General features: G+C 37.3%; 2 protein-coding genes across 2 annotated transcripts; both read left to right on the top strand.

Moving 5' to 3' along the window:
- The first annotated feature begins 127 nt into the window (after positions 1-127).
- Positions 128-787, top strand: LOC149267214 (uncharacterized). The gene has a single exon (XM_089410520.1). It carries the CDS (start codon positions 128-130, stop codon positions 785-787), a length of 660 nt encoding a protein of 219 aa, XP_089266646.1.
- A 46018-nt stretch (positions 788-46805) lies between these two features.
- On the top strand, positions 46806-47945 carry LOC149267213 (uncharacterized). The gene has a single exon (XM_089410518.1). The coding sequence runs from the start codon at positions 46806-46808 to the stop codon at positions 47943-47945; it is 1140 nt and encodes a 379-aa protein (XP_089266644.1).
- Positions 47946-72089: the final 24144 nt, after the last annotated feature.

Here is a 72089-nt window from a genome sequence, read left to right as displayed (position 1 = left end):
TGAAAATGAAAGATTATTCACAATTTTCGAATTGAAAGAGTATAGGAAGTTGTTTACCATACCAGATGAAAGTGTCACTCCTTGGGGAAATTCACATTTTAGGTTTTTATCTCCTTGTAATAGGGAGATGGGGATGTATAACGTTGATAATAGTTCTTCAGGTGAAATCTCATTGAAAGTTTATTCCAAGTTCGATGGAAGACTTGGCAAGCAAATTTCCCTTCATGTGCATCCTCAATATTATGTTGTGTTCATTGCACTGTGTGGTAGTGATACGGTACTTGTACAGCAAGAGGAAATGAAAATGCAAATCATCAATATAGCTTCTGAAAGACCTGAAGTTATAAAAACAACAGAGATTCAAGCACAGTGTTTCCCGTACTATTTAGATAAAAGAGAACAATTTGTGTGTTATACGATAAGTAACAACATTCACGTTTGTAATCTACAAGGGGATATTTTGTTCACGTTCCTAGAATTCGAACTATCTGGAAGTAATTTGTTTGATGGTCCTTACATCACCCGGGGACAAGATATTTTCATGTGTACATGTCCTTCTATGCCTATACATAAAAGTACTATCAATGTCTTGAACATTGTCGCTGGAGAATGCCTGGCAAAAATTGAATCCGATAGTTCCCACTGTTCTGAAATGAGAAAAAGGGCAATGGTCTGTATCATTGCATTGGCATATGATGAAAGTACTCGTGAAATTTTCACTGGCAATGCCTTTGGAATATGCTGCCGGTGGTCCAACAAAATTTTGGAAGACACTGGAGACATGTGAAATGAAGGAATCTTAACAATTTAGATTATTTTATTAATCTTATTAAATATTTTATTTAATTTTTAAATATGCATTCTTTTATTTTATTTTATTTAAGATTGTAAGAATTCATAGTTTAGCAATCAAATTCCATTATTGCAGTCTTAGAGTATTCCTAGAAATATATTTTATATATTATGTATAAAAAGTTTGTCTAAAATATTTTGGAATCTTGTTATTCGGGTTTCTAGTTTCTATTAGATTTATGATAATTTAGATTTTCAATTTAGAATTTATCTATAAGTAGTTTTAAATGAATTTGGTCAAATTACAAATTTAGGTACCATCCGCTCTTCAAAATTCATAGTACTTTTTATTCAACTTGTTTTTGCAAAGTATTGTGGCTTAGGATTTGTAAAGTGAATTTCTCAATGAGGTTGTTAATAATCCTATGCCTCAAGTTTCAAGTGGTATCACACTTTTCTTTTATTGGGACATAAAAGCTGGTCCCAAGGCATTGGACAAACTTCATTTTAACAATGAGAAATAGCAATAGTAGCATCAAATACAATATTGGCTAATTCTCAGATACCTCAATTTAATGGGAAAAATTATGATTATTGGGATGTTACAATGAAGACTTTGTTTTCTTCTCAATATATTTGGGATTTGGTGGAGAATAGTTTTCAAGAACCAAGAGATGCAGCGACATACAATGGTTTGACACATGTAGAAAATGATTTATTGAGGGGCAACATGAAAAAGATTCATAATCCCTCTTCTACATAGAAACTAATTTATTGAGGGGCAACAAGAACAAGGATTCAGAAGCCCAGTTCATGAAAGTATTGTCCCAAGATTTGCATGAGTGAGAAAGTTCGAGAAACCATGGGATACTCTCTAGACAACTTAGTAAGACATGGAAAAGATAAAGACAATAGAACCACAAATTCTAATGAGAGATTTTGAAGGAGTTTGGGAATGTAGACTCATTTTTCACACAAATAATTGGATTAGTTACTAAAATTAGGAAAGGGGAATAATTGAGAAAATTTTGAGAAGTTACATTTTAGGAAAGGGGAATAATTGGGAATAATTGGGAATAATTAGGGACAATTAGTTACATTTTATTTAATTAAAATTAGGAAAGGGGAATAATTGGGAATAATTAGTTACATTTTATTTAATTTTTAAATATGTATTATTTTATTTTATTTAAGATTGTAAGAATTCATAGTTTAGCAATCAAATTCCATTATTGCAGTCTTAGAGTATTCCTAGAAATATAGTTTATATATAATGTATAAAAGGTTTGTCTAAAATATTAATATAGTGTATATATTATGTATAAAAAGTTTGTCTAAAATATTTTGGAATCTTGTTATTGGGCTTTCTAGTTTCTGTTAAATTTATGATAATTTAGATTTTCAATTTAGAATTTATCTCTAAGTAGTTTTAAATGAATCTGATAGTTTGGTTTTTAACTTTTTGAAATTTTTTATTTATCTAATTATTTATATTCAATTTATCTATAAGTAGTTTTAAATGAATTTGGTCAAATTACAAATTTAGGGTACCATCGCTCTTCAAAATTTATCGTTCTTTTTATTCAACGTGTTTTTGCAAAGTATTGTGGCTTAGGATTTGTAAAGTGAATTTCTTAGCGAGGTTGTTAATAATCCTATGCCTCAAGTTTCACGTGGTATCACAGTTTGCTTTTATTGGGACTTAAAAGTTGTTCCGAAGGCGTTCTTTTTAACAGTAAGAAATAGCAATAGTAGCATCAAATACAATATTGACTAACTGTGAGATACCTCAATTTAATGGGAAAAATTATGATTATTGGGATGTTACAATAATCTCCTCATTGAAGGAAGAAACCCACACAGAGGTGGAAGAGGCAGCTCATCAAACTCAAGTGGAAAGGGTAGCAATCAAAATTTGAGTAAGGGCTCACGCAAGAATCAAGCACAAAGTGAGAGGTATTATACATCTCAAGTCCAATGTCATTATTGTAAGAATTATGGTCACTATGCAAATGAATGTAGAAAGAAGCAACATGATAAAAGTAACAAACCAAGTGAAAATTTCACAAAAGAAAATCAGAGCCAATATATTATGTTTTTGGATTGTAATGTAACACAAGAAATTGTAATTTTTTATGGTTCCTAGATTCACAATGTGGCAACCACATGATAGGGAACATAGAAATTTTTACACAATTTAGATGAAAGTGTGAAATCTGAGGTGATATTAGGGACTCATAAAAAAGTCTTTATCATAGGAAAAGGAAGAATCAACATTCTGACTAAGAAGGGGGAGAAGAAGTACATTTCAGATGTTTATTTTGTCCCTCGTATAAATCATAACGTCATAACCATTGGACCATTCATGGAAAAGGTATACATTGTCTTTTTCCATAATGGAGAGTGCATAATTTTGGATAAATCTCGAAGCAAATAGTTGATTGAAAAAGTTCATATGACAAGCAATAGAATGTTTCCACTAAAGATAAAACCAGATTTGAAGGACGAAGGTGCATAAGCAGAAATGACAATGAATTCATAAGAGGATAAAAGAGAAGTTGCAGTTGTCACACAAGTAAACTTTCAAGCAAAGGCCAAAGATGAAAATTGATTATGGCATTTGAGATTTGGTCATCTCAATTTTGGAGGTTTGAATTTTCTCAATAGGAAAGGCACGGTGAAGGGATTTCCATTCATAGAAAAAATGACCAAACTATGTGAAGGATGCATCTTAGGCAAATAGAATAGAGATATATTCCTAGTGTGAAAGTCAATAAGGGAAAAAGACCATTGGATATTGTCCATCCAGACTTATGTGGACCAATGCACACACCATCAATTGGTGGCAGCTATTATTTTTTGAATTTCGTAGACATGGGTCTACTTCTTATGGAAGAAAAGTGAAGTGTTTGAACTTTTCCACCAATAGAAAGCTCTTGTCGAAAAAAAAGCCAACACTACATTGAATTTTTTGGGACTAACAGAGGTGGTGAATACATCCCAAATGACTTCCTTCGTTTTTGTAGGGAGCATGGAATTCACAAGAAATTTCCAACAAGGTATACACCTCACCAAAATGGTGACACGGAAAGCATGAATAGGACTATAATGGAAATCGAAAGGAGTATGTTGGAGGAAAAGAATTTTCCAAGTGACTATTGGGCTAAAGTTGTCGTTTTTGTAGCATATATTATTAATAGGTGTCCAACCAAAAGTGTCACCAATATGGTTCCTGAAGTGGCATGGAGTGGAAGAAAGAATGGTGTCAATCACATGAGAGTGTTCGGACGTGTGGCTTATGCACATGTCCCGGATGATGTAAGAAGTTGGACAGCAAGGGGGAGAAATGCATATTTATTGGATATAGTTATGAATCCAAAGCATACAAGCTCTATAATCCATTAAATAAGGTCATAATCAGTAGAGAGGTGTAGTTCATAGAAGAGGAACCATGGGATGGTCATTTCGAGAAGAAAATCAATGTGAAAACATGTATACCACTTGAAGAAAAATTGAAATTGAGTGCAAAAAGTAATTCCTCAACAAAGTAGTCACTAAGTGACACTATCAACAAATAATAGGACAATGTCACATAGGCAAGAAAGTACTACTCCAAACACACCGCAAAGAACTGCAACACCATTTACCTCTATAACAACATCAAGTGACATGGTAATTCCATCTTTTGCAAGCATAAGAAGACAAAATTTCATAAATTTAAGTGAAATTTATGAGAAAGTGATGTTGATACTAGTGCAATTCTAAATTCCTTATTTTCATTGTTTTTTCATGTAGATTACCCAATCCATTTTGAGGGTGCGGTCAAAGACAAAAAATGGATCATAGAAATGGATGAAGAAATACAAGCAGTAGAAAATAATTATACATGGGGGTTAGTGGAACTTTCGCATGGAAAAGAAGTTGTTGGAGTGAGGTGGGTCTATAATACTAAGAGAAACATTGAAGGAAATATTGAAAGCCATAAAGCAAGGCTAGTTGTCAAAGGATACAAGCAACAACATGGAAGAAATTATGTGGAGACATTTGCAACAGTTGCAAGGATGGAGACAATTCGTATATTGTTGTCAATTGTCACGCAACATAAGTGGTAAGTGTATCAAATGGATGTAAAATCAACAGTCTTGAATGGAGTGTTGAAAGAGGAAGTATATGTTGCACAACCATCTCGCTATGAGGTAGAAGAACAAGAAGACAAGGTGTGTAGGCTGAGGAAAGCTCTTTATGGGCTGAAGCAAGCACTACGTGCATGGTATGTCAGAATAAACACTTAATTGATGGAGAATGGATTTCACAAATGTGATGGAGAACCTACTCTCTACATCAAAGAGAGTGATTCTAAGCTTATTATTGTTGGTTTATATGTAAATGATTTGATTTTTACACGAAGTGACGATTTCCTCATTTTTTATTTCAAAGATGTCATGAAAAGTGAGTTTGAAATCACTGACTTGGGGTTGTTAATGTATTATTTGGGCATATAAGTGAAGCAAAAAAACAAATGATATTTTTATTTCTCAAACAAGGTATGTAGTGGTGATTTTGGAGACATTTAATATACAATCCTGCACCAACTCCAACTATCATGGGGTTGAAGTTGAGCAAAGAAGATTGCAACAACAATGTCAATTTGACATTATACAAAAGTATGGTGGGACTCTTGATGTATTTGACGACAAGTAGTTCGGATGTAATGTATGCACAAGGTGTATAGGCTAAGGAAAGCTCTTTATGGGCTAAAGCAAGCACTACGTGCATGGTATGTCATAATAAACACTTAATTGACGGACAATGGATTTCACAAATGTGATGGAGAACCTACTCTCTACATCAAAGAGAGTGATGGTAAGATTATTATTGTTGTTTTATATGTAAATGATTTGATTTTTACACAGAGTGACGATTTCCTCATTTTTGATGTTATGAAACCAGCTCAAGAAAAGATAGAAAAGATAGATCAACGCCTTAGAGTTCAACCTCTTCGAGGGGGAAACCTACTTTAAATTACATAAATGAAGAATTCTTGGATGATTCAAATGACAAAACCTCCTTTATATATATAGGAGTCTAAGGAGTCACAATATAACCGAGCCGACCTAACAATAATAATATAAAGCCACAAAAATAACAATAGAGGGATTCTATGGGGCACAATAATAACAATATGGGAATAATAGGGGCACAACAATATTAATAAGGGATGAAACTAAGATAAAATTATCATCCTCCCATGTGGAATCCTCAGTGGATAAGTTCTTCCATTTGATAATATACTCCGAAATTGATCGATTTCGTAGCTGTCGAGTTCTTGTTTTTGTGACTGCTTCCCGTTCCAATATAATTTCTCCTTCCTCATCAAGTTCTAGCAATATTGTTTAAACTGGGAGCTTGTTGCCTATAACCTTCTTTAAACATGAAACATGGAAAACTGGGTGCAATCGAGAAGCTGCAGGAAGCTCCAATTTGTATGCCATAGTACCAATCTTTTGGAACACCTTGTACGGACCATCATACTTTGGTGATAATTTATTATCCTTCTTAGCTTTCTTGAGGGACATTTGATTATATGGTTGTAGCCGTAGGAATACCCAATCACCTACATCAAAACTTCTTTCGCTGCGATGTTGATCTCCCTATTGTTTCATTCTATTTTGTGCCAACACAAGGTTATCCTTTAAGAGTTGGAGGACTTGTTGTTGATGTTCGATGTGATGTTCCACTGGTTGAACCTTATAATTTTCTCTTAAATATGATGTGATTGACAGTGGCTGATATCCATAAAGTGCCATAAATGGGGTCATTTTTGTTGTTGTATGGAAGGAAGTGTTATAATACCTTTCAGCTAGAGGCAACCATTTGACCCATTGTGTCTGTTTATCAGATACAAAGCAACGAAGATATCCTTCCAAACATTCGTTTACTATCTCAGTTTTCCCATCAGATTGAGGATGATAAGATGAGCTATGAGCTAACTGAGTACCAAGATAAGAAAATAATTCTGTCCAAAAATTTCAAGTGAAAAGGGGATCTCTGTTACTTACAATAATCTTTGGGTTTCCATGTAGCTTTTGAATTGTTTCCATAAATGCAGTAGATAATGTACTGGATCTAAATGGATGTGCTAATGCACAAAAGTGTGCATACTTGGTATGTCTGTCAACTACCACCATGATGACACTCTTTCCCTCAGACTTGGGTAAACCTGTGATAAAATCCATTGAAACCTCCTCCCAACGTTGGCTTGGAACGGATAAAGGTTGCAATAGACCCAGGGTCTTAATTGTTTCAACTTTATTTTGTTGGCAAACCAAACATTCCGCCACAAAATTTTGAACATCCAATTTAAGGCCATCCCAAAAAAATTCCTTCTTAAACCTGTGGTAAGTTTTTAAAAACCTTGAGTGCCCTCCTAAAGGAGAAGTGTGCAATTCCATAAGAATCTTTTGTTTTAGTTGAGAATTCTTACAGAGGTATAAGTGATCTTTGTACCATAAAGAACCATTTTTCCAGCTAAATGTATCAAACGTATTGCAATCTTGTTGTAACTTTTGAATAAGTGCCCACACTTCTTCGTCATTCTTCCATTCCTCCGTTGCTTCGTTTATCCAGTCTGGTTGGATAATAGAAATGGTGCACAACAATGCTTCCACGTCCTCATCTTTTCCTTAGAGTGCATCTGCCACCACATTTTGCTTCCCTTTTTTTGTAGATGATTTCAAAGTCATAACCCAACATCTTTGTGACCCACTTTTGTTGCTCTTCAGAGGATAATATTTGTTCTAAAAAGTATTTAAGGCTATCATGATCTGTTTTTACCTTGAAGTATCTTCCCATTAGGTAGGGTCGCCATTTCTTAAGTGCATGGAGTATTGCCAACATTTCCTTCTCATAAATATCTTTGTGTAAAAACGTTCCCTTGATTGGATGAATTTTAAAAGCAATGGTTCTTTCATCTTGAATTAAAATAGCACCAATTCCATTTCTCGAAGCATGACATTCCACAATAAAGGTTTTTGTGAAGTCTTGTGTAGCTAAGACCGGTGCTTGGCACATTGCCTCTTTAAGATGTTCGAAGGCCTTTGTTGCTTCTGGAGTCCATGAAAATGCATCTTTCTTCAATAATGTTGTTAGAGGTGCTGCTATTCTCCCATAATTCTTAACAAACTTGCGATAATACCTTGTCAACCCGAGAAATCCTCGCAGATGCTTTATGGATGTGGGGATTTTCCATTCCTTAATGTCTTTAATTTTGCTAGGGTCTACCTTAACTCCTTCATGAGATACAATATGACCCAGATATTCCACCTCTTGTAATCCAAAGAAACATTTGGATATTTTTGCATATAATTGTTTCTCCTCCAATAGTTGTAGCACCCTGTCAACATGTTCAACATGATCCTTCCAAGACTTGTTGTAGATTAGTATATCATCAAAAAATACTAACACAAATTTTCTAAGGAATGGTTTGAAAATGGAATTCATCAAACCTTGAAATGTTGAAGGTGCATTGGTAAGGCCAAAAGGCATGACCAAAAATTCATAATGACCCTCATGAGTTCTAAATGTCGTTTTTGGAATGTATTCAGTCTTCATTCTGATTTGATGATATCCTGAATGAAGATCCAACTTGGTGAAGTAAATTGATCCATGCAATTCATCGAGTAATTCATCAATGACAAGAATGGGAAACTTATCTTTAATAGTGAGCTTGTTGAGCTCCCTATAATCTGGACACATGTGCCATGATCCATCCTTCTTGTGCACTAATACTACTGGAGCAGAGAAATAACTTTGACTCAGTTGAATTATACTAGCCTCTAGCATTTCTGCAACCATACGTTCAATTTCACTCTTTTGGGCATATGGATATCTGTACGGCCTGATGTTTGGAGGAACACTTCCTGGAATCAGATGAATAGCATGCTCATGATCACGAATAGATGGGAGACCTTTGGGAGTCTCAAATACCTTGGAATGATTGTTCAATACTTTTTGGAGATATGGAGAAATAGATTATTCCAATGTGGAAACATCTCGCAAGAATAATTGTGCAATTACACCTCTTTGTTCCTTTTTTAGAATATTTTTCATACTGTTAGAGCTAGTTATCTTTCTTGATTTCCGTGAAATCCATTAATTCAACATCCTTTCCTTCCACAAAAAATTTCATGAAAAGTTCTTAAAAATTAAAAGCTATTGTACCCAAGCGCTGTAGCCATTGGACTCCTAGTACAACATCAGCACCTTCCATTGGAATGGAAAGCATTGGGCTAGTCAATACATATTATCCATCGATAGCTTGATATTATGGCACTTTCCAGAGCAATTTATTGTTCCTCCATTTGCAACCATCACTTGACACTCTGGTGCTGGATATAAGAAGAAATTCGATTCTTTTGCTACCTTACAATCAATAAAATTGTGGGTACTCCCTAAATCAATCAACACTATTACCTTTTTCTTCTTGATTTGTCCTTCTATCTTGATGGTTTGAGGAGTGGTAATTCCAGCCAATGCATTACAAGATATGGTCGGATTCATTTCTTCTTTATCTAGGCTTTGTTCCTGGAGTATATCCTCTTCTTTTGACCTTTCTTACTCCTTTTCTTCTTCCTCTTCGCAATCTATGTAGAATAATTTCTTCTCAGCACACTTATGACCTTTAGTGTATTTGCTATCAAAACTGTAACAAAGCCCTTTTGCTCTTTTTTCTTCCAATTGTTGTGGTGTCAACCTTATAGGTTGTGGAAGACTAGGAGCAACAACACTTCCATCTTTATAGTTGTGAGTGGTATGCTTCTGGTTGCCATAATTTTGCTTTCCATTTTTCTTGCTAACTTGAATGCCTTCTCTAATGAATTAGGTTCCCAAAGGCGAACATCATGTTGGATATTATCCTTTAAAGACCCTATGAACACATCAATCCTATGCTCCTCTAGAATATTTTTTACCCTTATGTTCAATTTTTTGAACTCCTTAATGTGCTCCATTATTGAACCCTTTTGTTTGAGACTTATCAATTGACTAAAAAAAGTGTTTCTTTTTGTATCCCCATAATGTGCTATTAATTCTTCCGTAAAAATTGTCCAAGTGATAATTTGTTTATGAGAGCAAAGCCATTGATACCAAACAAACTGATTTGGTTCAAAATATAAAGTTGCAATACATACCTTTGGTGTGTTTTGCACATTATTGAGATCAAAAAATTGCTCCATCTGTAATATCCATGTTGGGAGATCCTTGCCATCAAACTTCCTCATATCAATTTTTGGAATATGGTGGGTCTTCAATCCCATATTAGAGTCTATGAAATCATGATTAACATTTCTTTTGTTCGCATCATGAGTTTCATTTACAACCTTTTCACCATTAGTAAGTATTTCTTGTAGAAAATTTGTCAAATCTGTCTTCAAATCTGCCATGTTTGTCTTCAGATATCTCTTCAAATCTGCCATGTATCTATTCAAATCTGTCTGCAAATCTATCTTCAAATCATCCATCTTAGCTTCCATGCCCTTTATCATAGATTCCACGCAATTTATCTTAGCTTCTCTTAGCGTTTGTAAGTGTGACATTTGTTGCACGTGTTCTTTTAATTTTGATATATCATGTAGCATTTCTTCCTCTTCTTCATGAGTCATGCTAAGGCTTCTAGGTTTATTACTAGGTGTTTGCATTTTCTTTCCTCGGGGCATCCGTTACTGATAATAATGCTCTACTATGCCCTTTGAATTCCTTCAAAATAAATTTTCAAACCAATTTTAAGCAAAAATTTAAAAGAATCTATACACCGTTTTTCACTTTGTAGAAGATCGATATTGCCTCTCATGTATCTCTATACTTTCAGATCATCCAGTTCTAAAATTGCGACCTATAGTATCCCTCTGTGTCCTCTTTCCAATTCCACCAATTGGATACAAATTGGATTCTCCAAGGAAGAGTTATACAAAATCTCCCACAGTGACCTGATTATAGACTAGTTCAGTAGAGTGAACTTGTACAACGTGCCACGCATCACTGTTTCGACCTTTGGCTCCAAAAAATACATACAAGAAACTATAGTTTGTCCTCTTTCTACACCTTCTTACAAAATTTCAATCAGATGCTCAGAGAGAAAGTTGTGATGATTTTCCCCAAGTCACCTGTTTGGAATGAAATTCAGGTGTCTGCAAGAAGACCAACTTCCTTAGATCATATCTCCGCAAATATAGTGCAAACAGCTCTGAAATTTGGACTCGCGATTCACCGTGATTTCTTCTCAAATGGGTTTTTTTTTTGGCTTCTGAAATGTCGTAGAAAAACAGTTATAACAAAAATTCCACGATAACTTGTTTGGAGCAGCGAAACCCTAGAATCCAAAGCTCTAATACCAAATGTTATGAAACCAGCTCAGGAAAAGATAGAAAAGATAGATAAACACCTCAGAATTTAGCCTCTTCAAGGGGGCAACCTCCTTTACATTACATAAATGAACAATTCTTGGATGATTCAAATGACAAAACCTCCTTTCTATATATAGGAATCTAAGGAGTCACAATATAACGCAGCCGACCTAACAATAATAATATAAAGCCACAAAAATAACAATAGAGGGATTCTATGGGGTGCAGTAATAAAAATATGGGAATAATAGGGGCATAACGATATTAATAAGGGATGCAACTACAATATTAATGGGGTAATCACTAGTATTATAGGGACCCAACATTTGATTTCAAAGAAGTCATGAAAAGTGAGTTTGAAATGAATAACTTGGGGTTGTTAATGTATTTTTTGGGCATATAAGTGAAGCAAAAAGCAAATGGTATTTTTATTTCTCGGACAAGGTATGTAGTGGTGATTTTGGAGACGTTTAATATGCAGAACAACAAGCCTGCACCAACTCCAACTGTCATGGGGTTGAATTTGAGCAAAGAATATTGCAACAACAATGTCAATTTGACATTATACAAAAGTATGGTGGGAATCTTGATGTATTTTATGACAAGTAGTTTTGATATAATGTATGCAATAGGCCTGGTGTCAAGGTTCATAGAGACACCCAAGGAGAAAAATTGGCACGCAGGAAAAAGGATTTTAAGCTATGTCAATGCGAAAGAGGAGTATGGTATTTTGTACACCACAACAAATGATTTAGAGTGTTCGGTTACACTAACTGTGACTCGGAATGAAGTGTTGATAATAGAACGAGCACATCAATATATGTTTTTCATTTATGTTTGAGAGCGGTTTCATGGGTCTCAAAGAAGGAGCTGATAGTATCATTGTATCCCACAGAAGCTAAATATGTCTCTGCAACAGCAGCAACATGCCAAACAATTTGGATGAGAAGAATGTTGAGGGTGTAACTACCCTGGTGAAATTCCATGTAATAAAAGTTAAAAACAATAACCACGATTGATGGGAGACATTTTCCAAGTTGAATATTGGGAAAGGCATCCTAGCAAGTGTGTTGGGTGTGGAGCCTGATTATCTTCTGTATTCAAAGGTTTAAACCATATGTATAGCCCAAGAAGACTGTACACCCCTCCACGTGGGGGGGTGTACGGGGGTTAATCCCCCTCGACTGGGGGTCCTGGTGCCAGCAGTCCCCTGGAGAGGGTTCGGGGGCAGCACCCAGGAAGCTAAAAATAGATGTAAAATTGCCTTTTAAAAGTCTAGTAATTTCTAGTCAATCCATGCTGTTCATTAAGCAGATGATCTCACAGTAGAAGTTATGTTTAATTTAGGGTTTTTTTTCCTTAGAAGGAAACCCCTCACTATATATGAGGGAATTGTATTGCTTCTATGCATATTTGTATTCTGAGTGAAGAAGAGAGAGGATATTGAAAGCAAAGAGGGTGTTACAGTGGATCTACAATAGGTTGTATCTCTTCAGTTTGCTGGATAATATAAAAAGAAGGACTGATTGTTTCTCCATGGAAATAGCCCAAACTGGGTGAATCACGTATATCTGTGTCTCTCTTGTTTTATGCATTTTCTGTGTTTATATTTCTGCAATATTTTATGTGTTCCATTGCTCCGTGATATATAATTTTCTAACAACTGGTATTAGAGCCAAAGGTCTATTTGGCTAATAAACTCGCAAGAGAGAAGGGTTTCTGGTTCGAGTGGGAGCAATGGCAGAAGATGGTAGGTTTAGGGTCGAAAAATTCAACAGCCAAAACTACGAGCTCTCGAAGATGCAGATGGAAGATTATCTGTATCAAAGAGATCTTTACCTACCATTGAGCGAAAAAACAAAGAAGCCGACAAGTATGATAGACACAGAATGGGATATTCTGGACAGAAAGGCACTTGGAACAATATGGTTGTGCCTAGTGGCATCGTTAGCATTTAATATTTCAAAGGAAACGACAACATAGGGTTTAATGTCGACATTGGCCAAACTGTATGAAAAATCCTCGGCCTCAAATAAGGTATTTCTTATGAAGCGTTTATTTAATATGAAGATGTCAGAAGGTGGATGTGTTGCAGATCATTTAAATGATTTTAATACAATTACAAGTCAATTAAGTTCTGTAGGGGTAAATTTTGATGATGAAGTTAGGGCTTTGTTATTTCTGTGCTCATTGCTAGAAAGTTGGAATGGTTTAGTTATGGCTGTTAGTTACGCTGTCTCTGGATCTAGTACTTTAAAGTTTGATGATGTTGTTGGTGCAATCCTTAACAAGGAAATGAGATGAAAAAAATCTGGTGAGACATCAGGTAATGCTTTGACTGCAGAGACTAGGGGAAGAAAAATGGAAAGAGGAAAGAGCCCAAGATACCACAGTAAGTCAAGAAAAGGCAGATCCAAGTCCAGATCAGAGATAGTGTGCTGGAGATGTGGGAAGAAAAGACACCTGAAGAAAGACTTCAAGTCTCAGAAGGGAAAATAAGGAGATGTCGAGCAAGAAACTAATCATGAAGCGAATGTAACAAGTGATGTGTTGCAAGATGCTTTGATTCTTTCATTAGAAAATATTATTGATGCCTGGGTGATAGATTCAGAGGCCTCATTCCATGACACCCCTGATAAGAAACATTTTCATGATTATGTTCAAGGAGATTTTGGACAAGTTCGATTGGGTGATGATAAACCCTGTAAAATCGTTGGAATGGGTACAATTTTCATAAAACAACAAAATGGAAATGAGTGGCTATTGATGAAGGTAAGGCATGTTCCAAATCTGAAGAAAAATATGATTTCAATAGGGCAGTTGGAAGGTGAAGGTTGCGTAACTACTTTCACAGATAAAACATGGAAGGTCACTAAAGGATCCCTTGTAATAGCGAAAGGAGAAAAGATTGGTACATTGTATTTATGCAATGGTATTTCTAATTCTATTATTGCTTTAACCTCTACAAGAGAAGATACGACATTGTTGCGTCATAGGCTCGGGAACATGAGTGAGAAGGGGATGCAAATTCCTCACTCAATAAATTTGTTACTAGGTTTGAAACATGTTGATTTAAAATTCTGTAAGAATTGTGTTTATGGAAAATAGAAGAGAGTCATATTCCTTAGAGTTTGGAAAAAAAAAAGGAGCAAAAAGTTAGAGCTTGTGCATATAGATGTATGGGAACCTGCTTAGGTATCATCTCTTGGTGGCTCACGTTATTATGTTACTTTTATTGATGATGCATCCAGAAAAACCTGGTTTTATTATATTTGAAATAAATTTGATGTATTTGATACTTTCAAGAAATGGAAAGCTTTAGGGAAAAGTTTGAAGTGTCTCAGATCAGATAATGGAGGTGAATATTACAACAAAGAGTTTGATAGGTACTGTTCAAAGAATGGAATTTGCAGAGACAAGACAGTTCCAGGAACACCACAAGAAAATGGTGTGTCAGAAAGGATGAACAGGACAATCATGGAGCGTGCAAGGTGCATGAGATTTCATGCAAGATTGCCTTTACAATTTTGGGAAGATATTATAGATAATATTGTTTATCTAATAAATAGAGGGCCTTCAAGTTCCTTGGATGGTGGTATTCTAGAGGAGGCATGGACAGGTAAAAAGGTAAACTACTCCTTTTTGAAGACTTTTGATTGTGAAGCTTTTGTCCACATTAACAAAGAAAATAGAACAAAGCTTGAGGCAAAATCAAGGAAATGTACCTTTATTGGATATGGTGTTAATGATTTTGGTTATCGCTTATATGATTATGAAAATCACAAAATCATTAGGAGCAGAGATGTAATATTCAATGAAAAATTCTTGTATAAGAATCAGTTGCAGGAAAAGAAACAAGAAAAAAAACAGAGAATACACAGTGCTTGACGATATAACAGGAAAAGTTATGGTGCCTGAAAATCATAATTATCAACAGCCAGAAAAACAACCACAACAGCAACAAGCACTTCCAACACTTGATAATGGTGTTAGAAGATCTCCTTCATTATATTATTTATTGTTGATTGATTCTGTGAACCAAAATGTTATGAAGAAGTAGTGCAGGTAGAAACCAGGAAGAAGTGGGAGCAAGCCATGAAAGAAGAGATGGACTCCCTAGCACATAACCAGACTCGGGACTTAGTCAGGTTTCTTGCAGGTAAAACAAAATTGCAAAATAAATGGGTTTACAGGCTGAAGGAAGAAGATGGAGGAAAAGAGAGGTACAAAGCTAGACTTGTGGTGAAGGGGTTTTCACAGAAGAAAGGTATTGATTTTGATGAAATATTTTCTCCTCTTGCTAAAATGACTTCAATTAGAACTATTTTAAGTCTAGTAGCACTTGAAGATTTGCATCTTGAGAAGTTAGATGTAAAGACAATCTTTTTCCATGGGGATTTGGAGGAAGAGATATATATGCAGCAGCCACAAGGATATGAGGTAAAAGGGAAGGAGAAACTAGTGTGCAGGTTGATGGAAGCTATATTATATTGTTATTGTATGTAGATGACATGCTTGTTCCAGGTTCTAACATGCAAGAAATAAATGTGCTCAAAAGGAAATTGGAAAACTCATTTGCAATGAAGGATTTGGGTGCTGCAAAACAAATCCTTGGTATGAGAATAACTAGAGAGAGGAAGAATCACAAATTAACATTGTCTCAAAGTGAGTATATAGAAAAGGTGTTGAAAATGTTTAATATGCAGACTGCAAAACCAGTTAGTATACCTTTGGCTAGCCATTTCAAATTAAGTAAGGAGGCGTGTCCTAAGACTCGGGAAGAAATGGCTCATATGTCTAAAGTTCCATATGCATCAGCAGTTGGAAGCTTAATGTATGCAATGGTCTGCACAGGGCCTGATATTGCGGATGTAGTGGGGGTTGTAAGCAGGTACATGAACAATCCAGGAAAAGAACACTGGATGGCAGTGAAGTGGATTCAAACATTTCTCTACAGGGATATGTTGATGCAGATATGGTAGGTGGTAGAGATAACAAGAGGAGCACAACAGGGTATGTGTTTACTGTAGGTGGAACAGTTTTCAGTTGGGTTTCAAGAATCCAAAGTGTTGTTGCACTTTCAACAACAGAAGCAGAGTATGTTGCTGCTACAGAGGCTAGTAAAGAAATGATTTGGTTACAAAGGTTTCTGGATGAATTGGGCAAGAAGCAGGAGTTGGGTAGGTTATACAGTGATAGCCAGAGTGCCATACATCTTGCAAAGAACTCTGCATTTCATTCCAACACTAAACATATACAGCTCAAGTACCATTTCATACGGTTAGCATTGGAAGATGGACAATTGAAGCTAGAAAAGGGACACACTAGCCAGAATCGTGCAAATATGTTAACAAAAGTTGTAACTATGGAGAAACTAAGAATCTGCTCAGTTTCAATTGGTCTTCAAGTATGATGAAGAATATGAGAAACAACTAGGTCCAAAGTGGAGTTATTGTCTAGCAAATGAAGCAGAAGTGGAATTGCTATAATCAGTCTCCAAGTGGGAGATTGTTGGGTGTGAAGCCTGATTATCTTCTGTATTCAAAGGTTTCAACCGGATGTACACCCCAGGAAGACTGTACAACCCTCCACGGGGGGCCGGGGTGCGTGGGGGACTTGTCCCCCTTGCAGGGGTCTGGGGGGGCTAATACCCCCTAGTTGGGGGGTTTGGGGGCAGCACCCTCGAAGCTAAAAATAGATGTAAAATTTCCTTGTAAATGTCTAGTAATTTCTAGTCAATTTGGGCTGTTCATTAGGCGGATGATCTAACAATAGCAGTTATGTTTAATTTAAGGTTTTTTTCCCTAGAAGGTAAACCCTCACTATATATGAGGGAATTGTATTGCGTCTATGCATATCTGTATTCTAAGTGAAGAAGAGAGAGAAGATTGAGAGCAAAGAGGGTGTTACAACAGATCTGCTGTAGGTTGTATCTTTTCAGTTTGCTGGATAATATAAAAGGAAGGACTGGTTGTTTCTCTATGGAAGTAGCCTAAACTAGGTGAACCACATATATCTGTGTCTCTCTTGTTTTATGCATTTTCCGTGTTTATATTTCTAGAATATTTTATCTGTTCCACTGCTCCATAATATATAATTTTCTAACAGAGTGGTCATTTGGTTGTTTATGGCTAACGAAATTCGCAAAGACAATGGCTACGACTTTGGAAAGGAAAATTGGCATTTTTGGCACAATTATTTATGAAAATAATGGAAATTAGGAGAAAAAGGAGATGAAAGGTCACAGGTTGCACGTGATGAGGAAAATGAAGGAAAATAATGGGAAATGAAGAAAACAGAGGCCTCATTAATAAAAAGGAATCTGAGCATCAATTGGTAACCTTCTTTTAGTTGAGTTTTGGATCCCTCCCATTTTCCTCTCTCTCTCTCTCATACAATTGGACACTTAGGGTTTCTTGGATAACTTTGGCATTGGACCAAAAAAGGAAAATAAAGCAAGAGGAAGAAAATATCAAATAGGGAAAGGCAAGATCAAGAAGCTACAACAATATTCATTGTAGGTATTGAGTTGCATGTGTATTTTCCTTGCTAGATTTAGCATGAATGGGATTGCATGTGTTTCTTATCTACCATGGCATGAGTGTTTCTAGGTGTGACAGTATTTTCAGCCTAGCCTTGCCATTTCCTGATAGATTTGATGAGATGGGGTCTCTCATTCATTTTATGTGGCATGAATGGATTGGATTCAAATCAAAGTTGGGTGGATCTCTGAATCGGCAAACACATGGTCTGAGTGGTCCCTTAAATGTACTGAGGATCACGAAGCCACTGGACTAGTAACCCTTGAATTAGATGGCGGGTTGTGGTAAAGTCAGATTGTGTGCCTTAGTGGGCCTAGGAATCTTTTCCCGTGAATGGCAGGATATACAATAAATCCAAGAGGTGGACTTTCTCCCTATTGCACCTAGTGGTCCTAGGATGGGATGAACGGTAAAAACTAGAGAGTATGTCTCGGTGTAGGGCTTAGTGATCCCTGGAACAGAGTGTGGAAGCAAGGTAAAGCCTAAGAGACTAGGAGGCACTCAAATTCCTCACGATGTAGGCAGAGAAGTCTGGTGGCACCAATGTTGATTGGTGTTTTTGATGTGTTATATGAGTCCCATATTCATTCTTGGAATATGGCATGGTGGTGATTGGATGAAGAGAGTCCCATCTCTGGTTCATTCATTTCATTCATTAATGAGAAATTCATTCCTTTGATTTTCATGTGTAAATGTATTGATGAATATGTGGATTTTTATGGCTGATATGTTTATGGTATTTCTGTTCCTATTGTGTTGGTTATACGTATATCTTATGACAATAACTATGTATGGATCTGACTAATATTTTTACTTGTATATGAATGGCTAATGTTTTTTTGACCTAATAGAGGATAATGCAGCAATTGGCATGAGGAAAAAATGGTCCATAGCAATTCTCAAATAAGTATGATATCCCTACACTTAGTTCTGTTGTTTACAACTGTAGGTTACATGTTGATCATGTGTTTCACAAAATGTTTTTCATGGCTAGTAGGGGTCTGGTTATGTCTTGTTCATTTTATTACCTTTCCATCATTCTTTCCCTTTATTTTAACTGATTCTAAGTTATGACTCCATTCTAGGCAGTGGCATCGTCTCTCGGCCTGAAAAAGTGGTTTAAATCATAGGGTCGCTAGCAGGGAACTGGCAATTTTGGTCTCTGGTCACTCGCAAGAAATCATGTGAGATCTAATTTAGGTTGTTGATTGCTCCCTTTCCCATAGCATGAGAGTGTTTATGGCCTAAGAGATCCAGAACAATAGTGCGACCCAGGGACAAGTTGTCTAAGTTGTTGACATGTCTCCTGAGGGTTCATACATCCCCAGGGTGTAGAAACCTAGTTCTAGCACCCTCCCATACTACTTTGGGTGAGACCTCAATCCGTGCTCCATGGATTGTTGCCAAAAGGGCCAGTAGTACTAGGATTTTCTTGGTAAATCAATTCTGAACCTGGGTCAGGCCCCACTAAGCCAACAAATGCTTTCGTTGCCAGGACCAGGATCTACATAAGGGTTGTCTGATTTCGTTCCACTAGAACCCAACAAAGAGGGAAATTAAAGAGTGTTTGGACAAGAAGATTCATGAGTTTGCGACACAGGAAAACAAAACTCTGCAAGTATCTAAGGAAAATTGGTTGGAGTGCTACATGTATATGGAAATTGATGAGATTTTCTTTGTAGCCTTTCCTTCTAAGCCGTATGAGTGGATCACAAAGTTTGTTGATAGCCAGGGAAGGTGTAGGCTCGACAAACCAATAGTGTGGACTCCGAAATTAGTGTGTAGACTAGAAGCATAAGAAGATAAGACCGCGTGAGCTATGGACCATTGGCTCGACTAGATAATAGGGGGATTTATCACTGAGTTTGTGGTAGACACGACTGTGAGCTATAGCAAGGCAGAATGATGCTTTCTCAAAGGACCACGAGGTAAGTATATTAAATCTTTGAATACTTGGATTAAGATGTTATTGTGTGAAAAAAGGGTCATGCAAATACATTATTGTTTGGGACTACGCGGAGCAAAAGATCTACAAAAGAAGCGAAGAATTGGAAAACAATCCCTTAATTTCACCCTCATGAGAGAGTGAGGAAGAGCTCGCTAAGGTCTCTCTGAGAAGCACAGTCAATTTGATAAGGCAGTGCATTCCATAGTTACCACCTCCACCCACACCACCACCCACTTCACCTCCCTCACCTCCATCTCCACCCACTCCACCTCCACCACCTCCACAGTTTAGTATGGAGAGCGCGATCAAACTACCAGTATTCAGAGGAGTAGGGAATGAAGATTCAGACCAATTCTGGTTCGTGGTAAGAGCAGTATGGGAAGCACAAGGGGTCACGGATGACAATATTAAGAAGGCTACATTGGTGAGCACACTGCAGGATCACGCATTAACATGGTATATCAAGCACTCTAATGACCACCCAAACACAGGGATAGCAGAGATCCAAAACGCGTTGAACAAGGAATTTAGTAGGCCAAAGTCAGAAACACAATCAATCATCAAGTTTAAAGAAATCGTGATGCTCTTGAGTGAGACACCTTGGGATCTGGATCAACAGCTGAAGAGTACAATCCGTGAAGCCAATATGATGTTGACAAGTGGACAACATCACGCATGGTTTTTAGCATCTCTGACACCACACTTGAGGACAGCGCTATGACAATAGAATCTTTCCACCCATGCCGAAGCGTTGGAAATGGAAATGGCATTACACGAGACCCCAATACAAGACCCTGGGTTGGGAGTTCAACAAATCCATGCACAACTACAAAATATGTGTTTCTAAATGCAAAGTTTGAAGCAGGATAGGGCATCATGGCCAGAGGCGCACGAGGAAGTATGGTGCATAAAATGCAAAGGACAGGGCCATGAAAAGGATCACTGTCGGGTGTTCACGAACTACTCTTCCATATGAATGTGTTTCATATATTCGAAATTATAATCGCGTAGTTTTTAATCTTTGTTTTCTTCTGAAACTCAACTTTGTGATTAAATTTCATGTAGTTTTTAAGCTTTGTTTTCTTGCGAAACTCAACTTTGTGATTTAATCTTTGCGACTGTTGTTTTAATCCTATGCCTCAAGTTTCACGTGGTATCACAGTGTGTTTTTATTGGGAGTTAAAAGTTTTTCCAAAGGCATTGGAGAAATTTTTTTTAATAGTAAGAAATAGCAATAGTATCATCAAATATAATATTGACTAATAATTCTCAGATACCTCAATTTAATGCAAAAAATTATGATTATTGGGATGTTACAATAAAGACTTTGTTTTCTTCTCAATATATTTGGGATTTGGTGGATAACGATTTTCAAGAACCAACATATGCATCAACATGCAATGCATTCACACAAGTAGAAAATGATTTATTGGGCTATTACAATGAAGGCTTTGTTTTCTTCTAAAGATATTTGGGATTTGGTGGAGAATGGTTTTCAAGAACCCAAATTAGGAAAGGAGAATAGTTGAGAAAATTTTGAGAAGTTTGCGAGCAATATTTTATGCCACTATTGTGGCCATAGAAGACATAAAGGATCTCTCACAATTTCCAATGGATCAGCTTCATGCATCACTCATTTCTCATGAACATAGACTGAATAGAGCAACAAACTCCTCATTAAAGCATGACTTCAATACACAAGTTTCAATTTGGTCAAGGTAAAGGTAAAGGAATATAAAATACTAGAGGAAGAGGAAGAAACCCACACAGAGGTGGAAGAGGTAGCCCATCAAGCTCAAGTGGAAGGGGTAGTAGTCAAAATTTGAGTCAGGGCTCAAGCCAGAATCAAGCGCAAAGTTAGAGGTATGATAAATCTCAAGTCCAATTTCATTATTGTAAGAAGTATGGTCATTTGAATGTAGAAAGAAGCAACATGATAGAAGTAACAAACCAAGTGAAAATTTCACAAAGGAAAATCAGAGCTAAGATATTATGTTTTTGGCTTGTAATGTAGCGCAAGAAAAAAAGGACCTATGGTTCCTAGATTCACAGTGTGGAAACCACATGATAGGGAACATAGAAATTTTTAGCCAATTTAGATGAAACAGTGAAATCTGAGGTGACATTAGGGATTGATAAAAAAGTCTTTATCATGGGAAAAGGAAGAATCAACATTCTAACTAAGAAGGGGAGAAGAAGTACATTTCAGATATTTATTTTGTCCCTCGTATAAATCATAACCTCATAAGCATTGGACAACTCATGGAAAATGGCTACATTGTCATTTTCAATAATAGAGAGTGCACAATTTTGGATAAATCTCGAAGCAAACAGTTGATTGCAAAAGTTCATATGACAAGCAATAGAATGTTTCCCCTAAAGATAAAACTAGATTTGAAGGAAGAAGGTGTGCAAGCAGAAATGTTACTGAATTCATAAGACGATGAAAGAGAAGTTGCAGTTGTCACACAAGTAAACTTGCAAAGGTCAAAGATGAAAATTGATTATGGCATTTCAGATTTGGTCATCTTAATTTTGGAGGTTTGAATTTTCTCAATAGGAAAAACATAGTGAAAGGATTTCCATTCATCGAAAAATCGACCAAACTATGTGAACGATGCATCTTAGGCAAAGAACATAGAGATATATTCCTAGCATGAAATTCAATAAGGGAAAAAAGACCATTGGATATTGTCCATTCAAACTTATGTGGACCAATGCAGACACCATCAATTGGTGGCAGCTATTATTTTTCGACTTTCATAGATGATTTTAGAAGGAAGACATGGGTCTACTTCTTAAGGAAGAAAAGTGAAGTGTTTGAACGCTTCCACCAATACAAAGCTCTTGTTGAAAAAAAGGTGGACACTACATTGAATTTTTGAGGACTAACAAAGTTGGTGAATACATCCCAAATGACTTCCTTCATTTTTTCAGGAAGCATGGAATTCACAAGAAATTTACAACAAGGTATACACCTTAGCAAAATGGTGTTGCAGAAAGGATGAATAGGACTATTATGGAAATCGAAAGGAGTATGTTGAAGGAGAAATTTTTTCCAAATGACTACTGGGGTAAAGTTTTTGTTTGCGTATCATATATCATTAATAGGTTTCCAACCAAAAGTGTCAACAATATGGTTCCTGAAGAGGCATGGAGTGGAAGAAAGAATAGTTTCACTCACATGAGAGTGTTCAGATGTGTTTCTTATGCACATGTCCCGGATTATCTAAGAAGTTGGACAACAAGGGGGAGAAATTCTTATTTATTGGATATAGTTATGAATCCAAAGCATAAAAGCTATACATTGCATTAAATAATGTCATAATCATCAAATATTTGTAGTTCATAGAAGAGGAAGCATGGGATGGAAGTTTCAAGAAGACAATCAATGTGAAAACATGTATACCACATGAAGAAAAATTGGAATTGACCACAACAAGTAATTCCTCAACAAAGTAGTCACTAAGTGACACCATCAACAAATAATAGGACAGTGTGACACAGTCAAGAAAGTACTACTCCAAGCACACCGCAAAGACTAGAAATGCCATTTACCTCTAGCACAACATCAAGTGACATGGTAAGTCCATCTTCTGCAAGCATAAGAAGACAAAATTTCATAAATTTAAGTGAAATTTATGAGAAAGTGATGTTGATAGTAGTGCAAATCTGAATTCCTTAGTTTCATTTTTTTTTCATGTAGATGACCCAATCCATTTTTAGGGTGCGGTCGAAGACAAAAAATGGATCATAGAAATGGATGAAGAAATAGAAGCAATAGAAAATAATAATACATGGGGGTTAGTGGAACCTCCGCAAGGAAAAGAAGCTATTGGAGTGAAGTGGGTCTATAATACCAAGAGAAACATTGAATGAAATATTTAAAGCCATAAAGCAAGGCTAGTTGTCAAAGGATACAAGCAACAAAATGGAAGAAATTATGTTGAGACATTTGCGTGTGTTGCAAGGATGGAGACAATTCTTATATTGTTGTCAATTGTCACAAAACATAAGTGGTAAGTGTATGAAATGAATGTAAAATCGATGTCCTTGAATGGAGTTTTGAAAGAGGAAGTATATGTTGCGCAACCATCTGGCTGCGAGGTAGAAGGACGAGAAGACAATGTGTATAGGCTGAGGAAAGCTCTTTATGGGCTGAAGCAAGCACTACGTGCATGGTATATCAAAATAAACACTTAATTGATGGACAATGGATTTCAAAAATGTGATGGAGAACCAACTCTCTACATCAAAGAGAGTGATGGTAAGCTTCTTATTATTGCTTTATATGTAAATGATTTGATTTTTACAGGGAATGATGATTTCCTCATTCCTGATTTCAAAGAAGTCATGAAACGTGAGTTTGAAATCACTGACTTGGGGTTGTTAATGTATTTTTTGGGCATATTAGTGAAGAAAAAAACAAATGGTATTTTTATTTCCCACGCAAGGTATGTAGCAGTGATTTTGGAGACATTTAATAAGCAGAACAAAAATCTTGCACCGACTCCAACTGTCATGGAGTTGAAATTGAGCAAAGAAGATTGCAACAACAATGTCAATTTGACATTATACAAAAGTATGGTGGGCATCTTGATTCATTTAACGACAAGTAGTTCGGATATAATGTATGCAATAGGACTGGTGTCAAGGTTCATAGAGACACCCAAGGAGAAACATTGGCAAGAAGCAAAAAATATTTTAAGCTATGTCAATGCGAAAAACAAGTATGGTATTTTTCACACCACAACAAATGATTTAGAGTGGTTGATTACACTGACTGTGACTTGGAACGAAGTGTTGATAATATAAAGAGCATGTCAAGATATGTTTTTCATTTATGTTCGAGAGCCATTTCATGGGTCTCCAAGAAGCAGCCGATAGTATCATTGTATCCCTCAGAAGCTGAATATGTCTCTGCAACAGCAGCAGCATGCCAAACAATTTGGATGAGAAGAATGTTGAGGGTGTAACAGACCTAGTGAAAATTCCATGTAATAAAAGTTAAAAACAATAACCACGATTGATGGGAGACTTTTTCCAAGTTGAATGTTGGGAAGGGCATCTTAGCGGGTGTTCATTTGGTTGTTTATGGCTAATGAAATTCGCAAAGGCAATGGCTACGGCTTTGGAAAGGAAAATTGGCATTTTTGGCACAATTATTTATGAAAATAATGGAAATTAGGAGAAAAAGAATATGAAAGCTCACAAGTTGCATGTGAGGAGGAAAATGAAGGAAAATAATGGAAAATGAAGAAAATAGAGGCCTCATTCATAAAAAGGTTTCTGAGCATCAGTTGGTAACCTTCTTTCAGTTGAGTTTTGGATCCCTCTCATTGTCCTCTCTCTCTCTCTCATAAATTGGACACTTAGGGTTTCTTGGATAACTTTGGCATTGGACCAAAAAAGGAAAAGAAAGAAAGAGGAAGAAAAGATCAAATAGGGAAAGATAAGATCAAGAAGCTAAACAATATTCATTGCAAGTATCGACTTGCATGTGTATTTTCCTTGCTAGATTTAGCATGATTGGGATTGCATGTGTTTCTTATCTACCATGGCATGAGTTTTTCCAAGTGTCACAATATTTTCAGCCTAGCCTTGCCATTTCCTGATAAATTTGATGAGATGGGGCCTCTCATTCATTTTATGTGACATGAATGGATTGGATTCAAAGTAGAGTCGGGTGGATCTCCGAATCGGCAAACACATGGTCTGAGTGGTCCCCTAAATGCACTAAGGATCACGAAGCCACTGGACTAGTAACCCTTGAACTAGATGGTGGGTTGCGGTAAAGTCAGATTGTGTGCCTCAATGGGCCTAGGAATCCTTTCCCGTGAATGGTGGGATATACGGTAAATCCAAGAGGTGGCTTTTCTCTCTGTTACACCTAGGATGGGATGAACGGTAAAAAATGGAGAGCATGTCTCGGTGTAGGGCCTAGTGATCCCTCGAATGGACTGTGGAAGCAAGGTAAAGCCTAAGAGACTACGAGGAACTCAAATTCCTCACGGTGTATGCAGTGAAATCCGGTGGCACCCATGTTGATTGGTGTTTTTGACGTGTTATATGAATCCCATATTCATGCTCGAAATATGGCATGGGGGTGATTGGATGAAGAGAGTCCCATCTCTGGTTCATTCATTGCATTCATTAATGAGAAATTCATTCCTTTGATTTTCATGTGTAAATGTATTGATGAATATGTGGATTTTTATGGCTGATATGTTTATGGTATTTTTGTTCCTATTGTGTTTGTTATACGTATATCTTATGAAAATAACTGTGTATGGCTCTAACTAATATTTTTACGTGTATATGAATGGCTAATGTTTTTTTGACTTAATAGAGGATAATGCAGCAATTTGCATGAGGGAAAAATGGTTCACAACAATTCTCGAATAAGTGTGATATCCCTACACTTAGTTCTGTTGTTTATAGTTGTAGGTTACATGTTGATCATGTGTTTCACAAAATGTTTTTCATGGCTAGTAGGGGTCTAGTTATGGTCTTGTTCATTTTATTGTATTTCCATCATTCTTTCCCTTTATTTTAGCTCATTCTACGGTATCACTCCATTATGGGCAGTGGCATGGGCTCTCGGCCTAAAAAAGTGGTTTTAATCACAGGGTCGTTGGCAGAGAACTGGCAAATTTGGTCTTTTGTCACTTGCAAGCAAGCATGTGAGATCGAATTTAGGTTGTTGATCGCTCCCTTTCCCATAGCATGAGAGTGTCTATGGCCTAAGAGATCCAGAATAATATTGGGACCCAGGGACAAGTTGTCTGAGTGGTTGACATGTCTCCTGAGGGTTCTGCTAATGATGTTGGATCACTGTGTGTGATGTTCCATCAATTCCACTTCCTTAAGGTCACATAGGAGCTTGAATTTGATTATAGTATCCTATCATCTCATGTTTACCCTAGAGGGCATGGTTACTTAGGTGGATATGGGAGGAGTGTGTTACAATGAGATTTAGTCCATGGTAAAGAAGTAGCAATAACTATTTTTTGTGACAATAATCTTGCATTTTCACTATCAAATAATTCTTATTTTCACAAGAGGAGAAAGTAAATCAAACTAAATTTTTGGGCATGGGTTCCCCCGCAGCATGTTTTTGGGACTCAAAACCCAAGTTTTGGTCAATTATATTGCAAGACTCCACGAATTATGGGTGCGGAGTGCAAAGTCTAGGAAGATTCATAGGGCTGTCTGCCCTAAAATATTGTAATTTAACGTAAAGTTGTGTCAGATTTTATAAATAGAGAGAGGCTCTAAGTGTAAATAAAAGGAAGGAGAGATAGAATAGCGAAGGCATGGTTCGAGGCTAGAGTTGAATCTGAAGTGTACTGGGTCATAGTAGTAGGAAGAGGCTCTGTAGCTAAGTGCGCAGAGGCCTAGTAGAGTCTGCAACTGAGTGCGCGGACTCCTGTAACTGAGTGCATAGGGCGGAGTCAGGTCTGTATTTAGGATTGAAAGTTAATAAATAAAAGTTTACTTTGTGCATCTATTCTTGAATCCGTATTTTGATGTTATGCATTACTTTTACTGTGTTTATTTACTGCGTGAAATTGATAAATACTTGTATGAATGCTTATATATGAAAATAATCTAAGTAATCAGCTAACAGAGCCTAATTAAGGAAGACTTGGGTAAATAACATGGGTCGCACTACGGCTAGAACTGCATGAAGACAATATCATCTGGCGCAGGGTGCCCGTTGACGTGTGTAGCACAATAAGTGCAAAGGTTGGAACCCGTACTAATCACCTCCTATCAAACATCCCGAGGGTGCAGAAACCTGGTTCTAGCACCCTCCCATACTACTTTGGGTGATACCTCAGTTCGCGCTCCACGGACTATTGCCGAAAGGGACAGTAGTATCAGGATTTTCTTGGTAAAACAATTCTAAACCTGGGTCAAGCCCCACTAAGCCAAAAAATGGTTATGTTGCTGGGACTAGGATCTGCATAAGGGATGTCTGATTTTGTGCCACTCGAACCCAAAAAAGAAGGAAATTGAAGATTGGTTGGACAAGAATATTCATGAGTTCGTGACACAGGAAAACAGAACTCCGCAAGTATCTAAGGAAAATTGGTTGGAGCACTACGTTTATATGGAGATCCATGAGATTTTCTTTGCAACCTTTCCTTCTGTGCTGTATGAGTGGATTACAAAGTTAGCTGACAGTCGGGGAAGGTGTAGGGTTGACAAACCGATAGTGTGGACTCTGGAATGAGTGCGCAGACAAGAAGCATGAGAAGATAAGACTGTGTGAGTTGTGGACCATTTGCTCGACTGGATAATAGGGGGATTTATCACTGAGTTTGCGGTAGACAATACCGTGAGGTACAACAAGGCAGAATGATGGTTTCTCAAAGGACCATGAGGTAAGTATATTAAATCTTGGAATACTTGGATTAAGATGCTATTGTGTGAAAAACGGTCATGTAAATACATTAATGTTTGGGACTACGCGGAGCGCAAAGATCTACAAGAGTAGTGAAGAATTGGAAAACAGTCCCTTAATTACACCCTCACGAGGGAGTGAGGAAGAGATCACTAAGGTATCTCTGAGAAGCATGGTCAGTTTAATAAGGCATCGCATTCTGTGGTTACCACCTCCACCCACACTACCTCCCACTTCACCTCCCTCACCTCCATCTCCACCCACTCCACCTCCACCACCTCCACAGTTAAGTATGGCAAGTGCGATCAAATTACCACTATTCAGAGGAGTAGGGAATGAAGATTCAGACCAATTCTAGTTCGTGGTAAGAGAAATATGGGAAGAACAAGGTGTCACAGACGATAATATTAAGAAGGCTACATTGGTGAGCACGTTGCAGGATTGTGCATTAACATGGTATATCAAGTAATCTAATGACCACCCAAATGCAAGGATATCAGAGATCCAAAACATGTTGAATAGGGAATTTAGCAGGACATAGTTAGAAACATAATCAATCATCGAGTTTAAAGAAATCACGATGCTCTCGAGTGAGACTCCGTGGGATCTGGATCAATGGTTGAAGAGTACGATCCACAAAGCCAATATGACATTGACAGATGGACAGCATCGCGCATGCTTTGTAACATATCTAACACCACACTTGAGGATGGTGCTATCACAACAGAAGCTTTCTACCCAGGACGAAGCATTGGAAATGGCAATGAGGTTACACGAGACCTCGATACAAGACCCTAGGTTGGGAGTTCAAAAATTCCACACGCAACTACAGAATCTGTGTTTAGAAATGCAAAGTTTGAAGTAGGATAGGGCAGCAGGGCCAGATGCGTGCGAGGAAGTATGGTGCATAAAATGCAAAGGCCGGGGCCATGACAAGGATCACTGTCAAGTGTTCGCGAACAACTTGGCAGAAGGAGGGCCAAAGCCATTGAGACTGGAGGCATAGGCAAGGCAAATTCTGGCACCCGTTGTGTGGTGCACGATCTATCGTATAGGAGGGAAACACATGACAGATATTTTTCATTTGTTTTCAGAAATATACGCAAACACCCCAGCAACTATTTTGTAATTTCTGTAGGTCGGTAGGCCACGATGAGTGCACTTGCCGCAATTATGAGATAATGATGGATCAGACCCTTGCCTATAGGATGCAGACACAAACGTGAGCCCTCAACCAAGATGTGGGGATGGCGTGCACTGAATTTTAGGGGCGAGGTCGAGGACAAGGTGGAATGGGACATGGAAGGGGCCACAGACAATTTATTTGTTACAATTGTGTAGGACCAAGGCATTATGCCCGCGATTGTATTAAGTCAATGAGGATATACTGTTCATATTATGATCATCTTTATCATGAAACAATAGATTGTCCTACGTTGATCACAAGGATGTGCGAAAATGGGGTATTCAAGCCTCCCCTCACTTAAAATATACAAATGATGAGGTCTGAGCAACGCGAAGAGGACCCGAACATAAACATGATGTTTAGAAGCGGTACAACCATGGTAGAGGATACAGGGAAGCAGCCAAAGGAAAGTACATGGGTGTGCAGGGCACCTGCAAAGGAACCCAAGTTTGACTTAGAATGCTCAAAGGAGACATTCATGGAAGCTAAGAAGAGCTTCATCTAGGCCTCCACTTCAGGTAGTAAGGATCAACTAGAGCTAGGAAGGGATCCTTCAATGCTCACTACCTCTCTAGAGACACGCATGAAACTATTGCGTGACAGCAAGGCAGTTAAAGGACTCCAGGAGGTGATCACCAGGTCTGCGGGGTCAAGAGAACGACACGTCGTTTGGAAATTGGGGAAGCATGTATTGCGTACTGGAAGGGAAATGCAGTTGACTACATAGATTAGTGAATATGAAATGGATCACATAATCCTAGATCTAGGTTCAGACACAAATGAATTACTGAAGAAAACATGGGAATGCATGGGCAGGCCCGCATTACAATGGTCCCCTATTCACTTACAAAGGGTGAACCAACAGAAGATTTTTCCCATGGGGAGGTTGCATGGAGTAACAGTTAAAATTGAAGGCGCGAGCGCATAGGTAGATTTTGAAGTAATAGAGATTGTCAATGCCATCAATCCCTATCCTGCGCTATTAGGAACAGACTGGGCCACTGATATGAATGGAGTCATCAACCTGAAGAAGCACAAAATTATCTTTTAGAAAAAGTCACTACATGTAGTAGTCCCACTGGACCCAGCCAAAGGAGCGCGCTACACATAACCAGTGTGTGACGATGATAGTGACAATGATCTTGATTTTATTTACAACATAACTGTGTGAGACCAGGATTGGCTGAATCCGACTGCAAATGGGAGGACCTCGTGGGAGCATGAAAGCTCCTGCACTTCGGATTCAGACAAAGAAGTAGAGTGATGCCAAAATTCGTTGCATGAAGTGACGATGCTAAATTGCAATATGATTGTTAGATCACTACGTTGCGTGAAAACAAAGGCAGGAAAGTTAGCAACATATGATGGATTGACGATAGTGGATGAATTCTTGAGCAAATTTATAAGTGCAATAGCAGAACAGTAGCGGTTTGATGCGTTAAAGTCGGTACTATGTGTAACACCCGCACGATGGTGGGGTACACATCAAGGAAATTTTGAGGACTGGCGCGGATGCAGAAGGATGATGCGCCTATGATTTGGGAAACCGCAACTACGGTTAGAAGAAAACTACGATGGAAGAGATTACCCATGCATGCACCTCATGAAATGGACCAAGGTCTATGGGGAAGAACCACAGCCTGAATGGGTACACTTATTCTACCATACCCTAGATGTCATACCCATGAACTGGTATACTAAGATAGAAGTCCAACATGGTACGGGCAAATGGGATGTCTTGTGCAAGAAATTTTTGTTAACATTCACATTTGAAGATTGGTGGTCGAAAATGGTTTATGATGTGCTGCAAGCAGTAAAAGCCGCCATCTTCAAAATACCACAGGAGCCATTGGAAATTCTTCAACCAGTATGGATAACCCAATTAAGCAGCAACCTAAAATGTTATAATGTGCAGGTGGAGGAGGATGATGACGACCCCCAAAATATTAATATCCCAGAAACTGAAGGCTGTCGTGAGGTTCAAGGACCATTAATTGAGGATCCCAACATCACCACACTACTAAAAACGAATCTGGTAAACATTGGGACAGAAGCGGAGCCGAAATATGTGACGCTTGGGGATTATTAGGACGATGCTATGGTAGATAAGGTCGATGAGTTACTCCGCAAATACGAAGACTTTTTCCTGACCAAAATCACGGACTTAAAAGGGATCATTGGTGACTTAGGGATGATGAAGATCACCCTGAAACTGGATGCGAAGCCAGTTAAGTAGCGGCCTTACCGCTTGAACCCAAAGTATAAAGAAAAGGTCCACGACAAATTAGACAAAATGCTCGTAGCCAGAATTATTGAACCAGTGGAAGAATCTGATTGGTTGAGTCCTATGGTAGTGTAGGAGAAAAAATAGAAAGGCGAAATAACAATATGTGTGGACCTCAAGAAGCTTCACGATGCCTGTGTTCATGATCCATTCCCGACACCATTCACAGATGAAGTATTGGAGAATGGTGGCGGTCAGGAAGCCTACTCATTCACGATGGCTTCTTGGGGTACCATTAGATCAAGATCGCACCAGAAGATAGTAGCAAAAAAACCTTCACAATAGAATGGGGCTCCTTTTAGTACACCATTATGCCCTTTGGACTAAAGAATGTGCCATCAATATTTTCGCACATAGTGGTGTCACCGCTCAAAGAATACATCCACAAGTTCTTGGAGGTATATCTGGATGATTGGACTATCTTTGGATTAGTTAAACACTATTTAGCAAACTTACGTTTGTTGCTGGATACTTGCCGCTGACACCAGATTGCACTAAACCTTAAAAAGTGCACCTTCCTCATTCCCTTTGGAAAGTTGTTGGGCCATGTGTTCTACAAACAAGGCCTGATGGTGGACCCTGCAAAGATTGTTGTTATTCTGAATCTGGAAGCATTGCGCAGTGTCAAACAATTATGCACTACTTTGGGGCACACTGGATACTATAGGAAGTTTATCAAGCGCTATGCCCAAATGACAGTGCCGATGGAAAAACTATTGAAGAAGGATGTTGCATATTGTTGGAATGATGATTGCATGAAAGGTTTGGATGTCCTCAAGGAGAAACTAGCATCTGCTCCCATCCTGGTCTTCCTAAAATAGCACGTGGAGTTTCATGTACATGTTGATGCGTCGTGTATTGTGTTCGGAGCTGTACTCACGCAAGAAGGTGCGGAAGGCATGGGTCACTTGATCGCGTTCGCGAGTCAGATATTGTCCAAATTTGAAAAAGAACTATTCTACTATCGAGCGTGAAGGGCTGGCAATGTTGTACGCGCTCCAAAAATACCGACACTATTTACTTGGCGGACATTTCAAGATGTATACCGATCATTCCACGTTAAAATACCTGGTGAACAAGCCTGTGTTGGGGGGGCACATTATTAGATGGTTGTTACTATTTCAAGAATATGACTTTGAGGTCATAGTCAAGCCTCGATGCTTAAATGCAAGACCAGACCACTTGTCACGAATTGAGACGGGCGAGGAACCAACAAGTTTGGAGGAGGGACTACCTGATGCACAACTCTTTGCAGTACGTGTCACGGATGGGCACTTCGAAGATATAATCCAATTTCTAACAATAGAAACTATGCCAAAGGAGTACTCAATCCAACAGAAGAAGGAATTGGTGGTGTGCGCGGTGGACTTTTCTATCACCGTGGGGCACCTATACAAGATGGGCAATGATGAGATATTGTGAAGGTACGTACCTAAATTTGAACGAGATAAGATCCTCGAGGAAGCACATGGGGCCGCTCTAGGAGGACACTATGTAGGATACATGACTGCGCAAAAGAATCTTTGCGCAGGGCTATGGTGGTCAACCCTGCACCAGGATTCGAAAGTGCATTGTAAGGCCTACAATATATGTTATAATACGAGAAAACAATCATGCAGGGACGAGATGCCACTAAATCCCCAAATGACAATACGACCATTTTAGAAATGGGCAATCGACTTTGTGGGCCCAATAAAACATCAGGGAAATAAGGGTGCATGCTACATCATCACCAGGACGGAGTACCTCACAAGATGGGAAGAAGCACAACCGGCCAAAGACTGCACGGTCACTACGACTGCAATTTTTTTGTTAGAAAACGTGTTGACATGATTTGGTTGTCCGAAAATATTAATGAGAGATCATGAAACATATTTCTTGAACGAAACCATCAACACGCTCATAGACGAGTTCAAGGTTTATCACCAAAAAGGTACATCGTATCACCCACAAGGTAAATGGAACAGTAGAAGCATTCAATAAAATACTAGAGATTGCACTGACCAAAGTATGTAATGCACAATGGAACAATTGGGACCTACACGTACCCACTATGTTATGGGCATACAGGACAATGTGCAAGAAATTGACGGGATAGACACCATTCCGGTTGGTCTATGGTACGGAAGCAGTCAGGCTGATGGAATACATCGTACCTAGTCTCTGAATAGCAATGCTCATAGGCATGATGGACCGCGAAGCTCTAGAAGAAAGGCTCGCACAATTAGAAGAACTCGAGGAACAATGATTTCTGGCTAGATTTAACCAGCATGTACAAAAGAAGCATGAAAAAGCCTGGCATGACCAACATATCAAATTGTGCACCTTCAAGGTAAATGATTTAGTGCTACTATATGACAGAAAGTTTCAAAAATTTCTGGGAAAATTCAGAATGCACTAGTTGCACCATATGTGGTAAAAGTGGTCACCGACAGAGGCGTGGTCCAGCTAGTGAAACTCAATGGAGAACCCTTCCCAGGCAAGGTCAAGGACAACCGCTTGAAACCCTACACGGGTGGGTGATCTCTCTAACTAATCAGTCGAAGCACAGTCTTCAAGGCCCAAGGAGCGAGACAAGGGTGCGGGACTATAAACACAAGCACCAGAAGTCAGTACCAAAGAAGAGACACGAGTCAAACGTGGATGATTCAAAAGCAGGAATGGAGTAGATCCAACGGACTACAGCGCAGTGCACCGTGACCGTCGGGGAAGCGAACGAACGGTTGGAGGGACTCCATGCAAATATCGTTGCACTAGCAGAGTGACTCATGGAAAGTCACGATGATTGTGTTGGGGGCCTGTTGGGCATGGGATACCCCAAAACATGTTTTTGCGACTCAAAGCCCAAGTTTTGGTCAATTATATTGTAAGACGCTATGAATTGTGGGCATGGAGCGCGAAGTCTAGGACGAGTCATAGGCCTATACGTCATAAAATATTGTAATTTAACGTAAATTTGTGTCAGCCTGCAAATGGTCCGTGAACCATGGGATTGTATAAATAGAGCGAGGCTCTAAGTGTAAAGAAAAGGAAGTAGAGATAGAATAACGGAGGCATGGTTTGAGGCTACAGTTGAATCTGAAGTGTACTGGGTCATAGTAGTAGGAAGAGGCTCTGCTGCTGAGTGCGGAGAGGGCTAGTAGAGTCCGTAGCTGAGTGCACATACCCCTGCAACTAAGTGTGGATGGCGGAGTTGGGTCTGTACTTGGGATTGAAAGTTATTAAAGAGAAGTTTACTCTGTGCATCTATTCTTGAATCTGTATTTTGATGTTATGCATTACTTTTACTCTATTTACTTACTGCATGCAATTGATAAATACTTGTATGAATGCTTATATATGAAAATAACCTAAGTAATCAGCTAACAGAGCCTAATTAAGGAAGAGTTGGGTAAATAACATGGGTCGCGCTGCGGCTAGAACTGCGTAAAGATAGTATCGCAAGGCACAGGGTGCCCATTGATGTGCATAACACAATAAGCGAAAAGTTTATACCCCATACCAATCACCTCCTATCAGACTTCCCTAGGGTGCAGAAACCTGGTTCTATCACCCTCCCATATTACTTCGGGTGAGACCTCAGTCCGTGCTCCACAGACTGTTGCAAAAAGGGCCAGTAGTACTAGGATTTGCTAGGCTAAATTAATTCTGAACCTGGGTCAAGCCACACTAAGCCAACATAAATATTATTTTATTAGAGAATTGATTAACAATGGTGAAACTGTGTTGTAGCATTACAGGTTGCAGGAACTATTTACAGTTATCTTCCCAAAGCCACTGGCTCATGAAAATTTTGTCTATCTAAGAGACTGTTTGGGAATTGTTAATAGTGGTAGTTGTGATTAAGGGGCAATGTTGGAAAATTAATCCCAACCACCACAATTATGATACTAACAACAAGCATCCTTTGAAAGTAAAACAACAAATGAAAGACCATTTTTCCTTACAAGAGTAGGCTTTTTGTTTGCAGGTAGGACAAGGATTAAAAGAAATTTTGAGTGGGATTAAATGATCTGATAATGAGATATTAGACAATTATTAATGTATTATAGACTCAGGCGCATGGATTTTTCTACATTACTTAGTGAAATGGATTGATAAGATTGCAGATAACATTGACAATGAAGTAGTTAAAGAAACATAATAGACAACACACATAACACAACGAGTTTAATCTGGAGTTCACCCAAAACTCTTGGGATACATCTCCTGGTCCAGCCTTCAATGGTGACCTCTCTATTATGTTGTCAAGAGTAACGTTTTACAAAGTGTGAGCTCAAATTAAGTTTCAACACAACCGATACAACAGTAGAAGATTTGCTTGAACCCCTCAAGCCTCTCTCAGTACACAAACTCTTTCTATCACTTTCTGTCTCTATCTTCTCTTTGTCTCGGTATTTCCTGTCTCCGTCCATGTCATTCTGTGGCTTTGAATCCAATCGATGATGTCTGTTCGTTTCCCCTTCTTAAGCTCTCTCGCTCCTAACCTCTGTCCACCCTAAACACCTTCTAAGTGTTAGCAATCATGCATAACATCTTCAGGGAAGCTGGCCACCTGTTCTGCAATGGAAGGGACCATTGGGCCATTGAAATCCAAAAAATGGTCGTTCTCTGTTTACATAGAGAAATACACGTAAAAATGTGAAAATCCGCCAAGCTGCCATTTATTGGATTTGAAATATTATAGATTTTTCCTTATAACTCCCATCGGGTCCACCTTTATATTTCTTTTCGCATCTCCACCATTGATTTGAGAGATCTAGATCCAACGATTGAGGTTCATTTCGGGTGACTCATGTGTACTAGGGTTAACCACCTGAAAAAGGTGGTTTTCTCTCTCCGATGCCTGGCCACATGGCAACCAGTCTATGGGCTCGAGCGGAGCCCTTCCAAAATCACTTACCGCTTATGGCCCCCCCGAAATATCACTTGTTTTGGAACTGAAAACATATATATCTTCATGCATAAAAAATTTCGGGTTTGGTTTATCCCTTTGTTCTCACTTTCTTTGGTTTTCATTTATTTAATCAAAATGCAAGTTTACAGAGAAAAAGCATTGTTTATGGATCTTAAAATATATCTAATATCATTCATAATTTTATTGGGTTCGGCTATCGCAGTCACAGTTGTTATAGGTCCTACTCCTTTTCATAGCTCCGACACGATATTGCGATGCGATTGATCACAATCACATATCGCATAGACCCCTGGGTCGTTTGTAAGCGCTCCTTTGTAATTTCCGATTGCGATATCGTGAGTTAACCTGGGCTGTCAATCTGTGCACTTGATCAATGGTCCTCGTTGACCCTGCTAATCGCTATCGCACCATTTATATGGTCGCATCCTATAGCCTCCGCCTGCCTTTGCTAATTGTGAGATGCTGATCGAATCTGGACCATTGATCGGCCAGATCCGACAACTCTGGTGCATTGTTCCTTTGACCTCCGATAGGTTCTGTTTTTCTTGTTTTCTCTATGTTTTTCACTCTCGATAGTGTAATCCACCTTTTCTAAAGGTTTTCTACTTAAAATAGTTTTTAACTATATGAAGACTTAGAGGGTTTTAGGATCCATTTGGATCACGCCTTCCCACTGAAAAAAGCTTTTGGACCACCAAAAGTTGGTTTTTAAGCGTCAATCAAGTGAGGATACAACTTCCTCACTTGTCCAATCTCTATCCATCTTGCACTGCTTGGTTTTGAACCCTTGAGTCCAATAAGGAGGTACTCAACATCCCCTCTATGTGTAGTTCTCACCTTCTTGTCCAGAACTGTATCTTCCTGCAACTGATTGAGATATTCAGGCAACAAATCATCACTACAAGGCAACTGAATTTGTTCTTCAGGATCTTCAATCAATGAAGGTTCAAACAGTCTCAAGTTGTCGTCATTAACTACTAAATAGATGTGCATGTAAGCTGGAAAATTAAGGCGAAAAGCGTTCTCACCAATTTTCTCAAGTATCTTGAAAGGCCCATACCTTATTGGCTTCAGCTTTTTACCTTCACCTTGCATTTTGTCTTTACTAATGTATAACCAGACTTGATCACCAAATTGGAAGTTATGCTCAATTCGATGCTTATCATGCCTTGCCTTGTACTTGGTCTGGCTTCTTTCCAGTTGTTCCTGTGCCGCCTGGTTAATTTCTTGGATCTGTTCAATGAACATGGTTTATTTGTTCACATCACTGTGTTGATCAACTGCTATGTCTTTACTAAAGACAAAATTCAAGGGAAACCTTGGTGTAAAACCAAAACAATTCTCAAAAGGAGATCTTTGTGTAGAAGAGTGTTTAGCATGGTTGTAAGCATGTTGCACATAACATAAATGTTCATCCCAAACTTGGGATGCTTGCTGCAATAGCACCTGAGCAACTGCATCACTGTCTCGTTGACCACCTCTGTTTGGCCATCTTTTTGTGGATGAAATGCTATGCTCTTCTTCAATCTCGTGTCCATCAACTCCCATAGACTTGACCAAAACTTCCCAACAAATCGGGAATCTCGATCAGAGACAATAGAAATGAGTAACCCAAAATGAACCCATACATGTTATCACAACAACTTTGTTGTTTGTTCAGCTGTAATATGCTTGTTACAAGGTATTAAAATATGCATTTTGTTGAACCTGTCCATAATAAAATATAAATAATCATGACCTTTTCTAGGTTTTGGCAATCCCCCAACAAATTCCATGGAAACACTTTCGCAAGGATGAGAAGAAACTGGAAGTGGAGTGTAATGCAATGGAGCATATTGCTGCAAATGAATATCATGTACTATTTCCCTTTTGGTTGGTAGACCTCAAGGATAATTTTAGGGGCGAATGTTCGCCCTTTGGCGAAATTAAGGGGTTTTAAATTTTTAGTGGGCGAATATTTTGTATGATAGTACATTTTTACAAATCACCTCAAATAGCCCACCTTATTTTAAGGGAGAGGGTAAAAAAGGTAAATTTAGCCCTTGAAATTAGGACTTACAACCTTCCATTCGCCCATTTTCAAGAATAGGTTTTATGTAAGTGAATCCATTCGCCCATTTTCAAGAATAGGTTTTATTTAAGTGAATTCTATGGGCCAAATACCATATTTATAAAAGAGGTATGGTAAATTAATAAAAATATAAATAAATGAGAGGTATGGTAAATAAATAAAACATTTTTTATATTTACTCCATAAGTCACCTTATATACATGTAAGGGTGTAAATATAAGTAAAGTGGAGGTATGGTAAATAAATAAAACGTCTTTTTATACTTACTCAAAAGGTATGGTAAATAAATAAAAATATAAATAAACTAGACGTATCGTAAATAAATAAAACCTCTTTTTATATTTAGTCCATAACCCTCGTTCTATTTATGAAGGCTCAAGAAAGAGGTTTTATTTAAGTGAATCCTATGGGCCAAATACCATATTTGTAAAAGAGGTATGGTAAATTAATAAAAATATAAATAAATGAGAGGTATGGTAAACAAATAAAACATTTTTTTATATTTACTCCATAAGTCACCTTATATTTACGAACACTCAAAAAATGGGTTATATTTAGGTGAAACCTATGGCCAAAATACTATGGGACAAATACCATGGACTAGATTGTTATTAATACCATGCAAAAAACCATTATTAACCCTAATATTAGAATTAATAAAAATAAAAATGGCACATGGTATTGACCCATGGTATTTACCAAAATGGCACATGGTATTGACCCATGGTATTCACCTGGAATGTAGCCTATTTAAATGGGGGAATTAAACCAGCATGTAGCCTATGCTAAGATTCACTAGGACTTTACAAAGCTTTATTATTTAGTGAAAGACTCGCCAAGATCTTACAAGATTTTATAATTGAGTAAAATATTCTAATAAAAATAAAAATGGCACATGGTATTGACCCATGGTATTCACCAAAATGGCACATGGTATTGACCCATGGTATTCACCTGGAATGTAGCCTATTTAAATGGGGGAATTAAACCAGCATGTAGCCTATGCTAAGATTCACTAGGACTTTACAAAGTTTTATTATTTAGTGAAAGACTCGCCAAGATCTTACAAGATTTTATAATTGAGTAAAATATTCGCCATGCCTGGTGAGAGATTCGCCAAAAAATTATATATACATATTATATTATTGATAAAATCGCCTTCCATTTTTCCTATATACCATGGCGATTCGCCCATTTATTATATTTATAAATTTAGGGGGGGTTCTTAAAATTTTCCTTGGCAGACCTTTAGGTTCTTGAAATAGGATATCATATTCTGAAACAATTTTATCTAAATCAACATTCTTTTTAGCATCACAGCCTTCAAACGCATTGGTTTTATTAGGGGTCTTTTCCTTTACAACCATTAGTAAAAATTTCTTGCATGAATTTACAATTATTTTCATCTACATTGAGTTTATGAAAGTGTAGTTATTTTTGAGCTCATAACCTCTCACAATATATTCTATTCCATCTTTTGTGAGTTGATACATATTTTCAGTTCTATAGAAAATGGATTTTCTATCATACAAGTAACGACTTCCTAAAACAATACCACATAAATCCAAGGGAACTATATCTGACTCAACCTCATCTACAAAAGTTGACCCAATAGCAAACCTAAGTTTACATTATCTAGGCACTTGTAGCTTTGCTTTGTCACATACCCAAACTAATGGATATGGCTTCTTCTGAGGTGTTGTTAGTAAGGATAGCTTCTTTACAATTGTTTCAGAAATCAAGTTTACTTGTGAACCACTATCAAATAAAGTATGAATCTTTTGATGCTTGGAAATAACTCTAATATGAAAAAGCTCATGCCTTTTCCTTTCATTATCTTCATTATCAATAGATTGTGCAAAATTACACGTAGATGTTTCAGAATTTTTACCTTTTATACCTGTGGCTGTGATTGTTGTTTCATCACCTGAGTGTGACCCCATGTCTTTCTGAATAGCAGCAACATTCATTCTTCTTCTTCTTACCACCGAACTTCTTGGGTTTCAGCTCAGGATGCAAAGAATAGCAGTGTTCATCATCATGTTCATCCTTCTTGCAGTAAGTGCACGAAGGTTTGTCTTTCTATATAGTGTTTGTCTTCCTCTACTCCCATTTTTGCTTCTTATTTTGCTTGTTCTTGCTTGCAGTGGGTTTTGATGATCCTCCAATCTCTCGGTTCACATTCCCTGAATAGTATAGAATAAAGGAACCAATAACTGTATTAAAGAATTATATAATTCGTTGAGCCAACAACTCTTTATTTTTATTTCTGCATAAACCTTAGTACATTAACCTTGAATAAGACTCGTGTGTTACAGTATAAGGGAACAAATAACCATAGACGTATACGAGTGTTTACTTATAAACTTAATTTAAGGAAGATGTCTAGAACAATTTTTTATGTTACTCGTAATAGACATTAAAGGAAAGAAAACTATCTTTTACACCAGAATCCTTGCCGAGATACCTATATTGTTATGCGAATATTTCTTCACATATATAATAAATCTGGAAAGTCTAAAAGTAGTAATTACATTGAAATTGCATCATCTATTTTAAGTTAAGGATCACATAGACACATAAATTGGAGGAGGTGACAAAATCCATCTTTGAATAAGTTAAATGATTAACTTCAAGAAACTGCATAGACAAGTTAAGGTCAAGCGCAACCCACATGAAGACCACAGGTTTCTGACAAACATTAATATGAAACCATTTCCGAAGCAATTTCATAAATTGTCTCTATGCACATAGAAAATATAAGAATCCTGGTTCGAATTTGAACCGCATGAACTCAAAAGAACCTGAAAGTTAAACAAGAATATCAATTTTTCGATAGGCTATGAAGGGTATTTAACTCTGGAACCAAAACAACAGAAACTCAATTATGGTTTGGTGTTTTGCTGGAAGAGAATTCCCAACATGAAAAGAAAATTGTAGAACGAACTAGCCGAAATGCAACCAGAGTCCATCCACTGAATCATGATCAACCGTGGACAACCCTTCACCTGCAAAGGAATGATATAGAAGTTGTACCTAGTGTTAGATGCGTGAGCTAGATGACAGTTGACTCTTCCAATGGCATTTAATGAATTAAATGAACTAGGGAGGGGGCTATAAAATATATAAAATCATTAACCTTAATCATCGAGATTATGTATGTGGCAAAGATATGGAATGATATGGAATTAATCATCATATCTTGTATATTATGTATGGTTTGGAAGTAATAAATGATGGTAAATAAAAAAAATTGGTATTATTTGAATGCTTAAGTGTTACATTGAATAAATGAACTATTAATCATTTAAAATATAAGTATACACATAAAAATAAAATCATTAAAATAAAATTAAATACTATCATTATAATATATATAAATTTAAAATTAATTGACTTGATTGATTAGATTTACAATATATATATATATATATATATGATTAAAAAGTTTCATAAAGCATTAAAAATATGAATATATTAAATGATAAAGAATTTTCTAAATTAAAATTATATATATATATATATAATTAATTTTAAATAAACTATTTCAAAATTATATATTCTCTCCTCAGGAAAATAACATACAACATTTTATATTTGTTTGCTAGATTATGTGAGATGATTATATTATTTACATGAGGTTTGAATAGCTACAATTTGAGGGATATTGAGGCATTTTGACTTGCACCAATAGAGTGTTTAATCCTATATGACGAGAATGTGTTCAGTGTTTTAATTACCACCATCAAGAACAAACAATACAATAGTTTTCTGTATTTTCTATTTGGGTTATAGGAACGATATTTTGATTTATGATTTTCATTTTATATGTGGCTATTCACTGATATTATAGATTAGACATTTTTGTCAATAACATAGTTTTAAAAATAATATATATAAGTTTGATATTATAGATTTCATATTTTTGTCAATAATAAAGTTTTAAAAATTATATATATATATATATATATATATATATATATATATATATATATATATATAAGGTTTATTAAATATATTTAATAATGTGAACATTTTCATTGGTTTTCTTTCTTTTTTCTTTTTCTTTTTTTATGTATGGAAAAAAAAAAGTTTCAATTTAGGATGGTAAATATTTATATAGAACTTAAACACTAAAACAAATAAATAAGAAAATTGTAAGATTGGTTATTTAATAGGCAATAAAAAGATACTCAAATGTCAAAATGATTCAAGGTTACAAATTGTTTAAAGTACCAAAAGTGTTTTTGATAGTCCACAAATAATTCATAAAGAGGACTTTTTAAATATTTTTAATGAATAATTAATAAAAAGGGTTTTTTTAAGTGGTTTAATCATCAATGGATGTATAATGTGATGCAGTATATTAGCTATAGCATATTAAACCTAATATTATATTAAAACTCCTTATATTATTTAGATACTTACATTTGTGGCTATCCCTTAATAAGGACAAATTGAATAGAATTCTCAAGCATTTAAAAAGATCTATCAATCTTTTAAAAAAATGGAATTAGTTAAGCTGTAATTTTTTTAATATGAAATGCTTAATAGTAGACATGGAATTAAATGATACAAAAAATTACACATTTAGAATATGTGATAAGTTGAGGTTTACAATAGATATAGATTGGTGAAATTCTTTATTTTCAACCTTATGATTGAGACCTTGGGTTTGAATTTTAATGGAAGAGTGGTTTTTTTGATTTATTTCAATTATGTTTTCCATCTTTATATTATTAATTTTGAATCAATTTAATTGATTAATATATTATTGAAAGTTATAATTTTAATAATTTTGTATTCATGATTTGACCATTTTATTCCAATCCCCAGAATTCTCTCCCCGTCATTTTCATTATTTAATCTCTTTCTCACATCAGAGTATCCATCTTAGTGGTGATGATAAACCACACTAGATGGTTCAAAATGACTAGACCCAATAGAGTGTTTAATCCTATATGCCTAGAATGTGTTCAGTGTTGTAATTACCACCATCAAGAACAAACAATACAATAGTTTTCTGTATTTTCTATTTAGGTTATAGGAACCATATTTTGATTTATGATTTTCATTTTATATGTGGCTATTCACTGATATTAATATTTTTGTCAATAACATAGTTTTAAAAATAATATATACAAGTTTGATATTATAGATTTCACATTTTTGTCAATAATAAAGTTTTAAAATTAATATATATATATATATATATATATATATAGTTTATTAAATATATTTAATAATGTGAAATTTTTTTTGGTTTCTATTATTTTTTCTTTCTTTTTTTTATGTATGAAAAAAAAAATTTGAATTTAAGATGGTAAATATTTATATAGAACTTAAACACTAGAACAAACAAATAAGAAAATTGTAAGATTGATTATTTAATAGGCAATAAAAAGATACTCAAATGTCAAAATGATTCAAGGTTACAAATTGTTTGAAATACCAAAAGTGTTTTTGATAGTCCATAAATAATTCATAAAGAGGACCTTTTAAATATTTTTAATGAATAATTAATAAAAAGGGTTTTTTAAGTGGTTTAATCATCAACGGATGTATAATGTGATGCAGTATATTAACTATAGCATATTAAACCTAATATTATATTAAAACTCTTTATATTATTTAGATACTTACATTTGTGGCTATCCCTTAATAAGGACAAATTGAATAGAATTCTCAAGCATTTAAAAAAATCTATCAATCTTTTAAAAAAATGGAAATAGTTAAGTTGTATTTTTTTTAATATGAAATGCTTAATAGTAGACATGGAATTAAATGATACAAAAAATTACACATTTAGAATATGTGATAAGTTGAGGTTTACAATAGATATAGATTGGTGAAATTCTTTATTTTCAACCTTATGATTGAGACCTTGGGTTTGAATTTTAATGGAAGAATGGTTTTTTTGATTTATTTCAATTATGTTTTCCATCTTTATATTATTAATTTTGAATCAATTGAATTGATTAATATATTATTGAAAGTTATAATTTTAATAATTTTGTATTCATGATTTGACCATTTTATTCCAATCCCCGGAATTCTCTCCCCATCATTTTCATTATTTAATCTCTTTCTCACATCAGAGTATCCATCTTAGTGGTGATGAGAGTATCCATCTTAGTGGTGATGAGAGTATCCATCTTAGTGGTGATGATAAACCACACTAGATGGTTCAAAATGACTAGACCCAATAAAGTGTTTAATCCTATATGCCTAGAATGTGTTTAGTGTTGTGATTACCACCATCAAGAACAAACAATACAATAGTTTTCTGTATTTTCTATTTAGGTTATAGGAACCATATTTTGATTTATGATTTTCATTTTATATGTGGCTATTCAGTGATATTAACATTTTTGTCAATAACATAGTTTTAAAAATAATATATACAAGTTTGATATTATAGATTTCACATTTTTGTCAATAATAAAGTTTTAAAAATAATATATATATAAATATATATATATATATATATATATATATATATATATATAGATATAATATAATATATATATATATATATATATATATATATATAAGGTTTATTAAATATATTTCAATTTTCATTGGTTTTTATTCTTTTTTCTTTCTTTTTCTTATGTATGGAAAAAAAAAAATTGAATTTAGGATGGTAAATATTTATATAGAACTTAAACACTAGAACAAATAAATAAGAAAATTGTAAGATTGGTTATTTAATAGGCAATAAAAAGACAATTAAATGTCAAAATGATTCAAGGTTACAAATTGTTTGAAATACCAAAAGTGTTTTTGATAGTCCATAAATAATTCATAAAAAGGACTTTTTAAATATTTTTAATGAATAATTAATAAAAAGGGTTTTTTAAGTGGTTTAATCATCAATGGATGTATAATGTGATGCAGTATATTAACTATAGCATATTAAACCTAATATTATATTAAAACTCTTTATATTATTTAGATACTTACATTTGTGGCTATCCCTTAATAAGGACAAATTGAATAGAATTCTCAAGCATTTAAAAAGATCTATCAATCTTTTAAAAAAATGGAATTAGTTACGCTATAATTTTTTTAATATGAAATGCTTAATAGTAGACATGGAATTAAATGATACAAAAAATTACACATTTAGAATATGTGATAAGTTGAGGTTTAAAATGGACATAGATTGGTGAAATTCTTTATTTTCAACCTTATGATTGAGACCTTGGGTTTGACTTTTAATGGAAGAATGGTTTTTTTGATTTATTTCAATTATGTTTTCAATCTTTATATTATTAATTTTGAATCAATTTAATTGATTAATATATTATTGAAAGTTATAATTTCAATAATTTTGTATTCATGATTTGACCATTTTATTCCAATCCCCAGAATTCTCTCCCCGTCATTTTCATTATTTAATCTCTTTCTCACATCACATGAGAGTATCCATCTTAGTGGTGATGATAAACCACACTACATGGTTCAAAATGCCTAAACCCAAAAATTCTAATGTATGGCTCATAGAACTCTGAATTCAAAAATAAAAAGTTCTTAGATTAAAACATTTTATTGGCTTGTTTGGCAAGAAGATGTGAATTTTTTTTCATGAGGAGCAAAGAGTTGACACATGGCAGCATAGAAGCCCAAATTTATCAAATCTCTTCATTTGTAATTTTTTTTATAAAATAAATTTACACGATTTGATTCCTGTCAACACTTAATAAATCTATATATAAAATAAATCTATACTAATCTTAATTGCAACCAACTCAAAATTAACATAAAACTATTATAAATTAATTAATATCATAAATTTATAAACCAAAATCCAACTATAATCAAATCAGAATAATAATAAACTTTTATTAGTTAATAAGAATTCAAAATTAGCATAAAATCTCTATAAAGCCCACCGCAACCGCAAGTTGAAGTTGTTGCAACTAGGAGCGACGTCGGCTCAAAAGCTAACCAGCTAATTTTAAAATACCATGTATTTAAGAAATGCAAAGAAAGCTATAATTTATAACCTTCGTTTACGTGGGAATTTTATAAGGAATATCGTTGCGTGTAATATTTCTTCTAGCACTTTTATAACGATTCAACCGAAAATTTTACAAGGCAAGATGTTCAGTGATGGCTCATCATCAGCCAATGTTTTCAAGAATTTGGAAGCTCGAGAGTTGAACGGAAAAACATTTACAGAATAAATAAATTTCGAGAATATCATTTACAAGTATTCAAGAACATTTGCAAGCATCCAATAACCGACATGGTGATAGCGGGTGACATTATATTTGTTCTCTATACCAAATTTGATCTTATTCCATATCTACGAGATGCAGATGGAGAAATCTCACCTCTTACTGACCATGAAGGGAGCCCTGTAATAATGCGTTTTCGAAATATAGTGGACTTTGTCTGCTACAATAATTATAATGACTCATTGTTAATGGTTATTGGTGGGTTTCCTAAAATCATAAAGAGTACTTCAATCGCATTGATTAAAGCAGGACAAACTACAACGCAAGAAATATATTTTCCATCGGATACAATACATGATTGCGATTTTGATATTCCAAATTGCAGGGGAATGATGTATAATGAAAATGAAAGATTATTCACAATTTTCGAATTGAAAGAGTACAGGAAGTTGTTTACCATACCAGATGAAAGTGTCACTCCTTGGGGAAATTCACATTTTAGGTTTTTATCTCCTTGTAATAGGGAGATGGGGATGTATAACGTTGATAATAGTTCTTCAGGTGAAATCTCATTGAAAGTTTATTCCAAGTTCGATGGAAGACTTGGCAAGCAAATTTCCCTTCATGTGCATCCTCAATATTATGTTGTGTTCATTGCACTGTGTGGTAGTGATACGGTACTTGTACAGAAAGAGGAAATGAAGATGCAAATCATCAATATAGCTTCTGAAAGACCTCAAGTTATAAAAACAACAGAGATTCAAGCACAGTGTTTCCCGTACTATTTAGATAAAAGAGAACAGTTTGTGTGTTATACGATAAGTAACAACATTCACGTTTGTAATCTACAAGGGGATATTTTGTTCACGTTCCTAGAATTCGAACTATCTGGAAGTAATTTGTTTGATGGTCCTTACATCACCCGGGGACAAGATATTTTCATGCGTACATGTCCTATGCCTATACATAAAAGTACTATCAATGTTTTGAACATTGTCACTGGAGAATGTCTGGCAAAAATTGAATCCGATAGTTCACACTGTTCTGAAATGAGAAATAGGGCAATGGTCTGTATCACTGCATTGGCATATGATGAAAGTACTCGTGAAATTTTCACTGGCAATGCCTTTGGAATATGCTGCCGGTGGTCCAACAAAATTTTGGAAGACACTGGAGACATGTCAAATGAAGGAATCTTAACAATTTAGATTATTTTATTAAGCTTATTAAACATTTTATTTAATTTTTAAATATGCATTATTTTATTTTATTTAAGATTGTAAGAATTCCTACTTTAGCGATCAAATTCCATTATTGTCTTTTGCGTAGCATATATCATTAATAGGTGTCCAACCAAAAGTGTCAACGATATGGTTCGTGAAGAGGCATGGAGTGAAAGAAAGAATGGTGTCAATCACATGAGAGTGTTTGGATGTGTGGCTTATGCACATGTCCGGGATCATGTAAGAAGTTGGACAACAACGGGGAGAAATGCATATTTATTGGATATAGTTATGAATCCAAAGCATACAAGCTCTACAATCCATTAAATAAGGTCATAATCAGCAGAGATGTGTAGTTCATAGAAGAGGAAGCATGGGATGGAAGTTTTGAGAAGAAAATCAATGTGAAAACATGTATACCACGTGAAGAAAAATTGAAATTGACCGCAACAAGTAATTCCTCAACTAAGTAGTCACTAAGTGACACTATCAACAAATAATAGGATAGTGTCACATAGGCAAGAAAGTGCTACTCCAAACACACCGCAAAAGAACGGCAACACCATTTACCTCTAGCACAACATCAAGTGACATGGTAATTCCATCTTCTGCAAGCATAAGAGGACAAAATTTCATAAATTTAAGTGAAATTTTGAGCAAGTGATGTTGATACTAGTGCAAGTCTAAATTCCTTATTTTCATTGTTTTTTCATGTAGATTACCCAATCCATTTTGAGGGTGCGGTCAAAGACAAAAAATGGATCATAGAAATGGATGAAGAAATACAAGCAATAGAAAAGAATAATACACGGGGGTTAGTGAAACTTTCGCATGGAAAAGAAGTTGTTGGAGTGAAGTGAGTGTATAAGACTAAGAGAAACATTGAAGGAAATATTGAAAGCCATAAAGCAAGGCTAGTTGTCAAAGGATACAAGCAACAACATGGAAGAAATTATGTCGAGACATTTGCACTAGTTGCAAGGATGGAGACAATTCGTATATTGTTGTCAATTGTCACGCAACATAAGTGGTAAGTGTATCAAATGGATGTAAAATCAACGTTCTTGAATGGAGTGTTGAAAAAGGAAGTATATGTTGCATGACATCTGGCTATGAGGTAGAAGGACAAGAAGACAAGGTGTATAGGTTAAGGAAAGCTCTTTATGGGCTGAAGCAAGCACTACGTTCATGGTATGTCATAATAAACACTTAATTGACGGACAATGGATTTCACAGATGTGATGGAGAACCTACTCTCTACATCAAAGAGAGTGATGGTAAGCTTATTTTTGTTGTTTTATATGTAAATGATTTGATTTTTACAGGGAGTGACGATTTCCTCATTTTTGATGTTATGAAACTAGCTCAAAAAAAGATAGAAAATATATATCAACGCCTTAGAATTGAACGTCTTCGAGGGGGAAACCTACTTTACATTACATAAATCAACAATTCTTGGATGATTCAAATGACAAAACCTCCTTTCTATATATAGGAGTGTAAGGAGTCACAATATAACCGAGCCAACCTAACAATAATAATATAAAGCCACAAAAATAACAATAGAGGGATTCTATGGGGCACAATAATAACAATATGGGAATAATAGGGGCACAACAATATCAATAAGAGATGCAACTACAATATTAATGGGGTAATCACTAGTATTATAGGGACCCAACATGCCCCTCTCCTTCAAAAAAGTGTTGTCCTTAACGCTTGAGTAGTTCTGGATGCTTTTGTATCAAAATTATCATCCTCCCATGTGGAATCCTCAGTTGATAAGTTCTTCCACTTGATAAGATACTCTGAAATTGATCGATTTCGTAGCTATCGAGTTCTTATTTTTGCGACTGCTTCCGGTTCCAATATAATTTTTCCTTCCTCGTCAAGTTCTGGAAATATTGTTTGAACCGGGAGCTTGTCGCCTATAACCTTCTTTAAACATGAAACATGGAAAACTGGGTGCAATCGAGAAGCTGCAGGAAGCTCCAATTTGTATGCCATAGTACCGATCTTTTGCAACACCTTGTACGGACCATAATACTTTGGTGATAATTTATTATCCTTCTTAGCTTGCTCGAGGGACATTTTCTTATATGGTTGTAGCCGTAGGAATAACCAATCACCTACATCAGAACTTCTTTCGCTGCGATGTTGATCTCCCTGTTGTTTCATTCTATTTTGTGCCAACACAAGGTTTTCCTTTAAGAGTTGGAGGACTTGTTGTTGATGTTCGATGTGATGTTCCACTACTTGAACCTTATAATTTTCTCTTAAATATGATGTGATTGAAAGTGGCTGATATCCATAAAGTGCCATAAATGGGGTCATTTTTGTTGCTGTATGGAAGGAAGTGTTATACGACCTTTCAGCTAGAGGCAACCATTTGACCCATTGTGTCTCTTTATCAGATATAAAGCAACGAAGATATCCTTCCAAACATTTGTTTACTATCTCAGTTTGCCCATTAGATTGAGGATGATAAGATGAGCTATGAGCTAACTCAGTACCAAGATAAGAAAATAATTTTGTCCAAAAATTTCTAGTGAAAAGGGGATCTCTGTCACTTATTATAATCTTTGGGTTTCCATGTAGCTTTTGAATTGTTTCCATAAATGCAGTAGATACTATACTGGATTTAAATGGATGTGATAATGCGCAAAAGTGTGCATACCTGGTAAGTCTGTCAACTACCACCATGATGACACTCTTTCCCTCAGACTTGGGTAAACCTGTGATAAAATCCATTGAAACCTCCTCCCAACACTGGCTTGGAATGGAGAAAGGTTGTAATAGACCTAGGGTCTTAATTGTTTCAACTTTATTTTGTTGGAAAACCAAACATTCCGCCACAAAATTTTGAATATCCAATTTAAGGCCACCCCAAAGAAATTCCTTCTTAAACCTGTGGTAAGTTTTTAGAAATCTTGATTGCCCTTCAAAGGGAGAAGTGTGCAATTCCATAAGAATCTTTTGTTTTAGCTGGGAATTCTTACAGAGGTATAAGCGATCTTTGTACCATAAAGAATCATTTTGCGAGCTAAATGTATCAGACATATTGCAATCTTGTTGTAACTTTCGAATAAGTGCCCACACTTCTTCGTCATTCTTCCATTCCTCCCTTGCTTCGTTTATCCAGTCTGGTTGGATAATAGAAATGGCGCACAACAATGCTTCCATGTCCTCATCCTTTCTTGAGAGTGCATCTACCACCACATTTTGCTTCCCTTTTTTGTAGATGATTTCAAAGTCATAACCCAACATCTTTGTGACCCACTTTTGTTGCTCTTCAGAGGATAATATTTGTTCTAAAAAGTATTTAAGGCTATCATGATCTGTTTTTACCTTGAAGTATCTTCCCATTAGGTAGGGTCGCCATTTCTTAAGTGGACGGAGTATTGCCAACATTTCCTTCTCATAAATAGCTTTGTGTAAAAACGTTCCCTTGATTGGATGACTTTTAAAAGCAATGGGTCTTTCATCTTGAATTAAAATAGCACCAATTCAATTTCCTGAAGCATCACATTCCAAAATAAAGGTTTTTGTGAAGTCTGGTGTAGCTAACACCGGTGCTTGGCACATTTCCTCTTTAAGATGTTCGAAGGCATTTGTTGCTTCTGGAGTCCATGAAAATGCATCTTTCTTCAATAATGTTGTTAGAGGTGCTGTTATTCTCCCATAATTCTTAACAAACTTGCGATAATACCTTGTCAACCCGAGAAATCCTCGCAGATGCTTTATGGATGTGGGGATTTTCCATTCCTTAATGTCTTTAATTTTGCTAGGGTCTACCTTAACTCCTTCATGAGATACAGCATGACCCAGATATTCCACCTCTTGTAATCCAAAGAAACATTTGGATCTTTTTGCATATAATTGTTTCTCCTCCAATAGTTGTAGCACCCTGTCAACATGTTCAACATGATCCTTCCAAGACTTGTTGTAGATTAGTATATCATCAAAAAATACTAACACAAATTTTCTAAGGAATGGTTTGAAAATGGAATTCATCAAACCTTGAAATGTTGAAGGTGCATTGGTAAGGCCAAAAGGCATGACCAAAAATTCATAATGACCCTCATGAGTTCTAAACGTTGTTTTCGGAATGTATTCAGTCTTCATTTTGATTTGATGATTTCGTGAACGAAGATCCAACTTTCTGAAGTAAATTGATCCATGCAATTCATCTAGTAATTCATCAATGACAGGAATGGGAAACTTATCTTTAATAGTGAGCTTGTTGAGCTCCCTATAATCTGGACACATGTGCCATGATCCATCCTTATTTTGCACTAATACTACTGGAGCAAAGAAATAACTTTGACTCAGTTGAATTATACTAGCCTCTAGCATTTTTGCAACCATACGTTTAATTTCACTCTTTTGGGAATAGGGATATCTGTACGGCCTGATGTTTGGAGGAACACTTCCTAGAATTAGATGAATAGCATGCTCATGATCACGAATAGGTGGGAGCCCTTTGGGAGTCTCAAATACCTTGGAATGATTGTTCATTACTTTTTAGAGATATAGAGAAATAGATGATTCCAATGTGGAAACATCTAGCAAGCATAATTGTGCAATTACGCCTCTTTGTTCCTTTTTTAGAAGCTTTGTCATACCGTTAGAGCTGATTATCTTTCTTGGTTTTCCTGCAATCCCTTAATTCAACTTCCTTTCCTTCCACAGAAAATTTCATGAAAAGTTCTTGAAAATTAAAAGCTATTGTACCCAAGGATTGTAGCCATTGGACTCCTAGTACAACATCAGCACCTCCCATTGGAATGGAAAGCATTGGGCTAGTCAATACATATTATCCCATCGATAGCTTGATATAATGGAAGCAATTTATTGTTCCTCCATTTGCAACCATCACTTGACACTCTCGTGCATGATATAAGAAGCAATTCAATTCTTTTGCTACCTTACAATCAATAAAATTGTGGCTACTCCCTGAATCAATCAACACTATTACCTTTTTCTTCATGATTTGTCCTTCTATCTTGATGGTTTGAGGAGTGGTAATTCCAGGCAATGCATTACAAGATATGGTTAGATTCATTTCTTCTTTATCTAGGCTTTCTTCCTGGAGTATATCCCCTTATTTTGACCTTTCTTACTACTTTTATTCTTCCTCTTCGCAATCTATGTAGAATAATTTCTTCTGAGCACACTTATGACCTTTAGTGTATTTGCTATCACAACTGTAACAAAGCCCTTTTGCTCTTTTTTCTTCCAATTGTTGTGGTGTCAACCTTATAGGTTGTGGAAGACTAGGAGCAACAACACTTCCATCTTTATAGTTGTGAATGGTATCCTTCCTGGTTGCCATAATTTTGCTTTCCATTTTTCTTGCTAACTTGAATGCCTTCTCTAATGAATCAGGTTCCCAAAGGTGAACATCATGTTGGATATTATCCTTTAAAGACCCTATCAACACATCAATCATATGCTCCTCAAAAATATTTTTTACCCTTATGTTCAATTTTTGGAACTCCTTAATGTGCTCCATTATTGAACCCTTTTGTTTGAGACTTATCAATTCACTAAAAAAAGGGTTTCTTTTTGTATCCCCATAATCTGCTGTTAATTGTTCTGTAAAAATTGCCCAAGTGATAATTTGTTTATGAGAGCAAAGCCATTGATACCATACAAACTGATTTGGTTCAAAATATAAAGTTGCAATACATACCTTTTGTGTGTTTTGCACATTATTGAGATCAAAAAATTGCTCCATCTGTAATATCCATGTTGTGGGATCCTTGCCATCAAACTTCCTCATATCGATTTTTGGAATATGGTGGGTCTTCGATCCTACATTAGAGTCTATGAAATCATGATTAAAATCTCTTTTGTTCACATCATGAGTTTTCTTTACAACCTTTTCACCATTAGTAAGTATTTCTTGTAGAAAATTTGTCAAATCTGTCTTCAAATCTGCCATGTCTGTCTTCAGATATGTCTTCAAATCTGCCATTTATCTCTTCAAATCTGTCTGCAAATCTATCTTCAAATCGTCCATCTTAGCTTCCATGCCCTTTATCTTAGATTCCATGCCATTTATCTTAGCTTCTGTTAGCTTTTGTAAGCATGACATTTGTTGCACGTGTTCTTGTAATTTTGATATATCATGTAGCATTTCTTCCTCTTCTTCAAGAGTCATGTTAAGGCTTCCAGGTTTCTTACTAGGTGTTTGCATTTTCTTTCCTCGGGAAATCCGTTACTGATAATAATGCTCTACTATGCCCTTTGAATTCATTCAAAATAAATTTTCAAACCAATCTTAAGCAAAAATTTAAAAGAATCTATACACCTTTTTTCAATTTGTAGAAGATCGATATTGCCTCTGATGTATCTCTATACTTTCAGATCATTCAGTTCTAAAATTGAGACCTATAGTAGCCCTCTGTGTCCTCTTTCCAATTCCACCATGTTACACTAAAATTTGTCACCATGACTATTTACCGTTAGTATGGCTCTATCAACTGTCATACTATCCTCCTTGGCAAGTCCCATACCTCTACTCCTCATGTCAAACTCCAAAAAAGAGAGAAAGTCCTTTAAAAGTCAATTAACTCTGGTTACGCAGTTTCTCTTGGCCTTACTTGCGTGTACGCACCTCCAGTTCATAAAACCTCCGTACTTGTATGCTCTGTATGTAAAGGTCTGGGTGCGTACTCCTGTAAAGGTCAAAAGGCGCAAGTTTGACTTCAAAAAAGTTACTTGTGGTCATTTCTAGAGCCTTCTAGAAGATGGTTTGACGTGGATTGGGCACCTCCAGATGGTTCATGCATCCCTATGTAAGAGGAACTTATCCCATGAAGAGGGGAGCTATCCCATTGAAAGAGGGGCTTATCCCATTCATGGTGGACCTGATTAACTTCCTCCAAAGCACTATAAATACATGCATTGGGCTAGCGGGAGGGGAGGTTGAAAGCTGAACATTCCTAAGGGTAGATGCTGCTGAGATTAGGACTCCCTTATAGAGCTTGAGAGGAGAGATTCCCATCCTTTCTTGGCTTCATTTGGAAGTGGGTGAGCTGATCAAAGTAAAGGAAAACTCTTGCTGGACCCTGGGAGGGACCTGCACAACACCAAGGCTCAGGTTGTAATGGTTTCTTTTGTTTCCACTTAATGCAAATAAACTCATTTTTCTCAACAAGTTGTTATACATGATTTGTTTCATATACTCCTTGGTCTGTATGATGAATATGTGTTATTTTATAAGTTATTCAGGTGCTATGTAATCTTTTGGCTTGTTAGTGAATGCAGGTTTCGAAGAGAAGGAGGATCTCATCCGGATCGGCGAGGCTGGACTACTACAAAGCATTGGACTAAAGGTATGTTATAAACGCGTGATTACTTGTATTCTAAACGCATATTTAGAGAAAGGTAGTGTTTACTTGTCTTGTTTGTCACTAGAAAGCCTTAGCCTCTAGGGAGGTCGGTTTTGTCCGCAAAATTGACTCTTTCTGCATGACAAAATGGCGACTCCGCTGGGGAACTCCATTGATGTGAATGATTTTTCCTTTGTCTGAAACTTTGATTTGAGATAAGTCATTTTCTTTCTGGTTTTTGGTTGTCTGACTGTGTATTTTGGTGGCTTAGCTTAGGGTTAAATTAGATTTTAGTTTTTTTTGGTTTTGCTAGAAGTACGCAGCCTCTGTGTTAAGCACAGTGCGTACCTGTACGCACTGCAGCTTTGTGCACAGAGCGTATACGCACCTATGCAAACAGGTTGCCTGCGTACCCTGTCAAAATTGAGAAAATTTCAATTTTCTCCTTTTTTGCCTCTTAGATTTTGTTTATAAGTCGTTTTTACCACCCAGATCCACTGGTTACCTGCCAGAGATCTTCATCTGAACTTGTTTCATCAGTGTCAAGAGTTTTAGTGGAATTCGTAGAGGTTCTAGCTTTAGGGTTTGATTTTTGCATTGGTCCTGTAGTGACTTTGGCTTTAGAAGTCGTAAAACCTTGGATCTCTCTGGTCTTTGCAGTCTTCTTAGGAGTCGAACCTTTCATAGAATCCACCCTTGTGAGACACCTACCTTTGTTTTGTCTCTTTGCTGAATCTCGAAAAAGTTTGCTGATTGAAATGTGAATTTCATTTTACGAAAAAGAACAAAAGATTTTGATGTTTGTTTTTGGCTAGTTTTTGATTCTGCATTGACTAGTCCTTAGTTAAATCACGACTGAGTAAAACATCCTGGGATCATACTTTGTAAGTTTTGGCCTCATTAGATTTGCTTATTAGGTGAATTTCTTTTTGATTTGCTTTTAAGTAGCTTTGGTTTGATTGTCATAGATTTTTAAAGGTTTGATTTTTTATTTTTAAATGCTTTGTTAAGTAGGAAAAAATCCAAAAATCTCTTTTGAAGGAAAAGTTTGCTTAGTGGCATTTGAGTCTTTGAATGGAAAAGGAATTTTCGTAGAATAATTAGTGGTCATGTGTTGTATGCTTTGGAAAAGATAAAGAGATTGTTTCTTTGATTTTCATTGCCAAGGAAGTTGTATTTATATCAATTTTTCATTCTCCGACTCTCTTAGCTAGGGAATTCATTGAAAAAGAAAATTAATATAAATCATCCTAAGTGCATATTTTTAGTGGATTTGAGTCGAGTCTACACAACATCAGTTTCATCTCCGCTACCTTTTGTTTTAAAGAAAAGCCATAAAAATTAACACTTAAAGTAAAATCAACTTAGTAACTTTTTATTTACTAGGGCTCTGAAACACCAATATAGATCAGGCTAGTGTCTTGGAGTAGGAGAGTAATTAACTCTCCAAGACAGTAAAACCAAACAAGTAGCTTATCTTGTGGTAGGATAAATCCAACTGTTTCATTTGTACTCTAGGAAAGCTCCTCTTAAAGGAGAAGCACGAGACCGTGTCCAAACCAGTGAGGGGATCAATCCTCCTTCATTGGGAAAGACGCCAGATACGCACGTATTACAAAAGGTAAACCTCAGATTATTTTCGAGGAGCCTGGGGTCACTTGTCGGTAAACCTTGGATTATTGTCAAGGAGCCGGCAAGGGGATTGAGCTTGTTACTCTGCCCTTGCGTGCTATCGGGTCGTAGACTGTTCCCCCAGGTATATTTGTTGCTGTTGGTAACCTTAGTGACCATTATCTTTAGGATTCTACCAGAGGTGACGGTGGAGGGAAGATCCCACTGTACCTGGAGCAGACGTCGGCTAGACTCACTTGGATTTTCTGGGGGGTTCACTTCACTCGAGACGGTTAAAGTGGAGGAACTTGTGCCGGTCTATTCATTAAGCAGGTTGTCGGGGTAACTGTTCCACCCACCACTTCTGTACTGAATTCGGCGATGTTGGGCTTCATCACCAACTAGTGTTTTCGGTCCGGAAGGCTACTGTTTGTGTATGGTTTGACGCCTTAGATTCTTTAAGCGTGTGATTCGAATTTGTTTGGTTCTTTAGATACTTTAGGCAGTTTGCTTTGAGATTTTACTTTGTTTATATGTGCAGTAGTTAAAAGTTTTAACTGTGGCGTAATTACCGAGACAGTCCCGTAGACTTCGGGGCCAGTCTCCTGAGATTGTTACCGTGGCCGATTTGTTGAGGAAGTCCCGTAGACTTCGGGGTGAGCCTCCTGAAGACATCCCGAGTCATTACGAAGGTTTGAAAGTCATTGTAACTCCTCCTAGTGGCAGTAGAGTAGGTTCACCTGAAGAAGGAGAGTCTTCGTTGGTAGTCCATCCAGATTACCAAAGTCTAGAAACAGGTTATAATCCTGAAGATGTTGCAGTTTCCGAGCTTGCTGGTAGTTTTTCATCTACTAGTGATATAGGCGAAGAATCTGAAATATCTGAACCTGTTACTCCAACTTCTAGTGTTCCTGATTCACCTAGGGTAGAAAGAGTCATCATCGAAAATCTTCCTTCTGGTTTGATAGTTATTGAAGAACTTGCTCCAGAAGAAGTAGGCGTCCCTATCCCTAAAGATCAACCTACCATTGATCTAAGGGAGCATGAATCTATTTTTTACAGTCCACCTAGAAGTACTACTTGGTATCTTTCGTTAACTAATTACTTAGACAACTCAGGGATAAGTTTTTCTCCACCTGGTACTCCTTATCCACCCGGAGGTATTTATACTCCTGTAAATATGTCTAGTCAGTTGCCTAGTGACATACCCAAGTTCGAAGGTAAGTCTGGAGAGGATCCGTCAAATCACGTGATGACTTACCACCTCTGGTGTGCCTCAAATTCCATCTCGGATGATTCCATCCGTTTACGTTTTTTCCAGCGTATGCTCATTGGTCTCGCGGCCAAGTGGTACATTGAGTTACCACGGGCCCCTTTTTATAATTTTAGTCAGTTAGCTACCTCATTCTTAACACATTTTCAGTTGCCGGTCAGATATGATAATGGCACCGAGTTATTAACTTCATTAAAACAGTCGACGTCCACTTATATTTCCGATCATATTCATGAATGGAGACGTCGAAGGCGATTAGTGAAAGTTTTTATCCTGGACCAAATCTTAGCTGAATGGTTTGTTAAATCATTATTACCGAAGATTACTGAAGACGTAGCTAAGGCCGAAGTAGTTACTTAAGAGCAAGTGATTGCTCAAGCGCAGTACCTTGACTTAGTTTATACTCAGTCGGGTACGTTACACGAAAAGATCCCAGATCTTCCAAAGTCAAATCAAATCGTTGCTGCTCCTTCGGGATCTCATGCTGCTGATGGCATGATTGGTACGGTAAATACTGAAAGCAAGAAGAAGTATTCAAAGAATTCTTCGCCCATTATCACCTTACCAGACTCCCCAACAGGAGAATCTTCTGCTGAAGTTTCCGCTGATATTCACGCTGTAGAGTCATCTACGGCTAAATCAAAAAACGGTGGGAAGAAGAAAGGCAAGAAGAAGAATAAAGCAGACAAAACTCCAAAGAAGAAAACAGAAAAGTCAGAAACCAATGACGAAAAGCGCAAGCCCCGTTATCCTTGTCTTATTTGTGAAGAAGATCATTTTACAAGAGATTGCCCTCATCGGGCCGAGGTTGCGAAACTCGTCAAGGGTTCCCAAATTCCTGCTGTCTTGAAGGATCCATTTTCGAAAGATAGCAAAATGATAGGTTCTTCCTCGAGTGCCGCTGAAGAACCCATATTGATGATGTCTCATGTAAGGATTGCAACTCGGTCACACGATTATGGTAGTAAAAGTCCTGTTGATGGATCGAAAGAAGCAAAATCTTCTCAGTCAAATCCATTAACCTCAGCTCCCGGTTCCGATCCACTACAGATTGAGAAACCTAACCCTGACTTAGTAATTAAACCGCCCGCCAAGGGTGTACTTCGAAGGCCTGCTTTCAATCCACATGCGAGAGCGGCCGAGAATTACAACATTGTTGAGGATTTAGCTGTTTCACCCTCAGCAATGTCAGCTTTAGAATTGCTGCAATCATGCCCAGCACAACGGAAATTACTTTTGTCAGCTATAGGAGCTGTTGATGTTCAGGACCCGCATCTAATAATCTTTGATCTAGAAAATAGTACACCGCGTTTACCTCATCAGATGGCTTTCCAGATCACAGTGATAGTAAAAAACAGGCCTATTCATCGGACTGTAATTGATGAGGGAGCTTCCACGTGTATTATGTCGATATAGTGCTGGAGATCGCTTGGTTCTCCTTCACTAAATCAATCCCCGTCAATTCTTAAGGCCTTTGATGGCTGTGGGTTCCATCCGTTTGGCATTCTATAGGATTTGCCTATAGGGGTTGAAGGAAAAACCGTTAGTCTGGATGTCGAGGTGGTTGATGCTCCTCTAGACTACAACCTTCTTTTGGGTCGAAGTTGGTCTTACGCTATGACAGCGGTCGTCTCATCGGTCTTCAGAGTAATAAAATTTCCACATAATGGCAAGATCGTGACCATAGACCAGCTGGCTTATTTTTCATCCGACCCAGCCTCTTCAGAAAGTATCCAGCATGTCGGTAAAACGACTATCCCTTATAAGGATGTTGGTGTAGGATTAGTTAAAGATGCCAGTTTACTGGGAACTTTTCCTTTTCCTCCAATCAACGCCATGTCTTCGTTTGTATCCATTCATATGATTACTTCAGATACCATTGTTTACGATGATCCTTGGATCGTTCCTTCCGAATCTGAAATAGACTCATTTGGTGATGCCTTTGAGTCCGTATGAAATTGCTTATGAAGCCGTGCAGTCTTTTACCGACTTGCGTTCAACCAAAATCGACCAAATGAATGTGGTCCATGAGGAATCACTTTTCACTTCAACCTCGGAGTTAATAGCGTTTCCCAAAGTTGTGTCATCTGACGAACAACTTTGTGAAGTCCTGTGTGTAGACGATTTACCATGGGAAGATCTCCATCATAGATCTTCATTTTTACCTGAGGATGATCGCTTTGAAAATGATTTCTCATCAGTTTTTACAGCTGAATATGTCAAGGAAGCTCAGAGTCCAATGAAACATCCTGATTCAGAGCTGAATTTGGGAAACATATCTCACACTGTTCCCATTGACATTTCAGTCAAGCCCGGAATCATTGAAAACATTCATATAGGTGCCTCGTGTTCAGATGACGAAATTCAGACATACAAGGCCCTATTTCAAGAATTCCGCGACGTGTTTGCCTAGTCCTATGAGGAAATGCTAGGAATTGATCCCGCAATTGTTGTCCATGAGATTAAGACTTACCCGGACGCTAAACCCGTTCGGCAACGTTTGCGTCAGATTCACCCACGAAAAGCGGCTGCAATTAAAGCAGAAGTCGAGAAGCTATTGAAAGCAGGTTTCATTTATCCGATCCCGTTAACAGATTGAGTATCAAATATTGTTCCGGTTAACAAAAAACAGGGAACAATAAGAATATGCATCGACTATAGGGATATCAATCGTGCTTGTCCCAAAGACAACTATCCAACACCTTATATCGATCAAATAATTGATGATTGTGCCAGCAGTGAAATATTTTCCTTTATGGATGGTTTTTCCGGTTACAATCAAATCAATATTCTCCCTGCCGATCAACCAAAAACGGCTTTCATTTGTCCATGGGGGACATTTGCTTATTGCAAATTACCTTTTCACCTTAAGAATGCCGGAGCCACTTTTCAAAGGGCGATGTCTTATGCGTTTCATGACATCAAACACATTGTGCAACCGTATCTCGATGATTTGCCCGCTCATTCATTACATCGAGCTGATCACCTTGTCCATTTATGAGCAATCTTCATGAGGTGTAGGCATTATCGTATACGTTTGAACCCACAAAAATGTGTCTTTTGTATAGAAGTGGGACGATTGCTGGGATTTGTAGTTTCAAAAGCCGGCACTCGCGTCGATCCCTCGAAGGTAGAAGCTATCATCAAATTGCCTCCTCCTTCGAGTCTTCGCCAACTCCAAAGTTTGTAGGGGAAAGCAAACTTTTTACGACGATTCATTCCTAACTACGCCGAGGTTACAAAAGGTTTTACACTGTTGTTGAAACAGAACGCTCAATTCTCTTGGGATGAGATAGCTCAGTAATCTTTTGATGCACTCAAACACGCGTTGACCCATGCACCGTTGTTGCATCCTCCCAACTACAACCAAGACTACTTTTTGTACCTCGCCGCCTCTCATTCCACTATTGGAATGGTGTTATTTCAGGAAGATGAATTCACAACGGAACATGTGATACATTATCTTAGTAGGACGTTAAATCCCACTGAGCTAAAATATTCGCATGTGGAGAAATTGGCCCTGGCAGCTGTTCAGGCTGTCCAACGTTTTCGTCACTACATTCTTCTCCGTAAAACTATAGTCATTTCGGATTGCAACCCTATGATCTACATTTTGACTAAACAATTGCTAGGGGGCAAGTACTCTAAATGGATCGTTATCCTGCAATAGTTCGACTTACAGTTTGAAAAATCTAAGTCTAAGAAATCTTTAGTCTTTGCAGAGTTGATGTGTGATTTCCCGCGTGCTGACACGGAAACTATGGCAGAGGAACCCATTGCGGATGAATCTTTGTTTTTCATCAGCACTTTAGATCCGTGGTATGGGGATATAATCATCTATCTCCAAACCCAATCATTTTGGCCCGAAGCTTCAAAGTCGGAACGTCGGAAAATTCGATTCCAGTCCCAACAGTACAAAATTATTGGAGATACTCTTTATCGCCGTGGGGCAGACTTGGTTTTCTGACGTTGCTTAACTCACGAAGAGGCAGAAAGGGTTTTAAATGACTGTCACTCTGGAGCGTGTGGCGGTCATATGTCTGGGTATGCCACAGCTCAGAAGGTGTTGCGTTTTGGCTACTTCTGGCCGTCCATGTTTAAAGATTGTACCATTGCGGTCCGAAAATGCCACACCTGTCAAGTGTTTGATCGCAAGATGCGCGCACCACCAGCTCCTCTCCACCCTATAATTGCCGTGGGTCCTTTTGCCAAATGGGGTATCGACTTTATTATATGTAACCCTCACTCGGCCAGGGGCATGCGTATATCATCCTTGCGGTTGATTATTTTACTAAGTGGGCCGAGGCGATGCCTACATTCGAGGCAGACGGCAAGACAGCTACGATTTTCGTATTCAATCACATTATTGCTAGGTTTGGTGTCCCACAAGCGATAATCACTGACCATGGGTGCCATTTTCGAAACATTATGATGACAGAACTTACAGGCCAGCTTGGTTTGTGTCACGATAGCTCAACTCCTTATTATCCACAAGCCAACGGTCTGGTTGAGTCCATAAACAAAGTTTTAGTTATCATGATCCGACGAATCATTGGGATTCATCGGTTGAATTGGCACAACATGTTATTTTCCGTGCTTTGGGCATACCGAACTTCAGTGAAAACATCACCAGGGTTCACTCCTTTCCAACTAGTTTATGGTTTGGAAGCCGTGCTGCCCATTGAATGCGAAATCCCATCACTTCAAATGGCTGTTGAATTACTTCTGGCTACTTCCGAAGAGGATAAGCATTTATTATACTTAGCTCAATTAGATGAGACTCGACGCGATGCTGCATTGGCAATCGAGACTCATGCAAAATGAATGAAAGCTCAGTATGATCGAAATGTGACCCCTCGAAATTTTTCGGAAGGAGACCTAGTGCTATTGTATGATCAAGCTAACGATAAATTAGGTGCTGGAAAATTCGTTCCTATGTGGCATGGGCCCTACATTGTTAAGCGAAAGCTGGCAAAAGTGGCCTATGAGCTAGTTGACTTTGACGGGGACTCTTTGGGTAAACCCAGAAATGGATTTTACCTAAAGAAGTATTATGCTTAAATGATGGGTGTGGAGATTTTAGTTAGGTTAGTTAGGTTAATTTTTCTTTCTAGCTAGTGCGTTTGTTAGTTTAAACAGTGTGCTTAGCTTAGAAAGTGTGTTTTTCGTCGTTATTCTGCTTATCTTGGTTTTACCCTTGATGTTTGCAGATGTCGATGCCTCTCCAAACATACATTGGATTTGCTGATGGTGCTTGTCGTAATACACGGAATATCTCTTCCACAGCTTGGGTTATTTATTCGCTCTCTGACGAGTTAGTTTCTATGCATGGGGTGAGCCTCGGTCAAACAACAAACAACATTGCAGAATACAGTGCAGTGATTGAGTTATTGTCTGAATCTATTTCATTTGGGATTCGGAGTTTGATAGTGATGTTATATTTTGAACTCGTTGTATTACAGCTTAATAGAGTTTATGCCATTAGAAATCCAGTGTTATTAAGGTTATTTTTGAGAGTGCGTCTCTTGGAACGTGAGTTTGATTACATTGAATATCAACATATTCCAAGGTCTTTTAATACATTAGCAGATGCAATTGCTTCTCGAATGTTAGACAGACATTTGCGATAATCATACATGTAAATTTAAAAACATTTAATCACACATGTTTAACAAGATAAGCCGGTAATAATGATATATATAGATAGGAGTGTGTCAAAAATACATCGTCTTCGATCATAGGTTGAAAACACCTTATGATCAGCAAAAATGATAAGTGCAAAAAACCAAAATGTCACATGTGTCTACAAAAACGATCATCCAATCACCGGTGATGATCTCTATACGACACCACTGCACGGGCTACCCTACACAAGAACCTCCTAAAAGGTCCTGGAACTCCGACTACATAGCGCTGAAGCCTGATAGGAATATCATCTATAGTAGTCTCTGGTATATCTGCCGTCAGACGCTCTAGGTCTTGCTCCAACTCAGCTAAGGTCTCTGTAGCCTCGTTCTATGGGACCGGTGCCGGTGCAACTGGTTGTCTCCTCTCGAAAGGCCGAAGATTGGCTGGACGCCGTGGGCCTGCATCTGCATTTTGAAAATTGTCACTGTCAGTTTTGAGACGATATAAAAACAAAAAAAAAGTAGATAATTTAAAAACACTTGTGAAAAATAAAGTACCTGTGTCATCCCACTGTTCTCCCGGTGGAAGAATCATGTCCGGATCGCCACAAAAATCGACTCCGGCATAAGGAAAATCCTGAATCGAGAAGACCTGGTCCTGTAACCAGTGAAAATACTCTGGTCTAAATCGAACAACCTCCGTGCCCTCGTCAGGATGACGGGCCATCACCGCAACTCATCGCATCAACTTAGGCTCTCGGGGAAACCCAGCCTCAACAGTGAGCTGCTGCGGGATCAACATCGGAACCCGCTCTAGAGCAAAACTCACAACTAAAGGCCCATAACCAAAAGTCTTCAGTTGCCCGTTTTTTTCCCTAGTCAGTTGGCCCTTTAAATTGGCCAACACAGCATCACACCAGTTGAAAATGGTGCCCTGATAGCAGTCAATCGCCATCCGCATTTGGGACCCGGTGGCAATGTGCAAAGCGGCTGCGCCGCAAAGTCTGGTAACTGTAAAGGCAATTACCATAAGTTCAGGTCGGGATATCTTTTTAATTTCTATCCCTCTCTCCTGGTTCTGATTATTGCACCACTCTAGACGGAGACTAGCGATGGACTGGCCACCCGGCCTAGTCCCGGACAGAGTCAATTGTTCACCCCTCTTGGGCAAACCAGTGAGAAAGTAAATGTCTGAGGGCTCTATTTCGAGCTGATGCCCTCCAATGTAAAAGCATTGATCCTGGACATTCCACCTTTCGACCAGCCACTCTATAAATCTTACCTGGGCCCTCATGCCAGGTATGGCCCAGTATTTGTAAAGGCCGCATGCCTTTAAAGCATCAACGGAAGGTTGATGATTAATCACGGCCAAATCGACATCTTCGTGCTCTCTTTCGTGCCAATCAAGCATGGTGGGCGATCTACACACCATAAAACATCTGATAGAGTCAATAAAATTGAAAGATTTTGGTTCATTTTGGAGAAATTGGAGTTTAAAAACCCACTCCACGGTGTACGCAGCCCGCCTTTAGAAATAGAGCGTGTGTACGCAGGCTGTCTTAAGGCAAGCTGCGTACACCCGACATTTTCCCAACTGAGAAAATTTCGGGGTACGCAGGTCACCTTTGGGGCACCTGCGTACCCCAAAAAGTGGCCTTTTGAAACCCCAAGCCCTCAGAAAAATGAAACTAAAACTTAAAAACAAATTCTAAACGGATGGAAATGCAAGGGAGGATGTTGTAGAATACCTGATGAGACGACGTTCGGTTTCGACGGTCGGATTCTTCGCAATGACCGCTGGAAGTTTCTTGCCAAAAGCCCTTTTTCTCTCCTCAACAGTGAAATGGTAAAACCCCTTTTTATAGGTTTTTTGAGTAAATGAATGTTAAATTTGTTTATTTTCCACCATAAAAAGGTATTTTTCAAAGTATTTTTATCTATATCAAACAGGTATGAGTAATGTGTTGGTTTTTGTGCAGGATAAAAGGATTTTCAGGGAAAATTGTCATTTTTCACAAACAAAAACATCAGAGTCATCTTTTAAGCCCTTTTCTGACTCCTAAAACATGAAAAGATTGCCGAGCGTTTCTTTTACACTCGCTAAAACGGAATTAAAAGACGGTCCCCTTATAGCCCTTTTCTGATAGTAAAAACAGGAAAAGATTGCCGGGTTTTTGTCATTTCAAACTTGATATTGGAAATAAAATGACGTGTCCTTGATCACTTTTTACTTTTCAGGTCAAAGACACTAACTATGAAAGTACTCCTTGGTCGTAAAAAACCAAGCGGTTCTTTCAAGTATTATTTTATACTTTTTCGGGCTTGGGAGACACAAATTTACGAAAAAGTTCAACCCTGGAGTCTTCTTAAGCTTTTCAAACTCTCTAAAATTGAAAAACGTCGAGTTTCTCCTATACTGGACTCGTTAAAATTTCACAGTAAAGGGCCTGTTCAATTACAAACATGAACGGACCACTCCTTCTTAGGGTTCGAATCTAAACTAAGTTGGACTCATCCGAAGGATGAGCTTATAATCAAGCATATGTTATCCTCCTCAAGCTTGCAAAAAATAAAGAGGTACTTGCTAGAAATGGTGGGGGAAAAGAGAGAAAAATGAGCCTATTTGTTATCCTTTGTCTCAGAAGAAACCTTATCACCACTCTTGAACACGACACTTTTCATTCACCTGGGTTGGGAGATCCTTTGCCTTACAGTTGATTGAACCACATTGAAAGTCTTCAGCCGGGTATTAACTTTGGGTCAAATGTTGCCAAGCCATCTGTTGTGTCGTTATGTGTTCAAGAGGTCACTGCAAATAAACCATTCATCTGCAAAATACCTGTCATCCATTTTGACCATCCCTGAGTCAGTCCTTACAACTACATTTCTTCAACTTGATTTATGATTTCGTGTTGTGGGCTTGCCTATGACGGATCACTTTCTATCGACATCAGCACATTGTCTAGAAAGATGATCTAGAAATCGTCAGTACCTTGAGATCCGCATGCATCAATAGCAGATTTCTCACCTTCGACGACATTTTACATCATTGACTTTCGATCGAAGGATTTCGTGACATGTTCGACATCAACACATTCATTCACATCTCATGTATTGTACTGGGTACTTTGCGAACCATTGACATCACTGGTGGTTTCTCTCACGCTTGTTAACAGTTTACATCATTGACTGGTAATCAGGTGGTTTCTACCATGCTCGACATCAACTCATTTATTCGCATGGATAGAATCGTACTATTTTGGGAAGTAGAAATGAAGACCCTGGATCTAGTATCCACCATCCATGCTGCGAGGAGTTTTGTATTCATTGTATAAGTAGACTAAATATAAACAGATGGCTGCGTCCATACTGTGTCTACATGAGTCTATGATTATGATGTACTACGAAATCATTCCTGTATCAAAGCAGTAGTTAGTTTGCTAGTTAAAGTTTTTGATCTAAGTATGGGAATGCCTACCTCAGTGATGATATGATCTCATACATGTATTTTGTGTTGAATACTTGCAGGTTCCAACCAGGCTCTCCACAAGATAATCCTTGAAATGATAAAGTACTTCACCCTTCCTAGATGATATGAAACCCTAAATCTACTACAGGCTTCGCACTTTAGGGGGCAATCTGTTACACTAAAATTTGCCACCATGACTATTTACAGTTAGTATGGCTCTATCAACTGTCATACTATCCTCCTTGGCAAGTCTCATACCTCTACTCCTCATGTCAAACTCCAGGAAAGAGAGAAAGTCCTTTAAAAGTCAATTAACTCTGGTTACGCAGTTTCTCTTAGCCTTACTTGCGTGTACGCACCTCTAGTTCATAAAACCTGCGTACTTGTACGCTCTGTATGTAAAGGTCTGGGTGCGTACTCCTGTAAAGGTCAAAAGGCACAAGTTTGACTTCAAAAAAGTTACTTGTGGTCATTTCTAGAGCCTTCTAGAAGATGGTTTGACGTGGATTGGGCGCCTCTAGATGGTTCATGCATCCCTATGTAATAGGAACTTATCCCATGAAGAGGGGAGCTATCTCATTGAAAGAGGGGCTTATCCCATTCATGGTGGACCTGATTAACTTCCTCCAAAGCACTATAAATACATGCATTGGGCCAAAGGGAGGGGAGGTTGAAAGCTGAACATTCCTAAGGGTAGATGCTGCTGAGATTAGGACTCCCTTATAGAGCTTGAGAGGAGAGATTCCCATCCTTTCTTGGCTTCATTTGGAAGTGGGTGAGCTGATCAAAGTAAAGGAAAACTCTTACTGGACCCTAGGAGGGACCTGCACAACACCAAGGCTCAGGTTGTAATGGTTTCTTTTATTTCCACTTAATGCAAATAAACTCATTTTTCTCAACAAGTTGTTATACATGATTTGTTTCATATACTCCTTGGTCTGTATGATGAATATGTGTTATTTTATAAGTTATTCAGGTGCTATGTAATCTTTTGGCTTGTTAGTGAATGCAGGTTTCGAAGAGAAGGAGGAGCTCATCTGGATCAGCGAGGCTAGACTACTACAAAGCATTGGACTAAAGGTATGTTATAAACGCGTGATTACTTGTATTCTAAACGCATATTTAGAGAAAGGTAGTGTTTACTTGTCTTGTTTGTCACTAGAAAGCCTTAGCTTCTAGGGAGGTCGGTTTTGTCCGCAAAATTGACTCTTTCCACATGACACACCAATTGGATCCAAATTGGATTCTCCAAGGAAGAGTTATGCAAAATATCCCACAGTGACCTGATTATAGACTAGTTCAATAGAACGAACTTGTACGACGTGCCACGCATCACTGTTTCGACCTTTGGCTCTAAAAAATACATGCAAGAAACTATAGTTTGTCCTCTTTCTACACCTTCTTATGAAATTTCAATCAGATGCTCAGAGAGAAAGTTGTGACGATTTTCCCCAGGTCACCTATTTGGAATGAAATTGACGATTTTCCCCAGGTCACCTATTTGGAATGAAATTGAGGAGTCTGCAAGAAGACCAACTTCCTCAGATCATATCTCCATAAATATAGTGTGAACAGCTCAGAAATTTCGACCCGCGATTCAACGCGATTTCTTCTCAAATGGTTTTTTTTTTTTTTGCTTCTGAAACGTTGCAGAAAAATAGTTATAGTAAAAATTCCACGATAACCTGTTTGGAGTAGAGAAACCCTAGAATCCAAAGCTCTGATACCAAATGTTATGAAACCAGCTCAGGAAAAGATAGAAAATATAGATCAACACCTTAGAATTTAGCCTCTTCGAGGGGAAAACCTCCTTTACATTACATAAATGAACAATTCTTGGATGATTCAAATGACAAAACCTCCTTTCTATATATAGGAATCTAAGGAGTCACAATATAACCCAGCCGACCTAACAATAATAATATAAAGCCACAAAAATAACAATAGAGGGATTCTATGGGGCGCAGTAATAACAATATGGGAATAATAGGGGCACAACAATATTAATAAGGGATGCAACTACAATATTAATGGGGTAATCACTAGTATTATAGGGACCCAACATTTGATTTCAAGGAAGTCATGAAAAATGAGTTTCAAATGAATAACTTGGGGTTGTTAATGTATTTTTTGGGCATATAAGTGAAGCAAAAAACAAATGGTATTTTTATTTCCTGGACAAGGTATGTAGTGGTGATTTTGGAGACATTTAATATGCAGAACAACAATCCTGCACCAACTCCAACTGTCATGGGGTTGAAGTTGAGCAAAGAATATTGCAACAACAATGTCAATTTGACATTATACAAAAGTATGGTGGGAATCTTGATGTATTTGACGACAAGTAGTTTGGATATAATGTATGCAATAGGCCTGGTGTCAAGGTTCATAGAGACACCCAAGGAGAAAAATTGGCATGTAGGAAAAAGGATTTTAAGCTATGTCAATGCGAAAGAGGAGTATGGTATTTTGTACACCACAACAAATGATTTAGAGTGTTCGATTACACTATCTGTGACTCGGAATGAAGTTTTGATAATAGAAAGAACACGTCAATATATGTTTTTCATTTATGTTTGAGAGCGATTTCATGGGTCTCGAAGAAGCAGTTGATAGTATCATTGTATCCCGCAGAAGCTAAATATGTCTCTACAACAGCAGCAGCATGCCAAACAATTTGGATGAGAAGAATGTTGAGGGTGTAACTTCCCTGGTGAAAATTCCATGTAATAAAAGTTAAAAACAATAACCACGATTGATGGGAGACGTTTTCCAAGTTGAATGTTGGGAAAGGCATCCTAGCGAGTGTGTTGGGTGTGGAGCCTGATTATCTTGTGCATTCAAAGGTTTCAACTGGATGTATACCCCAGGAAGACTGTACACCCCTCCACGCGGGGGGGTGTAGGGTGGTTAATCCCCCCCCGACTGGGGGTCCTGGTGCTAGCGGTCCCCTGGCGAGGGTTCAGGGGCAGCACCCACGAAGCTAAAAATAGATGTAAAATTGCCTTTTAAAAGTCTAGTAATTTCTAGTCAATCTCGGTTGTTCATTAAGCAGATGATCTCACGGTAGAAGTTATGTTTAATTTAGGGCTTTTTGCCCTAGAAGGAAACCCCTCACTATATATGAGGGAATTGTATTTCTTCTATGCATATCTGTATTCTGAGTGAAGAAGATAGAGGAGATTGAAAGCAAAGAGGGTGTTACAGTGGATCTACAATAGGTTGTATCTCTTCAGTTTGCTGGATAATATAAAAGGAAGGACTGGTTGTTTCTCCATGGATGTAGCCCAAACTGGGTGAACCACGTATATCTGTGTCTCTCTTGTTTTATGCATTTTCTGTGTTTATATTTCTGTAATATTTTATGTGTTCCATTGCTCCATGATATATAATTTTTGAACAACTGGTATTAGAGCCAAAGGTCTATTTGGCTGATAAACTCATAGGAGAGAAGGGTTCCTGGTTCAAGTTGGAGCAATGGTGGAAGATGGTAGGTTTAGGGTCAAAAAATTCAATGGCCAAAACTGCTAGCTGTGGAAGATGCAGATGGAAGATTATCTATATCAAAGAGATCTGTACCTACATTGAGTGGAAAGAAAAAGAAGCCGATGAGTATGATAGACACAGAATGGGATATTCTGGACAGAAAGGCACTTGGAACAATATGGTTGTGCCTAGTGGCATCGGTAGCATTTAATATTTCAAAGGAAGTGACAACATAGGGTTTAATGTCGGCATTGGCCAAACTATATGAAAAAACCTCAGCCTCAAATAAGGTATTTCTTATGAAGCATTTATTTAATATGAAGATGTCAGAAGGTGGATGTGTTATAGATCATTTAAATGATTTTAGTATAATTACAAGTTAATTAAGTTCTATAGGGGTAAATTTTGATGATGAAGTTAGGGCTTTGTTATTTCTGTGCTCATTGCTAGAAAGTTGGAATGGTTTAGTTATGGCTATTAGTTACTTTGTCTCTGGATTTAGTACTTTAAAGTTTGATGATGTTGTTGGTGCAATCCTTAACGAGGAAATGAGATGAAAAAGATTTGGTGAGACATCAGGTAATGCTTTGACTGCAGAGACTAGGGGAAGAAAAATGGAAAGAGGAAAGAGCCCAAGATAACGCAGTAAGTCAAGAAAAGGCAGATCAAAGTCCAGATCGAGGATAGTGTGCTGGAAATGTGGGATGAAAAGACACCTGAAGAAAGACTGCAAGTCTCAGAAGGGAAAATAAGGAGATGTCCAACAAGAAACTAATCATGAAGCGAATGTAAAAGGTGATGTGTTGCAAGATGCTTTGATTCTTTCATTAGAAAATATTAGTGATGCCTGGGTGATAGATTCAGAGGCCTCATTCCATGACACACCTCATAAGAAACATTTTCATGATTATGTTCAAGGAGATTTTGGACAAGTTCGATTGGGTGATGATAAACCCTGTAAAATCGTTGGAATGGGTATAGTTTTCATAAAACAACAAAATGGAAATCAGTGGCTATTGATGAAGGTAAGGCATGTTCCAGATCTGAAGAAAAATCTAATTTCAATAGGGCAGTTGGAAGGTGAAGGCTGCGTAACTACTTTCACAGATAAAACATGGAAGGTCACTAAAGGATCCCTTGTAATAGCGAAAGGGGAAAAGGTTGGTACATTGTAATTATGCAATGGTATTTCTAATTCTATTATTGCTTTAACCTATACAGGAGAAGATACAACATTTTTGCATCACAGGCTTGAGCACATGAGTGAGAAGGGGATGCAGATTCTTCACTCAAGAAATTTGTTACTAGGTTTGAAGCATGTTG

The sequence above is a fragment of the Pinus tabuliformis genome, chromosome 6, assembly GCF_031772625.1.
Source record: "Pinus tabuliformis cultivar Carrire ecotype Pingquan chromosome 6, CPIR1, whole genome shotgun sequence".
NCBI classification, from domain to species: Eukaryota; Viridiplantae; Streptophyta; class Pinopsida; order Pinales; family Pinaceae; genus Pinus; species Pinus tabuliformis.
Note: the sequence above shows the minus strand (reverse complement) of the source record. Positions and strands in the feature narration are given on the sequence as shown.

Coding starts and splice junctions, on each gene's coding strand:
- LOC149267214 (XM_089410520.1), top strand. CDS start 128: ATGGGGATGTATAACGTTGATAATAGTTCTTCAGGTGAAATCTCATTG.
- LOC149267213 (XM_089410518.1), top strand. CDS start 46,806: ATGGTGATAGCGGGTGACATTATATTTGTTCTCTATACCAAATTTGAT.